Below are 69,764 nucleotides of genomic sequence, written 5' to 3'. Positions count from 1 at the left end.
TTGGCTAATGGCATCTGCCTTTGTGTTTTTTTCCATTTGTTGCATATGTTCAATGTTGAAATATGTGATAAAGCTATTAAAAATATTTTATGAAGCTTTTGATATGGAGAGTTGGTCCAATACATTATGTGATCTTTATTGTTGCACTAATTAAGACTACTTTTGTATCAAGGTCCGCCAAACTGGTACCAAAATCCGTATGAGTCGACGGATGGGTCGATACAGCAACTGGCATGCCCAATTTTTCTTTTAAAGTTTTTCGAGTTTGATTAATTGGTAATCAATTTTTTTCAACTTTTTTAATGATTTTAAGTATAATTTGATGTTTCTATGATCTTGGTATAATCCAAATGATGTAACTTGTTGTTTTAAAGTGATACAATACATAAAATGATTTTTGAGATGTTGCATGCTATAAGAAACAACATGAAATATCCTAAAATCAACAAGTGAGGTACAAAATATAAAATAATAAAATCAATTTTATATATTTAAAGTACAACATACATACCGATATCGAAAATTTCGTCCTGTAGCGATGCATTTCGTAGATATCCGGATCATTAGCATAGCCAGGAGGCATATTAGTACACCTCTCTAACCAACCGACGTAGTCTTGTATGTTCATCCCATAAGGAACGCGCTTTGGGTTATAAGCATTGTTGGATCTTTCGTTGAAGTTCTGGCTCTAGGAGATGTCTTCTGGCTGATAATACGCTTGTGGAGGAGCCCATCTGAATACATCGACGGCGAAATTCGATCCGTAAAATGCTTCGGGCTGTATAAGGTAGTAGTCATCGAAAGACGATGTCTTAGACACATCATATCCATATCCAAATCCGTATAGGTCATAAGCTGTTTGTGGTTGTAGATAATAGGATTTAGTATACGACTCGAAACTTGATACGTCCATGGATCCTACTCCACGTGCGAGGTCATCTGCAGCTGTATCGTATCCTTCTGAATAACCTCGAGGAGTCTGTCTCCTATATGAAATCGTATCCTATCAAGGCTCTATCAGATCATGCGTTATGGTCCATATCTTGTGTAGCATTTGTAAACTAAGACTCATCGGTGAATTGAAGACTATCCTGCAGCTCTGTCTCATAAATGGTAGTCTTATGTCCTTCACTCTCTCTCTCTGGCTAGTAGATCCATGATCAACAAAACTATCATTGCTGCTGCTCCTGATCTCTGAATGTAAGTGAACTGGCTTCTCTACAACTCTATGGGGGCTGTAACTGCCTTTTCTTTTTTTTTTGTGCTGAGCAACTGCCTGCTTACTCTTCATGCCCCTCTCCGTCTGGTTATGCTGGAAGGATAAATGTCACCTTTCTGACCGAGTCGACCGAGTAGCGTGGTGGTCTCGTCTAAGCATTTGTCAATCATATCTCTGAGAGGATGTCTCCGACAAGGAGTCGTGATAACCGACTCCCTAGTGACCCCTATGACTGTGGCTGATCAGCTGGAAGGATGCGTGACATATTGCAATCTATCTATTGTCCTGCATCAATCCTAGCTTCGTTGGCTATGAAACTGGCTCATCGTGGAGGCGATTCTCGCTCAAGCTTCGGCTCTTGCTACTGGCCCACAAGCCATCCGATCATACGATCATCCTCATCGTCAACGAAACTATTATGGATCGTTTGTGTACTTTAGCTCTACTTCCTCTTCAATGCACTTCAATCTCAATTTCAGATTGTAGTGAACATATACAAGATCGTTAAGGCGCTTCTGTGTCAGACAGTTCTTTTGCTTGTTGTGGAAGGTGGACTAGTTGCGCTTACAACTACTCGAGAAGATCTTTTGGAAGAAGATTCAGATAGTTAGTCGCTTAAGATTTCTCGCGAACAAACCAAAATAAATCCACCATTCAATTGCAAAAACATTGAAAAAATTTATATATAAGATAGTATCATATTAGTAACCATCTAAAGCCAGGTAATCGTTATCGTTAATGTATAGTATATCTGGATTCATACTTTATTTATTTACGACAGTTGTCGGACTCCAAAGCTGTCAGTGCCCCTCTAAATATTTTGGTCTACGAAAAAAAAGCTAAAATCAAAAATTTTGGCATGATCCTTCCTTATTTTGTAAATTTCAAAATATTTTTTGGCATCCAAAAAAAATAGAGAAAATGAGATGTTGAGAGGAAGCATACCTTATTCAGGGTTGGATCCTTCTTCAATCGTACTGAATCAATGTGTTTTTAGCCACAAGGAAGGAGAGATTATTCAAATAGGTTAGTTTCTCGGGACTTCCCAACTTACCTTTAAAACAAAAGGAAGAGAAGGGGGGGGGGGGGGGGGGGGGGCGGTTTGGAATCGGTTCGACTCGGTGCGAACCGGACGAACCAGTTGTGCATAGAATCGGCTGGTTCGGGCCAAGTCTGTGTGGTTCGCAACCGGTTCTTATCGGTTTGGGACTGGTTCCGGCATGTTCAGAGCTGATTCTATAAAAAATAGGTGAACCAACCCGGTCCCCATCAGGTCAGCTCGGTATAGGTCGAACCAGAAACCTTGGTGTATATTATATTTGAAGATTGTTGTCAAGTTAGGATTGCGTGTCAGAATTTTTTAGAAACTCTTCAATATCACTATAATGCCTATGTGAGATATCAGTCGAGAGATAGATTGAGTTTTCGTAATCAAGATTTGGCTCTGCAGTCTGACCATGACTGTTGGTATGGTGAATTATTTAATCTATATCCTCACATTAATTCACATTTTTTTTTTATTTCTCAAAGTCTATTTTGAAGGTTGTGATAAACTCAGGGTTGCTTGTCAGGATGTTTTTTAGGAACTCTTCAAAATCACTATGGTGTCTCTGTTAGATATCAATCATAAGAAAATGAGTTTTTAAAATCAAGCACTGGCTATGCTGTATAACATTATTTTCAGAACATAATATGATTTTCCACCGCCGAAGTTCCTTATAAACCTTATCCTGGAATTCAAGGTCTCTGCACATTATGTTTTTTTATGTTTTTTTTTTGATGGCATGTTCAAGCCCAATAGATGAATTTTATGGAGTTAAAGTTTGCTTTAGATTGTTTATTTATTTGTAGGGTCTCTTTTCTTCAGCTTATCTGGTTGACTGAAGTGGTCTAACTTTATTCATTGGATCAGTCTTGCCTGTCCAATCAAATATAGACTTCAAGGTTAGGCTTTTTCTGGTGGCTTTCTTGAGACTTATTCCTTTTGTGTCATGCCCGATCCTTTACATATTTAGATTGATGGTCTGATAAGCTGCTGTGGTTTTTGGGTATGTTGGTGGCGAGTGTTGTTGTTGGTGATTTACTGCCCGAGCATGGCCCTCTAATGTTGCTGTCTGTTCAGATCTACTGTGGACTTTATAATGATGCTTTTCTTTGATTGGTTTCAATTCGTCTCCCATGTTTTGATTTGGCTACTTTCTGCTGGAACTTAGGTTCTTTTTGAGGCACATTGATTTATCATTATTCTTCAGATCCATAATTTGTCAATTACATGGTATTTTGTTTCTGGACAAATTTTTATTGATTTAAGTAAATCTCCATAGACAGATATGCTTTTTTTAAATGAAAACTAATTAATTGAAAAGTTTCTGCTCGCATTGTATACTTTGCTTAATTCCAACTATGTATGTATATCATACAGACCATTGCAACTGTCTGCATGTTTCTTGCTGGAAAGGTTGAAGAAACCCCTCGCCCACTGAAAGATGTCATACTTGTTTCATATGAAATTATGCATAAAAAGGACCCTTCAGCTGTCCAGAAAATCAAGCAGAAGGTATGTTTAAGGTTTAACTTTTGCTTTTTGTTAATCATCATAATCTATCTTAATTTGACATGAATAGGATAGTTACTATTATTACTGATTTTATTATCAGCATTTACCTAATGTCTTATTTCCACTCACATTTTACATTTTCTTCTCCAGATAGATTCTTTCCCTATCTTTGCAATTGTTTCCTTTGTTTTCTTTGCATTTGGCTTATCAACCAAGCATCTTTTTTTCTCTAATGTGAATTTTGTTTGCTATCTGTAGGAAGTATATGAACAGCAGAAGGAGCTCATTTTATTGGGGGAAAGGGTTGTTCTTGCCACACTTGGTTTTGATCTGAATGTGCACCATCCTTATAAACCCCTTGTTGAAGCAATCAAAAGATTCAAAGTGGCACAGAATGCTCTTGCTCAAGTTGCATGGAATTTTGTAAATGATGGGTGTGTCAAGCCTTCTATTATTGTTTGCATCAGTTTCTAGTAATTTCCATTGTGGATTACATTGACTTCCTTTCATACTTTCTTCATTCCTTATGTGGGGTATGCAGACTGCGGACATCGCTCTGCCTGCAATTTAAGCCCCATCATGTAGCAGCTGGTGCCGTCTTTCTTGCTGCTAAGTTTCTTAAAGTGAAGTTGCCGTCTGATGGTGATAAGGTCTGGTGGCAAGAATTTGATGTCACCCCACGGCAGTTGGAAGGTTCTACTTTTTGTTAAAATATTTTTGGTTTCAGACATTTTGCACATTTATGATGGGCATTGATTCCTATTCTTGAATGTATTGCATGCAGATGTTAGCAATCAGATGTTGGAGCTCTATGAGCAAAATCGTACGGGGCAACCTTCTCATGTCAATGAAGTAGAAGGAAGCACAGGTGGTGGGACTAACCAGCATGCACCAACAACCTCAACTGTTAGTGAGAGCTCGGTATCAGTAAATGGGCCTGCTCAAGATGCTGGGGGTGTTAATTTCAAGCAAGGAGGACAACCTCAACCACCTGCTAGGCCTGTGGGGTCCCACTCGCATGCTGATAATTATCGTACTGGGTTTCAGAGTACACAAAAAAGTAATGACAATTGGAGTGCTGACAGTAAAAGCATGATATGGGACCACAACATGGATATCGAAGGCAAGGATTGCTCTCATCATGAAGTGGAGAAGTTTTCTGGCTGCACGGAGAGCGCTACAGAAGCTTCAAGTTATCGCAGGGCCACACTTGATCGACCTTTGGGAGATGCAGCAATAGCTGAAAAAGGTAAAACAATGGAGACAAAGGAATGGAAGGATGATAGTTCGTTTGCAATGTCCAGCAGCACTTGCGGACAGAACTTCAAGTATGATGAAACTGCTAGAGGGTACTGCCCATCAGATGCAATCACGAAGATTGACAAGGACAAAGTTAAAGCTGCTTTGGAGAAGAGGCGGAAGCTCCGAAATGACATAGCTAAGAAAACTGACATAATGGATGAAGATGATCTCATTGAAAGGGAGCTTGAAAATGGAATTGAGTTGGTGGTCGATGATGAGAAAATAAAGCAGGATAGAAGACCTGCCTGGCTTAAACCCCCGAACAAGAAAGAACTTGATAATGAGCGTACAGAGCAAGTTGGAAGCAAAGATATGAGGAATTTTAGGTCCTCAGAACAACAAGCTTCACAGGAAAAGAGTAAGCTCAGATCTAATTCTGAAGATAAAACTGACGTCGATTGTGGTTTTGAACCAGACCAAGCAAATGCAGAGGAAGGAGAATTATCATCTCTTGATGAGCATGAATTCCCCTCTCCAAAGGTGCGCAGTAGCAATGGGAAAGTTACAAACACAAGATACCCCTTGACAGAGGTTTCTGGGACAGGATGGTTGGATGGTGTGAAAAGGAAACGAGATGACTATCAAGGTCCTCCAAATCTGGTCAGTGAGAAAGATATGGGCATGGGAAGACGCTCGGAGAGCGTGCAGCATTATGGAAATTCCCACCCATCACGAGAGGGAGCTGGAGCAGGATGTTCAGAGTATACAGATAGGGATCATAAACGTTATAAATACTAGTCATGGTTGAAATATAATTGCTTGTTACTTGAAAAGCAGTCCATTGGAAACAGTTATTACTATGCGATGTTGGGTTCCTCCATGGACAGGTACACAGGTTTTATCTGCATCTACGAGGAAGGACTAAATTGTATGCTTTTGATCTGCAGTTGGTGCTTGAGAATTGTTACAGCAGCTTAGTTCATAAGCCAGAGAGAGAGAGAGAGAGAGAGAGAGAGAGAGAGAGAGCTCTGGCTTTGTTAATTGAAATCAGATTCTCCTTGGATGACAGCATGTATTCATAGAATGGCATTAAATGAGGATCAAGGAGTGCAAACATATTTTTATTTTTATTACATAAAGAGGTTAGGGACTAGGAGCTGCTTTCTGCTTATCCTTTTTTTTATGTTTTTTTGTTTTTGAGGGTAGGCTATATATTGTAATTTGAGTTCTCTGAGAAAAGGATATAAAAGTTTATTAATATAATTGTATGTTATTGAGATGCCTCATGCTTTAAGCTGCACTGCTTTATCCAAGGCCAACCCAATATTTAGGCAACTGAGGCGGTTGTCTAGGGCTCCGGCCCAAAGAAGGCCCACCATAGGAAAGGTTTCAAAGACAAAACATAAAGAAAAAAGCTCCCCTTAGTGAGTTTTTAGGTCGGTTCACTGCAGAAAAGACTTCAAAGACAAAATGGAAAGAAAAAAGGTCTCTCTTAATGAGTTCCTTAGGCTCCTAAATGCATTGAGCCGTTCCTGGCTTTATCTTGTTATGGTAAATATTATTTGGTATGTACAGTGGTAAAAGTGTGTTTCTGTTATAAAGAACTGTCAAAGAAAAATGACACTCTTTTATACACGGGGGGGAGTTTTTCTGTGATGCTATAAAGAAACAATGTTTTTGGTGGGGTATACCGCTCATTTTTTGTGATACTATATAATGCCGCCACCTTTAGAGACTGATACTTGGATGACATGGCCATTGTGATTCTTGACATGGTGAAATTATGTCTTCTTTAGTTGATTTTTATTGGCTTTTTAACATGAGATGGTTATGCAATATTAGTCTTTTAGAGGCCTCCAATATGTGGTAGTTTTCCAACAACATAATAATGTTCTCTTAAACTAATAATCCTCAAATATTTGCATGTTTTAGTATTCAATTTGTGTTTTGGATCGCTCTGCTTGTCATGGTGTCTAGTGCTTTCTTCATCCACTGCATGATTTTCTGCTGACCTCCTGCAGTTGTCATTTGCATTAGCCTGAGTATTCAAGTGTTTGTATTCCTGAAAGAGTTAAAGTAGTTTTGCATCTTGGTTGATGGCTGATGCTGAGACTTATAAAGAGAGATCTGTGTCTCGGCCAAGATGATTAGTTGCAAATCTATGAGAAAGCTGAGATATTTTTGTGTGTCATCTTAAGACATTGATCGAGAATAGGTGAGATACTCTGATATACCAGTTAAAGACATTGTACTGGTGGGGCTCCTGCACTGATGCGAACAAGGTCTTGGCCAAGTTTTCTGGCTATCTTGGTTGGCTGACTGATTAGTTAGCCTAAGTTCACCTCATTGAATCCAACAGATGGTCTCATAATTCTTTAGTTTAATGTTTTTTTTTTTTTTTTTGGGTAAACCAACGTCTCACTACATATGGATATGAATACGCTACGATGAATTAGAATGCAAAACACAATCGAGGCCCTAAGGGATGGGCCGGTGCCATCCCATAGGAATAGTTTAATGTTTCATAGTTCTATAACCATAGTACTGCAATTCAAATTTAGCGCTACTGGGTCATCGACCAGCTTGCCCAAGGTAAAAGGCTATGCAGGATTAGGGGTAGTTCATAGCAAGCACTGAACCAATGCCTTCATTATATCTGACCTGCTGATACTTACCATGATTTGAAGCCTGTCTGCACTTTGCATGCTTGATTGACCACTGTATCCAGGCGTCACGTTTAGGGCTCGTTTGGATGGTCGAATCCACTATTTGTGGATGATCTGTGCATCTCAAGTTTATTTCTTTTTATTCTGCAGCATGGCGGCAAACAAATGGAATGGGGAAGTTGTGGGGTGAGGGGTCCAGGGATCTCCTAGTGCCTATTTTAAGAGTCTGTTTGGGTATTCTTGCAAGAATTAGGAAGAGAGAGCGAGGGGGGAGGATAAGAGGGAAGTGAAGAAAAAAAAGATCCTCTCTTTCTCCTGCAGGGTTTAAGCTTGAGGATGTTGGGTTGATACCGGCCATATGCTCGAATTGGCTATCTAAACTATGAATCCAGCAGAAAATCTACCTCAATTCTGCTGAATTATCCAAACAGGTTAAGTGATAAGTAACTTATCTTCAAAAATCCAGGTTTAGCTGTTTGCTAAATGGTGAATCATGCTTTAAAATGTTCTAGTTCTTTCTTAAGATTCAAATGAAAATTTAAGAATATAAAAAATTTGTTGATTTTACATACACTGATTTGCTAACTCCATGATCAACCGATTGTTATGTTTGACAACAAATTCCATAGATTGAACCAAACCCCTCTTGCTACATGGCAAGATAAAACAAAAGCCCTGGATATTACTCTGAAATTTTAGCATGAAAATGTTATTGTATCGATGAGATCTTCTGATTTTCAGCATCCAAATGGATGTTTGAATTTCGTTTTGAAAAAAATCCTTAAATCCTGTTTGGATGGAGGCATTAGTGATCCCAGTGATACACTGCTTTGAACCAAGTTGCTGCTGAGAACCAAGAGATTATTTTATCATTCGCTTTCAGTACTAGCATTTGTCCATGTCACATTACTCGGGAGAAGGGGTAAAAACAAAGTGCTTGGAATATATCTAGTCGAATCTATATCCTATTCTTCACAGAGATCCAAATAATAAGTAAAAATTAAAAAATAAAACTTCCATCTACGTGGAAGATGATGGATATGGCTGTGAGTGTTCGAACCTAGAATCCACTTCCTGGAGTTGGTGAATGGGTTAAAATGAAAAAATGGAATTGCAGCCCACAGTTTTTTGAGATTATACATCTTATTAATAGATTTTTTAATTAGTTTAAATTCTACTTAAAAAGATTGGAGATCCGAACCACGTAGGAACTCCGACATGCCCACAGTTTCAGAATCCAATCGGCATCGTGTTGCCACCTCCAATTTTAGACTATTAAAGTAGCATTTCTCCCTCCTCCCTTCAATAAGAAACTTGATTTGAGAACAGGTGGTCGGAAGATGTCTGCAAGAAAGATATGTTGACAATCAAATCTTAGACCGACGGTGACTTCCTACTTTAGACTTTTCCAAGACCGAAAGGTACATCAATAAAAATATTTCGGCATCATTCTGAGAGGAACAAAGAATATGTCAAGAGGATACTCTTAAGGTGCAGCTATCACCTACCATTACGTAAGCTATGTTATATTTTCTTCAGCTTTTCAGTACACCATTTTGGTAAGAAATTTGATGAGAGGGACAGGAGACTCTGAGCTGGTTACCTGGAGTAAAGAATCATTAGAAGATCGAAGCACGCGACGTTGAGACATTCACTTTAATTGGTCAAATAAGAGAAACTAAATAAGAACTTCCTCGATCAAGGTTCGATGAGTAAAAAAAAAAAGTGATCAGTCTTCTTCATGGACTAAAAGATGTTATTTTTTTGAATAAAAAAGTGGAGACATCGTTTGTATGACATGGAAGAGGCTTACCTTGAATTCGATTTTTTTTTTTTTTCTAATTTAGAGGGTTGAAGTTTGAGGCAGGTCAAGGGGCATATTGGCCCCAGGAGAATTGCAGTTGTTAGAACTTGGAAGCTTGAAAAGCTGCTTTAAAATTGGTCGATTATAGGTAAGATAGGGCTGTTAGACTCAGTCGCTCTCCATGTAGAGAGTCAACATTTCTAAAGTTAAGGAATCCACCTTCCTGCAAGTCTAGTATGATCTCCATCTACTTCCTCGGGGCAGCTGATGGGAGGAACTCGAGTAGTAGGACCACACCTACCCACTTTGCAAAGTGACATACATCAATACCCTACAAATACGACATAGACTACCATGCACGAGATCCCGCTTGCAATGACAAATCATGAAGCAATGATACTTACTGATGTGCATCCAGGTCGTCCCCAACTCACCAGAAGGACCGACCAATTAAAATTTATCGCGACGCCAGTGCATGGCTAGTCAAAAGTTGCCATTGGGCAAATCCCATGCCGTGTGACTAGGTTTGTATCTGGAGAGCTCCCTATGGCTGACAGCAGCATAGTTGGAGGCTCCGGTGATCATTGTAATCTTACCGATGTGATTGGCAGGATGTTATCCACGTGCGAGACGCTTGAGCTTGATATCCGGGCCATACCGAGGCTACTCATTCCTGGCTAGCCCACGTGGTCTAATTTTTCGGTGGTAGGTAAGCTCCTCCACTTATACAATCATTAAAAGAGGGGGAACCCAAGGGGGCAAGTGCTCAGACGCTCTAAAGGACGATAAGAGAAATTCCTTCTGTTTCTTGAACATTATCCGAACTAAAGTATCAGAGGGTCCTCCGCCGGATACACTCCGACTAAAGGGCTTCTTCGTTTGCGTTGTTTCAAGTCAGAGCACGACCACCCAACTAGAATCTTGTAGTGGCAGCCCACTACGAGTCCTCGTCCCGGAGCAACAAATTGTTGAGTTCTCCGCATCTCTCATACGGTGCCTAAGATGGGTCGGTTCCTACCAACAACACTTACAATCACTTATAAGTAGATTAGTTTGTTTAGTTGTGTTAAAGAAGCCAGTTCTATTAACATAAAACTTAGCTCAAAAGGCTATAATTTGATATTGTAGAAAGGAATCTGAAGTTGTAAAAAAATTCTCCCTTAACCTACTATGGTGAGAAGATCTATATATTCTTTATAGTATTTCTGTACAATTGCTTATGATGTAATAGATACAAGAATTAAAATATACAACAATAGATTCTAAGAATATGCCCCGGGTATCTCTTGATAAGTAGCTATATGATCTTGGAGAAATGCCTTAGATTTGCACCTTTTTCAAAAGATTGGACCATATCATCTCCGTATCATGTAGGATGCCCAAAAAAAAAAAAAAAAAAAAAAAAATCAATCCTTGTTCTAGGGCAATCTTGTAATTGCTCATCTGTAGATGCAAACAAAAGGAATATTCTTTTCATTTTGGACTTTGATTTCCGCTCTTCCCCCTCCCCCTCCCCCTCCCCTGCTACTATAAATTTTACCCACCAACTCTGTTCGTCTCCCCTAATGCCAAGTTTTGGCGACGCTGCCAAATTTCTTTCTTCTGTCCTAATAAACCAGATTCAACGTCTCCCCCTTGCCCAACTCCTGCCAAAGCCCTCGTTTTTCTCATCCCGAAGGCGATCCCTTTGTTCGATCTCTCGCTTTAGATCCTCTCCCTCCCTCCCCGCCTCGGGATCGACATGCGGCGCTGTGCCCCTCGTCGTCTTCCTCCTCTCCTCTCTTTTACCTGCTAAGATCCCTCCGAGCTTCTCTTTTGGCCCTCGTTCACATCGCTCTCTTTCGGGTTCTGGCGGACGACACCGATTCCCTATAAAAGGTGAGATCTTGCGGCCTCTCCAGCTCGATCAAGCTCGCCTTTTGTCTCCGCTTTCCTGACTTCCTTTGCATGTACGGTGGCCTTTTTCGTGGTCGTGATGTTTTTGGGGCACGTGAGCGATTTCTGTGGGAAATGGGAACCATTCATGTGGGGAAGTTGGCCTTTTGGAGATTGATGGGTTGATAGTGTTTTAGAGTTCAAATTTGCTGGGATATGATATGGAGTTATGAGAGCCGATTTTTACAGGGTTTGTGGTATTCCTCTTCATTTCTTTCGTATATTTTTAAGCATATTTTTCATTAACTTTAATGTGTGTGTGAACAAGTTTGCAGTTAATTGGTGAAAATATTGATTAAGGAATGGGTTCAGTGAGCTGTAGACTTTTTTTCTTTTAATAATTCCTCTCTAAACTTAAATATGTATGCTTCTATGGAAAATTGCAATTTCAGATGTGGTTATGAGCTGATTTTAGTATAATATTCATAGTTTGCTTATGTGACTAAACCACAAAGTAAGCAAGAAAAATAAAAGAAATCATATAAATGGTATATTTCATATCCAAAGTCCATGTTGAACACAAGAAGTTCAAACAAACTGATTATTTTTGCTGATAATTGTTCTTTTTATTCATAAAGTAATTAATCATTTAACCTTCATATCTGTGTTCTCATGTCTATAAGAAACAGATTAGAATGGCTGTCACTACATTTCATCAGGCCACTGGGTCCATCCACACCCATGGGTGTCGCAGCAGCTTTGGCTTTCAGAATGGAATTAGAAATTATTCAGTGAATATGGTTTCTAAGGGTTTTGGTGTTGATGCACGGCTTATTGCAAGGGGAAATTGTTGCTCTGGGAGCTGCAGATTAAGTGTAACACGTGCATCAAGCTCACATTCTTCCGTAGCTGATCCAGTTCAAATACCATCAAAGAATAATTCTAGTGACTCAAAGAAAAAACCACGTAAGTCTTTTTCATCTGCAGCTTTTGTTGTACATTGGAAACCCTCAAGATTGCATGTAAAGCCACATAAGATCAAAGTTCTGCCACACAAAAAGGATATTATCAGCATGTGTGATTATAATGTTTTGTCTCTCTTTGACTACTGAATTTATTCCTTTTGAAAAGGATATTTATCTGTTTGCAGATGAAACTGCGCTTATATTGATTCGGCATGGTGAGTCTTTGTGGAATGAGAAAAATTTGTTTACTGGATGTGTTGATGTACCCTTGACCCAAAAAGGCGTGGAGGAGGCAATTGAAGCTGGTAAAAGGATATGCAACATACCTGTGGACATGATCTATACTTCTTCTTTGATTCGTGCTCAAATGACTGCCATGCTCGCCATGACACAGCATCGCCGGAAGAAGGTTTCCTTTTATTTCTGTCTTCTTAAATTTGGTAGTTATGCTAAGGATCTTCTTTTTGTGTGGCCATCGTATGTATCCTTTCTAACACCAACTGACCAAGAACTATGCACACACATACACATATACTTACATATGACATGTTAACATTATTTTCCTCTTGCATATCTCATGATTTTCAGGTTCCAATCATCACGCACAGTGAGAGTGAACAGGCCCAGAGATGGAGTCAGATTTCTAGTGAAGAAACAAAGAAACAATCTATTCCAGTGATAGCAGCTTGGCAATTGAATGAACGAATGTAATGACTTCTCTTCACTTCTTTTAAGAATATTTCTTTACTTGGACGAATGTTAACCTTAGTTTGGTAATGTTGCTTTGCTGTATCAACTGTTGTTTCTTCCAGGTACGGTGAATTACAGGGTCTCAACAAGCAAGAAACAGCAGATCGATTTGGGAAAGAGAAAGTTCACGAATGGCGTCGCAGTTATGACATCCCTCCCCCAAATGGAGAGAGTTTGGAGATGTGTGCCCAGAGGGCTGTTGCTTATTTCGAAGAACAGGTAAATACTTAATTTGATTTACTAATTTCACTGTAAACATTTTATATGTTGGCTGATGCATGTTGTGGATATTTTTCTTCGTCTTATGCTTTTTCTGGTTTCTTTTATTTCTTTGTGAAAAATGGATTTGATTAACAAGTACTTATTTCTGAGCAAGGTTTCAATATGGGTGTTATTTCATTATAACAGACCTCAAAGGGAACCATTGTCCATTTTGTGCGATTTCTAGTTATTTAGTATTAAAATAATTCATTATAACAGCCATTATAGCAGAATATAGCGACAATAACAGAAAAATAACAGTGTTATTGTCCAAATCTGTCATGCCCTAAGTTTGGGACATAACATGGCCATGCTACTGGGGGGTACAACCTGCGATAACACGAAGCCAAACATTTTATTTAACTTTCAAATTCATCTCAAAACAAAATATAATAAATAAAAGTCTAATTTCATCATCCATTAAATGAAACTAATACTAGTTTAAAGTGTCTAAATCGAAACATAAATACCAAACCCATAATTTTCAATATTCTGAAAATCATTAACCATAGATTCATAGTCAATTTAAAATACTAAATTTTTTCTACAAAATTGTCAAGCTTGCTAGCGCGAACTCTAAGCCTGGATCATCTTTCGTTCCTATTGAACTTATTTATCTGAAAATAGAAAAATAAGAATAGAGATATATGAGCGACATAGCTCAGTAAGTAAATCTTATCTATCTCATCCGATCAAGCATAATTTTTTTTATATCAATACATTATTTAAGAAAAATAATAGATATTACAAAATAAAGTATTTCATAGTACCGTATATTAAAACAAATTATAAAGCCAATCATGCATGCACAAATCATTCATATTTCATAAACATGGTTTCAAGTTTATTTTGTAAATCAATTCGTAAATCATCCTTTTGCTACCATATCATAGTTCAAAATATTGCTCATAGATACTCGTGCTATAGTCACTTTATATTCGTGACAGAGTCCGTATTCGTAGTGGACAAAGATTCTTGTTTCGTATTCCAACTTTATACCTGCTGGCGGGGCTTGTGTTCATAAGGATGCTAGCTCCGGATGCCGATTTTTCTAATTTTAGAATCATGCATAGTTATCTGAGAGCCTTTCAAATACTTATATCTTTTTTTTAAAATATACATATAAATAGATAAAAATACTAAATGACATGATCAGATTTGTCTTTCATTACAAAACTATTTTCATTAACATATATGTTGATCTGTAATTTTAAGAAAAGCATGATACTTTCACAAGCAAATGTTATGCACGAAAAACATGATTATTTGAAAAATAATGAGCGTAATATGTACTTACCTCTTCCATCTTAAACCATCAAACTTCGCTAGGCAAATCTACTAAACCTATTTAAAATATTAAAAGCAAAATTAATTTCTATTCAATGTCTTGAATGAAATTATATAATAAAGAATAAGGATGATTAGTCAGATGACAGCGTTCCATAGTTCTAAGTCAGTCAGGCTTGGGCAACCCAAAAAATGAGTCATGGGGCACGAACTCGATTAGGGTCAAGGTCGTTCGATAAGGTTCATTAATGATGGTTTTAGGAACATTCAATAAGGCTAGGAGGACCTGTTCGGTAGGCAGCCCAAGCACTAGAGCGGTTTAGGGCATCTTTGCAGGGATCAACTCAAGTCCATAGAACAGGTGGACAGGATTCCATAATGGGATTCATAAGTCTGTTTAGAGAGAAATAGGTAGATGAGAGAGAAAGAAGAGAGAGAAAATAAGAAAGAGAAAGAGAATGATGGGCTCTCTCTCCTCTTTTTTTCTCTTCTTTTTTCTTTTTTTTCTTTCTTGGTAAACATGGGAGGAAGGGAGTGGATGGTGGCTGGCTATGGTGGTCTGGCGAGGTGGCAGCTGGCAGGGGTGGCACAGTGGAGAGGAGCCGATGGCAGCGGCCGGCTGAATTCAACTCAAAAACAAAGCCAAGAAGGGTGATTCTTGGCTTGGTTGTACTCGGATCCCAGCCCGCTCGCCAGCAGATGGGGGGGTCTGGCTTCGGTCAGGGACCAACATGAGGGAGTGGTTGAGGGCTTCGGTGATGAACGTCGGTAGTGGACATGACCCAAAAAAAGGAAGTAAAACAGAGCAAAACAGGGGATCCTTTTTCTCGAGCAGTTTTTGGCTGATTTCTCAGTTGGTAGCCGTAATTCCAAGTCGTGGGAAGAAGAAAAAGGAAAGGGGAGGAAGGAAGGGTATTACCTCGGTTCCGGCAGCATCCGACAGCCCCAATTTTTGGCGGGCACAAGATCGAGCAAACACAAACTCAACAGGAGAAAATAGAGAGGGGAGCTCGATGATCGTCGGTGGAGGACCAATAGAGGTGAGGAGGTGTTTATATAGAGGAGACCTAGGGCTCCGGTGGCCCTAGGTCTCCGACTCCTAGTTGGAGTCGCCGAAGAGAAAGAAGACTCCCTTTAGAGTCTTCCACTTCCTATCATGTGCATGACACGCGAGGGTTTGCGATGGGCCGGGCCGATCAATTGGATTGGGTTTGGATCGGGCCTTCACAAAATCACATTCGGTTGATAAAATATTTCTTTTTTCGGGCAGTACAACCATTTTGGGAGGGAAAATTTTTTTAAAAAATGGATTTTGAAGAGAAATGCTATTTTATTAAGGGAGTAGTGCAAATGCCGAATGGCGGTTATTTGTGTTATAATGCCATTGTGACACCAAATAGCCCACTATAACAGCCATTATCTTTTTTCCTGTGATTATATATAAATAAAGGAAGGGGGGGGGGGTCTGGAACTGTTATATGTAGGGAACAAATTCAAAGTTTTATCCAATATGCATTTTCAAAGGATTAAAGCTTGCATCTTTAGATTTATGGTTTATTATCTCATGTCTTGCCATACAAATGTGCCTTTATCATCTAACCCTTGGCATAAGAATGGAAAATCTTGTTGATATTTTTGTAATGAAGCAGCCCTTGGATAGTCTTTGTCTAATATGTTTAGCATTCAAATATTAGCTATTCTACTCAATTATTTGACCACTGGAAAGGATTGTATGGCAGATTGAACCCCAACTTTTGAGTGGAAAAAATGTGATGATTTCTGCGCATGGAAATTCACTAAGGTCTATTATTATGTACCTTGACAAGCTTACTTCTCAAGAGGTCTGCAAATGTCTTTATGTTTGGGAAATTTTCTATTATCAAGTACCCATAGGTCGACACACTGATCTGTGTATGAGTTTCGAACTGGAAAGTAAAATTATTCTCCCTGCAGGTAATCAGCCTTGAGTTGTCAACTGGCATTCCTATGCTCTATATTTTCAGAGATGGCAAATTCATCAGGAGAGGGAGTCCTGTAGGACCTTCTGCGGCTGGTGTTTATGCTTATACAAAGGTATGCTACTTCTTCACACTTTTCATGTATGGCTAAAATTTTCCTTTTGGCCCAAGCTATTCCTTCTTTTAAACATTGATTTTGTTAATGGTATACCATATGATCATAATATTAATCATATGCTATGCAAGATGTTAATAAACAGCAAAAAATTACAGTGCAGGAAAGATGTATTTAGGGTTACACAAGGAGAATGATACTTATTTTGAATAACTGCAGCATGATTGGCTATTCTCTTTTTTAATTTGGATTGGGCTTTCCAAAATTTTGGACTTCAGACCCTTTTTTCTTTCTTTTGTTATGAGTGAACTGACTGCTGACGTTTTGGAGGACCCATGGCATATGCTGTAAGTGAATGATTGGTGAGACATGTTCAGATATGGTTCCACCCCTCTGCTTTTTTGGGTTCAAGGAGGAAAGATTTGGACATGGTGTACTTGATGGCTTAAAAGTTTTTAAACCATCTGTTGCTCTCCCCCCCTTTGCAGCTGCTGATTAAATACTTGATAACCAATTATGTAGTCTTTTTAATTATCTTCCTTATTGCTTATTCTTCACTTTGGTAATTGTCTTTTCTCTTAAAATATGAATTCTTCTCGTACAGCATAAAACAATCATTTCCATGAAAAGGATTGATTGTCATATCTCAATAATTTCTGTTATGGATAACAAATGAACACAAACCACACTCATCTTCCAGCATGAAAAAATTTTCTTGTGTGCAAGCATTTTTATAAGCATTGATGAATTCTTGCTTGAAGCATTTTTCAGTCATTGACAATACAAGTCATATAGTTCTGTCTCTCAATGCAGAGCTTGGCTCTTTACAGGCAGAAGCTAGATGAGATGTTCCACTGATAAGGTTTAAGCAGGTAATCTCAATTTTCTTTGTACTGTGTGGTATGACCCCAAGAATTTGATTTATATTTCATTCCTTTTGTTTTCCAGATTGATAATGAAGGTCTTCTCGGTTAGTGATGGCTTAAGCATTATCATTTTGTGATGTCTTAGTGGCTTCAATCATATGTGATCAGTTTCATGGAGTGGTTGCTTTCGACTATGCATAAGAGACTGTCAGTGCATTCAGTTTTAGTGATGGCTTAAGCATTATCATTTTGTGATGTCTTAGTGGCTTCAATCATATGTGATCAGTTTCATGGAGTGGTTGCTTTCGACTGATGTATAAGAGACTGTCAGTGCATTCAGTTGTAATGCAAGATCTCCACATGTAGTCATGATGGGATCAACAACCATGTTTTGTTACAATTTTCTCCACATAAGCTACACACATAGAATGATAATATGACAAGCACTTGGCTGGTTACTAGTTTCTCATACCTCAGTCCACTAGTAGCCATAGCAGGAACCATGTCGATGTTGATAGTTTGGCTCCTTGGTAACCAGTTGTTAGGGTGGTTGGATTGGCTCTCTGCTCTCTATCATTATTGGTGTGTTAGTTGAATTGAGGTTCTAATCTTGTGAACATTAGGCTGTTTGGAATGGGAAAAAAATTTCTTTTGTCAAAAATCACAGGTACCATGGATTATTTCTACTTTCTGTTTTGCAGATAGGAATGAAGGTTCTTGATTCTTAATGTCTGGCTTTGACTCTTAATGTCTGCTCATTTTCATAGTAGGCATTTTTTGGTGCTTGCTTGCATAGGAGTTATTATACAGATAAGCTTTTTTTTTATTTTTATTTTTTGTGATTACACAGATGACTTATACCCATCTAGTTTGGATACATTCACTCATATTAGAAGAAAAGGTATCCTGAAACCAAAAGATTCTACATAAGCTGCCATTCAATCTACTGCTTCGTTCATCTCTCAGTAAATATATGATGCGGAAAGAGAGATAAGCAATCTAGATATGCTCCATATATCCATCATCTCGGTAAATATAGAGATAAGCTCCTTCATCGTCCAAGGGTTTCAGAGAAAATTGATAATCACCGCAACCAAGATTTAAATAAGCAATCTCTTGGCCAATAATCCTGTTATAACAGCTGCTGTATGACGGGAATGACGGCTGTTATTTGAAATTTCCAAGACAAACTTCCATGCGTAATACCAAAAAAAAGGTGACTCAAAAAAAAAAAAAAAGGAAAACCCCAAAGGCATGGCCAAACAAATATGTTACTTTTGCTGTTACTGGCTAAATATGCTTTATTTTCTGTTATAATGCCAGTTGTAGCAATTATTAATTTTTTGTTGAAGCCCTTACTCAAGGCTGAAGTGGACTATGAGGCGTTCTTTTCTTTCTGCTATGACAGCAAAATAATGGTTTTAGAGCATGCCTGTAATGTGGCGATACTGGCATTATTAGACGAATGGACACAGCATAAGGAAAAAAACAGAAGGCAGTTTTTCTACCATTCACCATAATGAATGCTGTAAATCTAATTTGATGCAGGTGCAATAAATAAACAAAGAGAAGGATGACAGAGGGGGAGGATTTGAGCGAATTAGATGTCAAGGGTAATAATAATCATTGTAGTACAACTATACAAGAGTTCTCTTATAAAAAAATGTTGACCTGATTATAATCTCAACAAGATAAGTCATCTTAGTACTACCTTAACTAGTAATAATACTAGTTTTTTTTAAGACAAAAAAGTATATAATAGGTTCTTAAAGCCTCTCAATATTTTTATTTTTTTATCTTTTCTCAACAAAATATTTTAAACTTACCATAAAAAGTACATAATAGGTCTCTTGATCAATACAATATTTTTTAATAAAAAACAATCAAATTTGAAAAATGAAACTTTAGTTCTACTACAATTACATAGTACATTTTGCTTGCATTCTCTCATTTTTTAAATACTTTTTCCCAAAGTTTCCTCACAAGATTTCATATTTGTTTAAGGAATGATTTCTTTATTATGTTCCTTCCTATTTCTCTCTATATCATGTTACACAAATTTAAGAATTTTCTTTTGAAAGTACTTCTTAATAGCATCCATCCTGCAAAGTTAAGAAATGGTCATTCCACTACCAAAACTATGTAGCTCATAGATCTTTTCAAATTAAAATGATCAAAATATCCTTAATGGGTAAATGTGCAAAAAGAAGCATATATAAGGCGATCGCGATGGAGGACAAAAAAGTAATTTCAATTTTTTTATTTTATTTTTAATTAAAATAAATATGATTTTTATTAACGGTGTTAGGGGAATGGTTATTGTTGCTGGTGGTCCAAACCGAGAACGATTGGCACAGCGGTGTGAACGGGATTCCGTCTGAGTTGCCTTGGTTGGTGTTGATTGTGCTCCACCTTCCACCGGGAAACCTGCAAGCAAGCCTCACACTACCACTGGGGTAGTGGGGGCCCTCCGACGATCAAGTCAGAGGAGATTGGAGGAGAAGGAGAGATAATTGCAGGTAGTAGGAGAATGCTCTGGAAGCTCTTGCTTACCTCCCCCCTTCTCCCCCCCGTAGCATATATACCAGGCTGGGGGGTCCTTCGGGGGGGTTGGTCATCGTGTGGCACGATGGAGTTGCCACTGACATGGCCGTTACAGGGCGTCGTGGGGCAGCGCTGGGTACGGCCGTGACAGGGCGTAGTGGAGCTCCGCCTTGTACGGCTGTTACAGGAGATCGTGGAGCAGCGCCGGATACGACCGTTGCAGGGACAGAGGGTCGTGGCGTGCTTCAGGGGAACAGCCTGTCGTTGTCGAGAGATTGCCGACTCGGGATCGGATTGCTGGATCAAGGGGCAGCCGACTCGGGGTCGGGCTGCGAAGCCGAAGATATCCGACTCGGGGTCGGATTGCTGGATCAAGGGGCAGCCGACTCGGGGTCGGGCTGCGAAGCCGAAGATATCCGACTCGGGGTCGGGTTACTGGATCAAGGGGCAGCTGTAGTCTTCTTGGGCGCGTGTCGGTCACGTGGGGCATGGTGGCTGAGTTCCCCCGTAACAGTTATATTAGAAGGTATTTGTGTAAAAATAGTATTTTATAAGGATACAGAAATAAATATAAATTTTAAAAAAATATCTATATAAATTTGAATTTTTAAAAAAGTATTCATGTAAAATATATATATAAAAAAAGAATGGATCCGGATATCCCAGTCCTTTATTGTAGCGTGATATGATAACAGGACGAGAAGACCGAGTCTCCCTCCCACATAAGTTGGCGGGAGAGTTCGTTGTCTTCAACAACGTTAGCAGCGAAAGGAGGCCAAAACGGAAAACAGAGTACGGCCTCGCGGCCACCTGTAGCCACCCCTCGTTTCAGGCCTTGGCTCTCTTTCCATCTCCCAAAACCTCTCTCCACCATCCAATCTTCCGTCCCCCCTGCCTCCATCCCACCCGCTCTCGCTTGCCGGCAGGCCTCTCCGGCGACCATGGAATTATGAGAAGAATTGAAAGACGGCAGAAACCAAGTCCATCAATTGACACTCGGTTTCGTTTCCATCTGAATGTCCACTCAAGAACAGCCTCGTGATATGACCAAATCCAGCGCTAGTAATGAAAATTCCGTCAAGAATGATAAGAAGAAGAAGGTATATGTCGAGGCTTTGTAGCTCAGCTTGTCCTCCTTCGACAGGGTTCCTGTAATTATATTACGTGGTTGATCTTCTCGTTTACCTTTCATTGCCAGTCCATCATACCAAATATTTTTAGCAAGAAGGGGAAGAATGGGGGAAGTGCAAATGACGATATATTCCCGCGGAGGGATATTGTTTATGGTATACAATCTTTTTTGAATAATTTCTTTGATAGTTTCATGTCATTTGTCCAAAGTAGCATATTTTTAAGTTCTTCGTGACATGCATTTTTTCTTGTTTCTTTGTTTTTCCAAATTTGATAGATTTAGAGAGGAGGTACATGATAAGGAGAAGTTTCATGGACACATCTCCAGTTATCAGAAAAAGCTTTTCAGGTGGCTTGTGGAAATTTTGATCTCAATACATCCATTGTGGTTGATTGCTTGAATTCCAGCATAGCACAGAGATTAGCTATGTATAAGCCAGACTTTTATTTTTGATTTGCTTCTCTTCAGATAGACACTCGAGCTCACGCATCGAAGGTCTGAATCTATGCAGCTTCGAACGGCCATGCCGGCAACCTTCTGAAATTCAGGAATTCCGGTAGGATGATAGTGATTCGTTCATGTCGAGTTGTATTCGGAGAGCCATGCTTTCGGCCTAATATTTCTTATGTGATGAAATTTTGTGCATTGCAGGATATTTGTGGCAACATGGAATGTAGGGGGGAAGCCTCCACACAATGGTATCAACCTAGAAGATTTTCTACAAGTAGAAGGATCCTCAGACATCTATATCTTAGGGTAGGGGAAGCTGTATCTGATGTTTTAGTTTTCTATCTTGACATGGAACAAATAATTAAACACACAATCTGGTACAATGGCATCACTTAAGATATATAAGTTTTATCCCAAGAAATTGTAAATGCTTTGTGAATCCAATTATGATGAAGCTGATCCAAATCGACTTTCTACATTAACAAATTGAATGCATGTCCATTTGCACATTTGGAGAAGGATCTCTTCACCATTCTTAACTCATTCACATTGTGTGATTAAGTTTGTATTGAGGGGTTATTGGTGATAGCCTTATTTCATTTAATCTGGGTGGATCTATGGATCCTACTTTGTAATTATTTCCTATTCAAGGCCAGCAATTTCAACCCAAAAAATACCACTTACAGTCATTGTGACAAGCCATTTAACCATTCAACGTAAGTTATTAATTAATGAGCCGATATATCGTACGAGTCAGATATATTACATCAACTATGGCTTCTTTATAAGTAATGTTAGGGAAATCTCTCAAAATTTATTATAAGAAATGTGCCATGCAAATCCTTAAACTCCATGGGTAGTACGTGAAACTAGCATTCTCTTCACCAATAACTGCAAATGCGGAGAAGCCATTCATTTAGACGAATCAAGCCAGTCTAATTCGTATTGTTCGTTCAGTTGATCCTGACAAAGAATTGAAGGGAAAAATATTTAGCTATTAGGAGCTTTCCTTCTATTATATCAGCACTAGTCTTCTTCATGCATGCATTAGAATCCACTAACCATGGACTAGAATAATGTGGTGTTCTTTCTTCTCTGTATTTCCTTCACAGGTTTCAGGAAATAGTTCCTTTAAACGCAGGGAATGTGTTGGTGATTGAGGACAATGAGCCTGCTGCGAAATGGCTCGCCCTCATCAGCCAAGCTCTCAACAAGCCCCAAGACCAGTCCTCCAGGGATGACTCCTCTGATCCCAACACTGGCTCAAAACAAAGTAAAGATTCCAAGTCCACGAGCGGCCTCCCCTTCTTCCAAAAGCCTTCACTCAAGGTCCTCAGCAAGAACTATCGTGTTGATAGTGCTCTTGTTAAGACCTGCAATTGCGGATCGGAGCCCTCCAGCGTCCGGCGAAGGGCAAGAGAGCTCAGGGAGTTCGTCCAGAGAATTGAGTCCACCGACGAGGACTCTCCGATTACAAAGTTTGCAGGCTCCGATCAGCAAAACCAGATGAACTACTGTTTGATCTCGAGCAAGCAAATGGTTGGTATCTTCCTCTCCGTGTGGGTCAGGAGTGAGCTGGTGCAACACATCGGCCACCTTAGGGTGGCCACCTTGGGGAGAGGGATCATGGGCTGCCTTGGTAACAAGGTCAGACACAAGCTTCAGCTTCATTAGCCCCCCATTAAAGCTAAAATTGGTGGCTCACAGGAATGTTTATGCTCCAGGGGTGCATTGCGATGAGCATGTCGCTTCATCGGACGACCTTTTGCTTCGTCTGCAGCCATTTGGCTTCAGGAGAGAAGGGGGGCGATGAGCTAAGGAGGAACTCAGATGTCAATGAGATCTTGAAGAGCACACAGTTTCCTAGGATTTGCAAGACCCCGGGTCGTCGAATTCCTGAAAAAATCCTTGAACATGAGTATGGATCCATAACTTGCAACGAGCCAGAAACTAGAAACATGATATCAGATTCTTTAACTCCTTTTAGTTTTTATTGCTTGGCAGTCGAGTGATATGGTTTGGTGATTTGAACTACCGTGTAGCACTAAGCTATGACGAGACAAGAGTGCTTCTGGAGGATAATGACTGGGATGCACTCCTAGAAAAAGATCAGGTATGTAATCTTTGTCTAATCAAACAACTTATAATGGTGAGATGCTTCTTTATTGGCAAAATATAAGTGCAAACAAATGCTAAAGTTAGGAATTATAGAGTATTGCATTTCGCTACATATTAAGTCGATCAAATGGCAGGATTGGTAGGCTAGGATAAAGTTGCCATGATAAGCTATATGTTGATCATATCACTACCTGTCATCCTATATATCACTACATAGTTAAATTCCATGCCTTCATTGTGTCCCCCTTCATGGCCTGTTTACCATACCGCATTGCTCGATATTGAACTTATGGTTGGTTAGATTCTTGATAAAATGATCATATTTCTGAGGCTCCCTTTTCTTTTCTTTTCTTTTCTTTTCTCCATTATACTGCTGATTACAGTTAAAATTAGAGAAAGAAGCAGGGAGAGTATTCAATGGGTGGAAGGAAGGGAAGATCTATTTTGCTCCTACTTACAAATACTCACACAACTCCGATTCTTATGCTGGGGAGACAGTAAAATCTAAGAAGAAGCGTAGAACACCTGCATGGTATATTGTAGCATTATCTATTCCAAGTATATATATACCTTCCAATGCTAGTAATTAGGAATTGATAGGTTTAGGCAGTTCTAATAAGTTCCTTTGAATGCTTTTATGATATTAATCCAGGTGCGATCGAATATTATGGCATGGGAACGGAATAGAACAGCTTCAGTATATAAGAGGAGAGTCGAGATTCTCCGATCATAGGCCTGTCTGTGCCGTATTCGTGGCTCAGGTTGATATGAGCAATGGTGGCAGAGGCAGAATGGTTTATTCCAGTGTCGGTTCGAGGATTCCTTTCGATGAACTCATACCTCAGAGACACAGCTTCTATGAATTCTAAAAGGGAGATTTCTCTTATTGTGTATACTTATATAATGAAGAAAGGTTGTATCTATGTCCCTAGCTTGCTTGTAGCTCTCAAATTAATTACGTCTCCAAACAAGGCCAACAAAATTGGTTTTTGGCATGTAAAATAGCTGTCAGGAACTCAGGTCTTCTACGTTTCTTGTGTCCTTTTTTCCCCCAAAATTTCTTTTGAGGGCAATGGGAACTACATGTAACAAACACCATATATATCACAAGAGAAACTAATAATATAAAGGCATCAGTAAATACACTGACCCCCATTCAATAAAAAATACATGAATTCTTTTTTTATTGGTACACCATGCTTATGCACCTATGTATATAAGTAATCATAGGGAAAGCTCACGCACTAGTACTATCGTTCTTTTCCTTGTACACCCACCTGACGACATGTATAGTAGGAGAAGATGAGCATGAGCATCTCCTATTGTGATTCTCTTCAGTGCAGTTCAAAGTTCCAAATCCAACTCTTCTATAGAAGTGGCAGCAGGTCTTCTTCTTCTGCAGCCAAAGGACTGTAATCCATGTCCATCTCCTCCCTCCGCGTCTCAAACACCATATGTCCATCACCATCCCCTAATTTAATGGTCTTCCTGTGTCTCTCGGACACACCATTGATGAACCCATTGCCAATTCCTTTTTTCATCCCTCATGCAATACAACATCATGAGCTCATCAACTGACCTCTCTGGGACACCAATCTCAGATAAGTGAACTATTCCACTAGTCTGATGACTCTCATCACAATATCCATCACTTTCCATTCGTAGATCGGAATTATGCTTTGAGCACCCATTAAGTTCTTTGAATCACCTCGGAAGCTTTTTTTCTTTTATGTCCTTAATAAACTCACATTTCTTCTTGTCATTGCTGTGATGATTGGAGGGAAATCCTTGAGGTGCAGTGTTGCTTAAGCTTCAAGAGGGCCTCCTCCTGGTTAACTACATACCTTAGATGATGGGTGCACCAGACCCCGTCGTGTCCGGCCGAACCCACGCTACTTAACATCCATGGACTGCTTCTGCGAGTTAGCTACAACGTCGGAAGCGTGGGGAGCAAGGGGTAACCCAACAATGAAGACGTGCATGGGTTCCGAAGCGGACGCAAGACGGGGGGTGGAGATGCATGATGGCCCGGATCACACGCGGACGAAGGATGGAGAGCCAGAGAGGCTTCGGAGCGATCGTGGGGAAATGGGAGCGATGCGTGATGGCCCGTAGTTCGCGTTGACGTGGGGGAGAAGGGCACTGATGGACTCCGAAGCAGATGGGGGGACGTGATCGGAACTGATGGACGATAGCTCGCTTTGTACGGAGGCAGGGGAGTAATTAAGAGTGAGAGGGGAGTGAGGGGAGTCTTTTGTCTCCTGTCCTGCTGGTTATCTTGTATTGGGTTCCTCTCACCCGAAGAGAGAATTGTAACTCTGCTATTTTGCATGGCTTATCTTCTCTTTGGGAAGAGCCATTGGATATCATTTCCTTTCCCTTGTCTTCATTTTCTTCTTCTCTAGTTGGGACCTACCATTAGACCATGTCTCACTTTCTCCAGCATTCATTTTATTCTGTAGTCTCTTAAGACTGCCAAACCAACCTTGTGATATGGTCTAAATTTGGGCTCATATACTGGATGACTGTACTAAGAGCCTCAGCTTACAAGCCTTCTTATGGTCATGAGGTTCCTTATCCTGCCTTCCAGGGCCTCCTCTCCTGTGGGCCACCAAGGAGGGGATGGGCCCTTATCCAAAGGATAACCTCCTCTATGGAGGTTCACAAATGTTTGATAGTAGGGAGGAAGAGAGAGAGATGCCCTTTGGCAACAGGCAATGGGCTGTCGAATGGCAGAGCCCAATGGCTAGTTGACAGGTGCAAATGAAATCAGGGAATTAAAGACCACCGAATCCTGCGCTGAGGTAGGATGTGCAAGAAAAATGGAGACGGTTCAGCCTATTAAGCCAGCTAACTCAGCAGCAATCAGAAAGGATAGAGGTCCTAGCACAATTTAGGATTTTCTTCAATACTTGCTTTCCTATTAATAACCTGATTAGTTTACCATATTTCTCAAAAACTTTCAAAAAATACCTTCGCAATCATATGTAGAGACCTTAGAAATGATTAATACATTATCCTACATTAGGACTCATTTAGTTTGCAACAAGAATTTTCTCCTACTCATATATTTTCCTAGAAAACTAATAACTAGATATACCATGAGAAAGGAATTTTTGAAAAAGTTGGTTGAGCATTTACTTTTCTAAAAAAAGTTGTATTAAACATATGTCCTTAAAGAAAAGATCTTACTATATTCTATTTAAAAGCTTAAGAGTACTTTTGAAAAAAAAAAACCTAATTTCCATCCGAATTTTTCAATGTTCCATATGAGTTTTTTTTTCCACGAAAAAACTACTTTCTCATCTCCCTTCTTAAAAAACTCTAATCAAATACGAAGTATTTCTCCATTTTTTCATTACCTCCTCTTCTTCCCGTGAGCCAAACGAGCCTTAGACGGCATATTTTTGGGCACAAGCAAACCTCTTCTTCAAGCCTTCCCTCTTGTACACATCTGGACCACTGGATTAAACCTGGGCGGTCAAAATACATAGTGGAATAGGGGAGTTCCCTGCGGAGTTCCATTCTTGGCCGGGATTCATTGCGTTGGGAAACAACTGATAAGCATAGGAAATATATTGTTGAAATACAAGCTGAAATCCAAATAGTCCATTCCCAATGAAAGCTCGAAAGGGAAAAGGTCTGACGATCTGCATTCATCATCATAATGTCATGGCCCGCTTAATTGTAGTTCACAGTGCACAACAAGAGGCACCTTGTTCAGCCCCCACCAATACGCATACGAAAGGCTTCAGCTTGTTCACTCTCAGCTACAATCTTATATACTGCCTAGCAATAATGGTGCACTTAATTGGAAGTCACCATAAATTTTCCCCCTAATGGGCTTCAGCTGATACACTGACTCGCAAACAGTTATCAATAACCAAGTGAATCCCAGACAAAAAAGAACAAAGCTTTGAATGGGGCATCACATAAACAACAGTAAGCAGGGGAACCGAAAGGTAGGAAATTGAACAATCTTCGCAGGATAAAGTGTTGATTTCTGATGGAATTCTTCTTAGTAAGGGGAAAAATCTCGAGCTCATTTGAAGCTCAGGGTGAACAGCTATGAAGAAACACAGGTAATGTAAGTTGGTCTTATTCAGTTTAACCCAGTATCACATTAACAATTCTTGTTCTCCTCTCACTGAACTGACTGCTGATCTGATCCGCCACTCCTCCCACTGCCAGTTACCTCCACTGAACCATCTACAGGTGAACATTCAGAATCAGGCATATGAGTTCCTGACTTGCCTTCACACTCTTTATCAGACTGATCAGAATCTGATTCTGAGTTGCCTGTGTCAAGGACTGCCATTGCCATTTCCAAAGGTTTAGAAGACATAGATGCATTCTCTTGGCTCCAGAATAAAGGAATCCGCTTATCATCTTCTCTCATCCTCTGCGCATAGTCATTGATATTGAAACCCACTTGGTTATGGCCCCCAAATGCACATTCTAGTTCATCCATGTTAAAAAGTTCTTCCATGATCTTCTTGGTGCTGTGGTCGTCAGAGTACACAAACTTAACTTTTCTGTAAGTCTTCGGCTCTAGAAAGGGTTTCACCACCTGCCACACATGATTAATGCATCTTTAACTAACAAAAGTACATCTACATGCTTGATTTTGCTGATCTCCCGAATCCAAAAAATATATATTTCCATAAACTTACATGAAAGTCGAGCTCTATAATGATGCACAATTTTTAGAATGATCAACTTCACCTGGCTGGATCTTTAGCAAAATATCGATAATGGGCTAATAAACTAAACCTATATAACCAGTGCAGGCGTTGGGGCTTAAGATACACCTACTAGTTAGGATTAGGGATTATTATGTGTTAAGGATAAGTTAGTAATTTCTGTATTTTCAGATATTTAGAAAATATATGCTAGATGGACCATGAGAATGCATGGAATGGTGCATTTGCAGCCTCATGAAAAGTGGCTGGCATCTCCCCACGAAGAACATTGGTATATGAATCAAAAAGCAAAGAATCATCTGGTTGTTATCATAAAAAATGAATCATCTGGTTACGTGAGAGAACTATTTACAATTTCAGCTTCAAATATCAAAAGGTAGGTATTAAATAATATATCATTGATCAGCAATGCAAACAAGGTTTTAAGTCCCGGTTGGATGGGGGGGGGGGGGGGGGGGGGGTGTCCCAGTCGTCCTGTCCTATTCCTATGAGAAATGGGACAAGGACAATGTCAGGACTCTAAAACCGGGGAGAGAAGAAGAAAGAGGAAAGAAAGAAAAGAAGGAAGATGAAGAAAAGAAAAGGTGAAAGGAAAGAAGAAAAAGAAAAAGAAAAGAAAGAAAGGAAGGGAGAAAAAAACAAAGGAAGGAAAGAAAGAAGAAAGGAAGGAGAAAGAAGAAGAAAAAGGAAAAAAGAAATAAAGGAAGGGATAAGAAAAAGAAAGAAAAAGGAAAGGAAAGAAAGGAAGATAGAAGAAAAGGAAAGGAAGGGAAGCAAGAAGAAAAGGAGAGAGACGGAAGATATCAATCAAGATGGATGATCGAGACCGCCGCCAAGATGGGGTAGGACAACGGACGTCCTGTTCCGTGGAGAAACCGGACACCTCTGTCCTATGGGATTTAAAACCTTCAATACACACATATCAAAAAAATAAAAGTAATTACACATGGCAAGTGAGGCAATTCTATAGCTGCAAGTCATTTTTTCGCTTCTATCTCAAGAGGCAAGTTGTATAAAAATGTATTGATGTTTTTAATGTTAAAATGGATACTTACCATCCAGAAAGACTCGAAGAACTTTGGTGGGTTGTACAGAATTGCTAAGCCCAGTCTTTCTGGGTAATGATCTTGTAAAACATGGGCTGTTTCCTTTGTTACTTTCACTGATAGGTTTGAGAGGTTGAATCCATGGAAATCAACGAGCCACACCATCTGTTCCTGCTCTGGTGGAAGGTTTATAATAGCATTCTCCATACAATATACCAAGTATCTAATCTGTCCCTTTGTTGACTTTGTGTTCTGCAGTTCAATTGAAATTTGAGAAAGTGACATTTAGGCAAGTATCAGCAATGTGAAATTACAGTTTTCGTGAAACAGGTTTCTACTAAATCCAATATCCATATGCATATGTGCATTTAGGCTTGGTGAACCATAAGGAATAGAAACAGATCAAACCTGGCACCCAGGTCTCATGACAAGAATGCTCCTCCCATGCTTGTCGAAGTAATTAGTTCTGTAAATTTTTCCTGTCTCGGCTTCATTGGCTACCTCCTCCTAAAAGCAATAGTATTGAAAGGATAAAAAGGATAAAAGGAAAATAAAAACCAGTAAGTTTCACGATAACAAGCAAATTGTATTACATTAAAACTGTAACCCCTGTCTACATTATGCGGCATCTTCCTTGGATAGTTTTTGGGAAGATAACTCAGAAACATAACTGCAGCTGCTGCCAATGACATAACTTGAAAAACTAAGGCTGCTAATAAAGCACATAACTAGAGACACATTTGAAGTTTTATATCCTTAACAGCATTAAAGTTGTTAATTTTGCTTAACTCTAAAACAACAGAAATGACTCATTTGCTTTTCCAAGACAATGGGTGAAGCAATTTCTTACATTAAGGTTCACCTGGCTGTACATTGAGAGGGAGCAGTGGCCGAGACAGTTTGTTTTTTCATGCACCAGTTTGTTTTTTCATCATATGCCTGCCTCTTTTTCAATAACATGGTACCTAAGTGCCTATTCTTGGATCATCAATATTCGATACCATTATAAGAAATTCTCATGGATTTCAGGAACTTAGTTCCAATTTTCAAGCTGTGAGAATAAACAGATGACCTAGAGATTGACAAACAAGATAGAAAAGCACGCAGGTTTCATGGAAACTTGCCCTATTTGTCTCTATTAAGAGCCACAAGATTGACCAATAAAATTCAGAAACATATAACAAGGAATAGTAGAAGTAAAGCCAATATATAAATCTTCAGTGAAGGCAACTTAAGTAGACAACATATAAATTTCCCCACAAACTCACTTTGCTAAACTCTGCCATCGTGCCTAAGTCCTCTCCTAACTTCCCCTTCCCCCTTCCTTTCTCCCCCATTACTGCACTGCTATGTTTTGTTTTTTTTTCCTTTTGTTTTCCCTTTCTTTTATTTTGGTCTTCTAGGCCCATACTCCTTTTTGCTTTCATTATTGTAATTAAATATGTTTTGTTCTTACCTCCTTTTTTTCTTTAAATATATTTTAGATTTGGCGTTGGCCGCCTTTTTTAGTTGAGCACAAGTTGTATTGCTTGCTATTAAGAACTAAGTTTCTATCATATACAAAGTAATTATATATATACATCAACAGGAAGCAGGATAGAAACTTATGAAGAAGTATGCAGAACCTTTAGTTCCAATATCAACTAAACAACTCTCATTCAACATTTAGAAGATATAGTTAAAAGACGCCATTTTGGCCATTCCACATCAGAAAAATTCTTTTGTATTAGCCCAATGATTACATTCTCCGAAACGATGATACACAAGAATGATTGCACTATAACTTCAGCATGCAAACTAGTTCTCAAAAGAAAAAAAAAACACTTAGCATCTGAGCTTCCGTCATAACTGACTTACCCAGCGAATTTCTTCTGGCTTGTATTGAAGGCGCCATTTCAAGGTTTCCTTCAGCATTTTAGTTGCCTTCTTAACATTCCAATTTCTTGCCGCCAGATATCTTGCAATTGATGCATCAGAACAATAAAGGGATAATTTGTCTGGCAATGTGCCTAATGATGCTCTTACTATACCAATCTGCGACGGAAAATAAAGAAAACATCAAAATCAAGAGAAAATGGGATACACCTTTTTTTCCTCAAAAAAAAAATCTCTTAAACCTTTAATTTGAAGGCATAATGCATCCACTTTACCAACATTCTAAACTTTATAAACAAGAAAGCAGCAGAAGAAAGATGGATCACCTTAGCTCTCTGCTCCTCAAATACAGATTGCTTTTCAGAACCATTTGACGCGGAGTTCATTGAACTCATACTCAAAAATTCTGAGGTTTCCTGGAGAGAAAGAGCTAAAGAATGTGATGTTCACGAAAAAACTTTTGCCCGCAGAAACAGGCAACAATCAGCTTCTCTTAAACCTAATGTAAAACTGCAATTAATTTAACATGATAACTCCTCTGAGAATTTAACCAAAAGACGAGAATGAGTTAATCAACTGTGGCCAAAAAAAGATGAAACCAAATCACAATACTTGAAGAAAAATAAAATGATTTAGTTATAGATAAATCATTTGGCTCTCTGCAAGTTTGACTTACCGAACTTACTTGCATTTTGTGTCTCTTTACCGGCCCCAACTAGTCCGCTATATCCATTTTCTTTGTCCACTTTTCCTTCTAGCATGTTGAACATTCTTCGATATCCTAGCCTTGTGTGGTTAAAACCATCATCCAGCTTCTTTGTGTTGAATTAATTTTGTGTCATTCCTGTTAGTTCACTTACAAACACACTGTGCATTTAGATCTGTCTCTTTGTCCTGAGTGAGTCACTGCCTCCTAAAGGCACTTTCAGTCTATCTTCAAATCACTTCTTGTGCTTTAAGTTAACTCCCTGACCTAAACATAAGCCTCTAAGTGTAGAAAAGGGGGAAAACTCAAGAAAATCAGCCAAGCTTTTATCGAATCGAATAAAACAATAAACTGCTCCTAGAAGAGGCTCCATCTGTTCTTATCTGGGTCTCTTCCCGGCTACAAAGAGTCACTAAGCTAGCTGATTTGAGTCCAAAAGGGACACCTTTAGACTTACAAAGAGTTCACTAATAAGGTTATAAAATTTGATCCCTGTGGTGCCCCATGCTGCAATAATTAGAGACCCCTAAAAGCAAACGGTGAAACAAATGTATAAAGGCTCATGTTTTGGTAAAGTAACTGAAAACTTCCAGAATGAATGAAAATAGAAGCATAAGGACCCCCGACCGGAGAATAGAATACTATAATTGACTTAGAGAAAAACAATCCTTATTAGATAAGAAGTCTTTTTTGACCAAAACAGTTATTAGATAAGAAGTCTTCGAGGGAACCAAACCCTAAGACTTCCACCTCTGGGTAACTTCTTAAGTAAACACTTAATCGGCGTCCTGGACTAGTAACTCACAGCTGGAAAGATTTCACCTTTTTGCCTCATAAGTCTCCAAGACTTTCCCGTCAATCTTCTGAAGTTATTATATGAACTATGTTGCTTCAGACAACAAAATTAAAAATATATATGTTGCCACATTCTAGCCATATCATATTCTACTTTTCCAAAATTTGCCATACCTACATATTGGTAATAACATCATATCCATATACTATATCTGAGTCCATGCTTCCTAGCATGCCATACACTTCTGCAAACTTCTGCTACCTGCACCTTCTTATAAGCAGCATAAATCACATAAATGGTGGATTATGAACTTGCCCCATATCAGCCAAACAGAATAAACATTGCCTACAATTGCATGGATAGCATTCTGGTGTCCTTGTTATTTTCCTTGTTTTTGTTCTGAGAATAGGACAGAAGGAAGCCGAGCCAAAATTGGGGTGAGGGAAAGATTCAATCCAGGTCACCAGCATCCAGTGCCCAGTACCCTGCCAATTAAGCCACTTGGCATCCTCCATGCATATATTAAACTTTCTTAACGAAGATATTCTTTTGTCCACCCAAAACTCCATTGACACAATAAATCATGCAGTTCTCCTTCGCTGCATGATTTGCAGCCATTGTTGAGCAAACATCAAAAATCTGCCAATTTCTGGTCCACATCTTGACCAAAATCCAGTTAGTCAACACCATTCTCTACCGATTCCACTACTGAAAGACAAAAAAAAAATGGTATCCATAACACAAATTTATATCCAAGGGATCAATTCAATGCCGTCAACAAACTAATCTCTAACGGATCAGAGCACAACCATTTTCTTATATTATTCAATCAAACGCTTTAATCGGATGAGCTAAATTACTCACAGAACGCAACAAATTCGTCAAATGACATTAATCAAAAGTAGGTCAAAGATCGTAATCCACACCCATCACAAAAGTCAACCAACATCCATAAAAAAGATCGCAATCCACCATTAACCAATAAAACAAACTAGTCAAAATCGCTAAATTGTGTTCCCCCCAGATTCCGGGAGCCCACATATCAATTGTTGGCAAAGATAACGACTCGATGCCAGATGGAATCCAGAGAGGAAAAGAAGGAGATCACAAGCGCAAGATAAACAAGAGCAAATGAGGGCGGTGCTAACGTGAGAGGAGTGGCTTACCTCCGGCAAATCTGGCGGCGGATGACAGCGGAGCCACGGTCCGACCAGCTGAACGACCGCCGAGGGTAGAGATATCCGAAAAAAGGCTGTCCAAAGCGAGACCGAGGGAGGGAGGGGGAGAGAGAGAGAGAGAGAGAGAGGTGGGGGGGTGAGCCGGTTAACAAGGGAGCAATAAAACCAAAGAGAAGGCGGGGGAGGTTCGGCAAAAAAAAAAAAAAAAAAAAAAAGAAAAAAAAAAAAAAAGAAAAAAAAGGAAGGCGGGGGTCCACCAATTGGACGGTAGAGATTTCTACATAATAGGGTTGATGAGTCATGAGGTGATCGGGGGGGGAATTGGGTAGGAATATTCTGTGTGGTGGGGCCCACATAAAGGTGCATGAAAATCTAATTGCCGAGCATGGGGTATGATTGATTGTGTGTGGGTCCTTTCGTATCAGAAAAAAAAATGTTGGGGTTAAATGAGCCCGAATTTGATCCATAATGATGTAATTTGGACTTAAACATGATACTCTTGTAGATTAATCATATGATGTCTTATCTTTCACTTTTAACTAAGTTAAACAAAGGCCTTGAAGGATTGGGCCCATTGATCAAACTAGAAAGGGCTACATAGCGCCGAAAAGTAGATTTAGCATGTTAGATATAGGTTAACTTGAGAAGAGAAGAGGACAACATGTTCTAACTTATCAAGTTAAAGAGTAAAATTTAGCCACCAAGGTAGTAGCCTGGTGGTAAGGGGGCGATAATTCTGCCCAAGTTGTCCGGGTTCGAAACGCACGGGCGTCGATTAAATTAGGGGACCGGATGCCCCACGCTCGGCTGGCTTGTTGGCGGTTATGCTTTCCTTCCACTTGTACCAAGGTGGCACTGGGGTGACGTACCCACACGTGAGGCGGTGAACCCAGTGGGGTGAGCCCACGGGTCGGGGAAGGCACGCGAAACCTGCGACCTGTATCGAACATTCCCTAGTGGAAGGGGGGCTCAGTAATGGGGCTGCTACGCGGGTGGGCTGGTCCCTCCTCCTCCCCTCCTATTTTCCACCAAAAAAAAAAAAAGAGTAAAATTTAGATCTAAATTGTGGACAAGTTATATGTGGCGGTCAAGAAAAGTAACACTGGAAATTGAAATGACTTAGAGCTCTGGCATGAAGCATGCTTCTCACTTCAAGGGCCTATTACAACCTAGTAATTGAGACTTGGTACCTTAGATTAGAAAGAAAGAGAGGGAGAAGGGAAAGAAGAAGAGGGTGAGAGAGGGGCTGGGGGTTAGGAAGGCCCGAATACTATAGGGTGGAAAAAAATCTCAATAATTTTTTCTCACTCTTTTTAAAAAAATGGGTTGGAAAGATTCGATTAACATTAGCTGAATCAGGTCTCATATTTTATAATACTAGAAATCTTGTTTCCAAATTCAAGGATCTAATAGAATTATCCAAATAAGCTCTAAGAATATGTTTATGTTCTTGCTTTCTACATCGGTCTATTTGTCTAAGCAATATAACTTTCTTGGACTTTTGTCATCAATGTTAGATTATTGAGTTGGTAGATCACAAGTAAAACTCGAAAGTCTAGAAAAGTTGAGCTCAAACATAAAATGTGGATTATTTAAGTTTTGATATTTTTAGGCCATGAGATGGATGAGTCTTTCTTCTTCTTTGTTTTTCTAAGCAAAACAATTTTTTGGTAAATAAACAAAGAAAAACCCCTATTGCAAATGTGTAAGTTTGAGAACCTTTAATTAATTGGAGAGTTGAAATGAGCATATAGTATACAACAAGAAAACTCCATCCACAACAAGGATAGCAACAATACAAACAACATGGTGGTGACTCAACCAACACCAAAATTGCTACCAAAGATAATATAGAGCACCCACCAGTATAAAGCACTTCCAATTCTACAACAGTCACCCCCAAATATAAAAGCATCATTTTCAAGTGCACAAAAAGGATTGCTTTGGATGGACTACAGTTTTGGTATTAACTAAAAAGACATGATTACTCAAGCCAGTTCATCTAAACATAAAATGATTCTTTTTGCTAGAAAATCTAAGAGACCGTAGCCACTTACAACCTACAACATTAGGACTGAAATGGAACAAGAGACCATATACCAACATGTTGGAGAGCTATGAGTTCAGTGCCTATAGCATCACACCACTCGAAATCTTTAGATGCTTGTGTATAGTATGATGGCTCAGATGGATGAGCAGCGAATAAAAAAGTAGGAAAAAATGTTTGGAGCTAAAGAAGGTCTTCTTTTTAACAATTCTATATTGGGATCTTGTCACCATTGAATGAGTGTGGCCTGGGTTTGAGGCTAGTTGAGGTGGGCCAAATAGGGATAAGCTAGATGTTGGATTAGGTTATGGGATGAAATTATTTTAGGACTGTTCTGGGTGAGTTGAATAGAGTAGTTAGAAAAGTTGGTCGACGGACTCCTAGATGCTGGTAAAATGCTTAAAACAGGCTGAAGTTTTGAAGTAGAGCTTGAACGTTGGGCAGCATTTTAGTGTGGCACTGCTAGCTGAGGCTACTGGAAACTGAATATAACCCACCATGTTGCAAATCTGAAAGTGATGGGGATGAGGAAAGAGAGGTGATATGGCGATATGAGAAGAAAGACTCATCAAAGACGACATGTCTTGATACAAAATTGCGACTTGATTTAATATCAAGGCACCGATACCCCTTTTGATTGGTACCGTAGCTAAGAAAATTACAGCAAGAGGACTTAAATTCTAGTTTGTAAGATCGGTAAGGGTGAAGATAGGGATAACATGCACATCTAAAGGCTTTGAGATAGGTGTAGTTTGGTGATTTTTGTAAGATGATATGCGAGGTGTAGGGAAAATGGCAACCTGTTAATAAGATATGTAGCAAGACTTCAAGCCAATACTTTAAAAGTAAATTAGAGTGGACCAATAAACTTAGAGTGGTTTCAACAATATGGCGATATTTTCATTCGGAAACATTATTTTGTTCGGGCATGTATAGATAGGTTAAATGATGAACAATACCATGATATTTAAAAAAATAGTGAATGCATGTCCTATGAATTCACCCCACCATTCGACTATAAAATTTTGATTTTTGTTTCAAAAAGATTTTTAGCTTGTTTTTGATGTGAACAAATGTAATGAACACATCAGAGTTGCATTTAAATAGAAAAAACCTTATATAAAGACTATAATTATTGACAAAAATAAGATAATACTTGAAGTTTGAAATAGATATACTTTGTTACATATTTGACAGGTAATACATATAGTATTTTGCTGGATTGGTGCTGCACAATTATTTGCCTAATTGTTAGGCCCTCTACAATGCTGAAGAAATAGATTTTGAATGCCAAATGCATGTTGTTGTTGTTGATGGTTGTTGGAGCATTGTTGTTGCTTGTTGTTGAATGGACGACGATCATTATTCTGCCTGTTGAACCCATTATGTGTTGTATGGGATTGGATGGCTCATTGAGACTTAACTCTTCTACTAGAAGAAGGCTATGGAGTTCTTCTATAGTGACTGGTGCATATTTTGTATATGTTCTAACTGCAGTTTGGAATGATCTATAAGATTCTAGAAAACCTTTTAGGGTATATATAAGAATATCTATATCACTTACAGGTTCTCCATTTGTACCTAGTTAGAGTCCTTGATTTGTTTAATTTTTTATAAATACTCTTGCATTGAGAGTAGACCTTTCTTATTTTCACCTAATTGTTGCTTCAAATAAATGACATGGGACTAGGTAATGGTCCCAAAGCATCTCTCAAGTGCTTTCCATGCTTCCCTAGCAGACTTGACACGCACAGTGGATGAGATGACTATTTCTAAAAGAGTAACATTAATCTAGGATAGCACCATTTGATTCTTTTCATACCACTTATCAAAGGTAATATTCACTATTCTTTTATCACCTTCTAAGATGATTTTTGATGAATCAGAAGTACTCTCATCTACGATACCTGTTAATTTATGACCTCCGAGGATTGGGAAAAAAAGAGAACTCCATATAAAATAACTGTTGGAGTCAACTTAATAGGAATTAGACTCGCGATGTTTGCAATTACTAGAGGTGCGGCTGATGATATTTCTAATGTAGTAGCTGAAGATGATAGTCCTTCCATGACCTTCGGATGTTTGACGCCAAGAACAAGTGGCGATGAGTCCTATACGCTCTGATACCAAGAAAGAGAAGATTTTGGAGAAAGAATAAAAAATTTTTAAGAATGAAAATAGTGGTCGCTTTACAACTATTGTATTGTATTGTATTTATAGGCACATAAGAATACATATAGAAAGTTTGACCCAATTGATTTGGGTTTAAATTACAAAATTCAAATTTGAAATGCACTAGAAATAATAATCATGTTGGCATATCTCATGATCACGTGAATCAAGTGTGCTATCAATGGCTGATATTTAAAATTTAAATTCAAATTTGAAATGTACCAAAAATGATAATTATGTTGGCATGCTTATGATTATAGCTAGCATAAATTAAATCTGCTATATAGAGGGCCTGTTTAACCAACTAAACTATCTTCTATTCAGCAGAAACCAGCGATACATACGAATATAACAAACGTATATGCCCTTTTTATAGATAGGCTTCTAACTAGTGAAAGAGACAAAACAAGAAGAATTCATCTTTTATCACCTCATTGTAGGCATTATCTCTAACTTTTGCCCTCTCACCTCTCACCTCTCACACGTAGTCCAGCTCACCGTACACGCACCGCAGCCGAGAAACTATCAACCAAACCCATCTAATATTCCTATATGATGTCATAGCCAATTAATTGAACTAGCAAACCACCCTTTCTAACTTCCCTTGTTTTCTCAACAAACAAATCCGGCTAATACCGTTGAAAGAAGAGGCCTGGCCTCGTTGTTCTCAATGCAAGCGGAGCTATAGAGCTGGAATCATCGAAGAATATCCTCAAGGAACTTTCCAAAATCCTCAAGCCTCCCTTCTCTCTGTTCTATTAAAGCCAAGCTACAATACCCCTGTTTCTTTCAAGGCCCATTCCAGAGACTACATAACCATTGTGGCGAAAATATTATATCATGCACTCAACATCCTACCACCACCACCGCTTCCTCCTCCTACTCCTCCTACTAACCTTCAATGACGCCGCCATCGGCGACGGTAACGATACATCGTACATGGTCGCGGAGCAGCATGCACTTCTGACCTTCAGGGAGGCCTTCCGCCGCCTCCTCCTCGAACCCAGCTGGAATGGACCGCACTGCTTGCTCAACAGCTCCGCATGGCGCGGCATCAGTTGCCTTAACAACCGTGTCACAGCCATCGATCTCCCAGACTTCGGCCTTTCCGGCCGGCTCGACCACCCCCTAGTTCTCGCCAACCTCACGGAGCTGACCATCTTATCCTTCCGAAACAACTCGATCTATGGTGCCTTGTTGAACTTCTCCTTCAACCTTAAGCTCACAAGCATCGACTTCTCGATGAACATGCTCAGCGGGCTAATCTCCAAGTCTTTGCTATATCTTGATCGTCTGGAGTCTTTGCAGCTTGATCATAACATGATAGAAGGGGAAATCCCGCCATTGAATCAATCAAGCTTGACGGCATTGAACCTTTCATATAACAATCTAACTGGCCAGATTCCACGGACCGCCACCCTCCAAGCGTTCAACGAGTCTTCTTATCTCCATAATCCAGGCTTGTGCGGCGAGCCTAGTCCTATACCATGCCAAGACATTGAAGTGAACAGCCGCCCAGAGAAGGCAACTTAAGTAGATCACATATAAATTTCCCCACTGATGCAGAACCGGTTGCTGATCGCGGAGGACGTCGCAGCTGTGGAGATGTTTCAGCCGTGGATGAAGTCGCTGTTAAGGAAGAGTTGGGATCAACCATCTGATTTCCGTTTCGTGTAGTCAAGAGTCCTTCTGAATTGGAACTCTGTTTCGAATGAGTCTAAGAGTCTTTGTTTCTGTTTTAAGTTAGTTCAGGTTTGGTTTGTTTTATTTTCTAAATTCTGATTGAATCCCGGTTGGAGTAGGAGTCCTTTGTTTTGTTTGGGTTAAAAGGTTTCTTTGCTAAGATAGCACTATGGACAGTGTTCTTTATCTGAGAGTCTCCACCCTCGAGTTTTTTTAAGGTTAACTTTGACGGACCGGTTGTGAATGGTGGGGACAGAGAGGGGCACGGGCTTTGTTATCAGGGACTCGTGCTCGAGGGTGGTAACTGCTAGTGGATGTTAGCTCTCTTATACCACTGTTCTCAGAGCCGCGTTGCGAGCGACTTGGGCGAGCATTCGCTATGCTCGCCGCGTATTGCGGGCTGACTCTATCATCATGGAGGGTGATTCGGCCATGGTGATAGGTTGGATTCAGGGAGGTCCGTATGGTCTGGGTGGGGACCACCTCCTGCTTCGGGATATTTGGTCAATGGCTGGAGACGGGGTGGCGTTTCAGGCCAAACACGTTTTTAGGAAGGCCAATAGCGCTTATGTGGACTCGGGATGATGAGTTACCTAGGGCATTTCGGGATGTGTTGTTTTTTAATTTTATTGGATGTGTCCGTACTTGCGTAGTTTGACTTGCCTGCCTTAGCAAAAAAAAAAAAGAAAAAAAAAGGGCTAGGGCTGTGTAGCTTATATAAGGCATCGTTGAAGACCTTGAGTTCTTCACGTTCTTTTGCTTCAGCCGTCAATGAATGAAAACAGAGTTTTCCTTGCTTGAAATTTGCAGCACCTCCCCTGTTTGTGAATTCTGTTTTCCCTTTCTTTTATTTTGGTCTTCTAGGCCCATACTCCTTTTTGCTTTTATTATTGTAATCAAATCTGTTTGGTTCTTACCTCCTTTTTTTATTTAAATAAAAGGGGAAGGCCATTTTGGATTTGGAGTTGGCTATGTAACCTTTCTTAGTCGAGCACAAGCTGTATTGCTTGCTATTAAGAACTAAGTTTCTATGATATACAAAGTAATTATATATAGATCAACAGGAGGCAGGATAGAAACTTATGAAGAAGTATGCAGAACCTTTAGTTTCAATATCAACTAAACAACTGTCATTCAACATTTAGAAGATATAGTTAAAAGACGCCATTTTGGTCATTCCACATCAGAAAAATTCTTTTGCATCAGACAAATGATTACATTCTTGGAAACGACGATACACAAGAATGATTGCACAATAACTTCAGCATGCAAAAATAGTTTTCAAAAAAAAAAAAAAAAAGAACCCTTAGCATCCAAGCTTTTTGTTATAGCTTACCCAACGAATTTCTTCTAGCTTGTATTGAAGGTAAGGCTGCAAATGGGTCGAGTTGATCTGTGACCCGACCCGACCCACTTAGATCTGACCGGATCCATTTTAGAGGACTCGTGGGGCCGGGTCGGATCCTAAAATTAGACCCGTTCCATTTTCCGAATCGGATCTAGGTTTACTGAATTCAGACCCGACACGACCCAACCTGGCCTATTTGAAATTTGGATAATTTTGGATTTTCAATCCTACGACTCGACCCGACTCGATCCGAATTTGTAAAATTATCAAACTCGACCCGAACCGGACCCAAACTCGACCCGAATCGGACCCAAACTCGACCTGGATCCGGACCCGAACCACACCCGAATTTTTTATGTTGGGTTTAGGTTATACATGAACTCGATCTGGCTCGAATGACCTGTTGGGTCAAAAATTGTAGCGGTAGACCCGATCTTCTGTCGGGCCGGGTCTGGGTCCAAAATTAGGATCCGAACAAGGAACCAGGTTGGGTTCGGTCGCTTACGACCCTACCCGACTCAATCCATTTGCATCCCTAATTGAAGGCGTCATTTCAAGGTTTCCTTTATCATTTTAGTTGCCTTCTTAACGTTCCAATTTCTTGCCACCAGATATCTTGCAATTGATGCATCAGAACAATAAAGGGATAATTTGTCTGGCAATGCGCCTAATGATGCTCTTACCATACCAATCTACGATGGAAAATGAAAAAAACATTAAAATCAAGAGAAAATGGGATACATTACATACCAAATGAGAGGAGTGGTCTGGAGTGGAAAGCGAATTTCGTGCAAGAGAAAGCAAATCTATGTGATTTCAGTAGCTGTGTAGGCCAAGCTTCTATATTCAACCTCCATAGAAGATCGGGCGACAGTAGGTTACTTCTTAAAAGACCAAGAGACTGGATTAAGTCCAAGATAAATACAATATCTGCTTGTTGAGCGACGATCAATAAGGCAGCCAGCCCAATCAACATCACTATAAGCTTCAAGTTTAATTGGACCAAGTCGTAGGAAAAGCCCATGAGTGAAAGTAGCTTTTAGGTAATGCAAGATGCATTTAGCAGCAACCCAATGGTCCGTGGTTGGGGACTGTATGTGTTGCACAACTTGGTTTACTATAAAAGAGAGGTTCGGTCAGGTGAGGGACTAGTGGTGTAGCCTAATTTGGTTGAGGCGACTGGAGAGTTAATAGGTTTACATCCAAGCATTTCAATTCATTCAATGAGGTTAAAAGCATATTTAGTTTGAGATAGTGAAGGCTATGAGAAAGGCGACGGGCCCCACTACCAAGGAAACAAGTTAAGGGCCCAAGGTCTTTCATTTTGAAATGCAAACTTAACTCGATAATGAGAGTGGAGATGTGAGTGGGGCTATTACCAGTGATAATAATATCATCAACATAAACGAGGAGGAAAATAGAGTGGGAGCCCTCATGACGAATGAAGAGTGATGGATCACACCAGGATGTGGAGAAACCCAACCCAAAAGGTTTTGAAGCAAATTTCTCGTACCATGCTCTAGGGGCCTATCGAAGATCGTAGATATACTTGTGCATAAGGCAAACATCTTCCCGTATGAATCCTACTTCTTGAGTGTATAGATGCATTACATACGTGGACTGCTCTGGATCAACATAGCTAGGTGGTTGTGCCATGTACATCTTTTCTTGAAGATCTCCATGAAGAAAGGCACTATCAACATCGAGTTGGCAAAGAGGCCAATTGAAGGTGAGGATCAAAGTAACATGATACGAATATTGTTATGCTTCACCACATGACTGAAAGTCTCAATAAAATCTACTCTTGGTTGTTGATGAAAGCCTTTTGCAATAAGGCATGTCTTTGTACTTATCGATGGAAACCTTAGGATTTTGCTTGAGATGATAAATCCACTTATAGCCTACAACATTAGGACTGAAATGGAACAAGAGACTATGTAACAGTATGTTGGAGAGCGGTGAGTTCAGTATCTATAGTAGCACGCCACTCCAAAATTTTGGATGCTTGTGTATAGTATGATGGCTCAAACGAATGAGCAGCAAATGATACAGTAGGAACAGGATGTTTAAAGAAAGTCTTCTTTTTAACAATTCTATGTTGGGATCTTGTCACCATTGAATGAGTGCGGCCTGGGTTTGAGGTTAGTTGAGGTGGGCCAGATGGGGATAGATGTTGGATTAGGTTATATGATAGAATTATTTTGAGATTGTTATGGGTGAGTTGAATGGAGTGGTTGGGAAGGTTGACCGATAGACTCATAGCTGCTGGTAAAATGTTTAAAAGAAGCTGGAGATTTAAAGGAGAGCTTGAACGTTGGGCAACATTTTGGTGTGGCACCACTGGCTGAGGCGACTAGGAATTGAATGTGACCCACCATGTTGCAAATCTGAAAGTGATGGGGATAAGGGAAGAGAGATGATATTGCGATATGAGAAGAAAGACTCATCAAAGACGACATGTCTTGATACAAAATTGCGACTTGATTTAAATTCAAGTCATTGATAACCCTTTTGATTGGCGTTGCAGCCAAGAAAAATATAGCGAGAGGACTTAAATTCTAGTTTATGAGATCAATAAGGGTGAAGACAAGGATAACATGCACATCCAAAGGCTTTGAGATAGGTGTAGTTTGGTGATTTTTGAAATAAAATTTTATAAGGTGATATGTGAGGTGTAGGAAAAATGGGCAGTCTGTTAATAGGATATGCAGTAGTTAAAAAGACTTCAAGCCAATACTTTAAAGGTAAATTAGAGTGGGCCAATAAACTTAGAGCAGTTTCAACAATATAGTGATGTTTTCATTTGGAAACATCATTTTGTTCAGGCATGTATAGGCAGGTCAAATGATGAACAACACCATGAGATTTAAAAAAAATTATGAATGCATGTCCCATGAATTTGCCCCACCATTCGAATATAATTTTCATTTTTGATTCAAAAAGATTTTTAGCTTGCTGTTTGAAGTGAATAAATATAATGAATGCATCACACAGCCCCACCATTCGAACATAATTTTGATTTTTGATTCAAAAAGATTTTTAGCTTGTTGTTTGAAGTGAACAAATATAATGAACGCATCACACTTGCATTTAAACAAAAATAACATTGTATAACACTATAATCATCAACAAAAATAAGATAATATTTGAAGTTTGAAATCGAAGCAATAAGAGTAGGGCCCTATACATCACAATGTATTATTTTCAAAAGTTTAGAAGACAAGGAACTAGAAGGAGAAAAGGAGATATTTTGACTCTTTCCAAGTTGACAAGATGGGCAAATATTGTTGAACGACTTTATTGAAGGAGAAACTTTAGATAGGATTAAATGTTGTAAAGAAGAAGATGGATGCCCCAGCCGATGGTGTCATACCTCATCTGATACTCGATGCATGATAAACGATGTTGGAGAGATCTTCTTATTTGATGGTTGGAGTGGGCGAAAGGTTTTGAGTCTATTTTCAAGTAACCCGCGGTGGAGCGTCCTTCCCATAGGTTTGTCTTGTACTACAAAGCCATTATCATCATATGTGAAGGAATAATTGTTATCATGAGCAAATTTTTTGATAGAAAGTAAATTGGCTGATGCATTTGGATAGTGGAGGTTATCTTTTAATATAAATGATTAGGATGAAGTGTTAACATAAGAAGATCTAATGTATTTGATAACCAAACCTTCACCATTTACGACTTGCACATTATCTGAGCCTTGGTATGGAGAGTTGATGGTTAGATTTTCAAGATCAGCAGTAATGTGGTGAGTAGCTCTAGTATTTGTATACCATGTAGAGTCATTCGTAGGATGTGGTGTGGCCATCATTGCGGCTAGTCACTAAGGAGAATGTCGACCTTGGAAGGCAAGATCAAGACGATGATAGCAATTCAAAGCTGTATACCCAACTTTGTTGCATATTTGACAGGTAGGACGGATAGTGTTTTGCTAGACTAGTGCTGCATAATTATTTGCCTGATTGTTAGGCCCTCTACGATACTGTTGAAATCAATTTTGAATACCAAATGCATGTTGTTGCTGTTGATGGTTGTTGGAACATTGATGTTGTTTGTTGTTGAATGGACGACGATCATTATTCTGTCTGTTGAACCCATTATGTATTATGTGGGATTGGATGGCTTGTCGAGACTCAACTCTTCTACCAGAAGAAGGCTATGGAGTTCTTCTCAGTGATGGGCATCGGGCCATGCCGGGCCGGCCCGGCCCAGGCCCACTGGGCCACGGACTAAACGGCACGGCCCGCTCAGCGAAAAACCGAAGCCCGGCCCGGTCCCAGGCCCGTGGATTGGCGGGCCGGGCTCGGCACGGCACGAGACGGGCCGTGCCAGGCACGGCCCATCTCGGGCGCAAACGGGCCGTGCCAGGCACGGCCCGTTTGGAGCCGGGCCGTGCCTGGCACGGCCCGTCTCGACCCGTTACTGGCCGTGCCTGGCACAGCCCGTCTGGAATGAGGGGAGAAAATAGCCGTTTCCAACGGCTATTTTTGGTTTTTTCCCAAAATACCCCTCCCAACAATCCAAAAACGGCTAATTTGAGGGGTATTTTGGGAAAAAAGTTTTTTTGGAGTCCTATAAATACCCCTTTCCTCCCTCATTCTCACCACACCAAACCAACTATTCTCTCCTTCTCTACTACTACTATTTCTCTCTTCTAAAGTGCTCTTCTAGCAATTTAATTTTTAGTTTGCATTTAGCAAGTGTTCAAGTGCTACACAAGAGGAGGTTCCTGTTGAGAAGAGAAGGTCACTCCTGTTGAGAGCACAAGAGGAAGCTTAGAATCTCGGCTCTACCTCTGCCCTCTGACCTCTACTCAATTCCTCCTTGTGGTTAGTTTTTATTTTTTGCATTCATCAATTTAGATATGTCATCTTTTGAGGAAAGTCATTTTGGCATTCCTCCTGTTTCTGAGGGAGAAGAAACTAATCCCCAACCCTATGTTCCTAGTTCCTCTAGAACTAGTGAACCGAGTGGAGATCAAACCTCTTCTCGTAAGAGGACTAGTGCTGTATGGAATGAATTTGATAGAATTATGGTTGATGAAGTCTGGAAAGCAAAATGTAAAAAATATGCCAAACTTTATAGTTGTAGTAGTAGGGGGGAACAGGCCATTTAAAAAGACATCAAGAGAGTCATAGGATGCATGATTCTCATGCTCAAACTCAAAGTACCCTTAATATATAAGGGGGATCACTTGTAGGTAATTTTGCATATAATCAAGAAAATCAAAGAAAAGCACTTGTAAAATGGATAGTTAAGGATGAATTACCTTTTAGTTTATGTGAATCTTTTAATTTTGAAGAATATGTTCAATTAAACCTATAACCTGCTTACAAAAGAACTAGTAGGCGTACATTTAGAAGAGTAGCTATGACTAACTTTTTAGCAATGAGACAAAGTTTAATTGAAACACTCTCTACTTTAAATATAAAAATTTCATTAACTTCTGATATTTGGTCAGCATATGTAGGTAGTAATTGTTTTATTGCCATTACTGCTCATTATATTGATAATGATTGGCAATTAAATAAACGTATTCTTGCTTTTCGTGCTTTTGATTTTCCACATTCTGGGCAACAAATTTCAAATGTCATTTATCAAACTGCATGTTAATATAATATTAATGATAAAATTATGTCTATTACTTTTGATAATGCATCTAATAATAATTCTGCTGTTACATTATTGAAGGACTCATTGCATCCCATGTTAAATGGAAATTTATTGCATATTAGATGTGCATGTCATATCTTAAATCTTTCTATTCAAGCTGGCATGGGCATGATTCAAGATGTGATTTCAAAAATTAGAAATGCAGTTTCTTTTATTCATGGTTCAAGATCAAGACTTCAAGAATTTAAGGAACTATGTATAAATCATGGTAAACGTTTTAAAAAATTTAAACTTGATGTAATTACTCGTTGGAACTCAACATATAGCATGATACATGATGCATACCCATATAAAAACTTATTAAGTGCATATATTAATGATCGTGGATTAGGCTTTATATTGACTGAAACTGATTGGAATAAAGAAAAAATTTTGGAAGATTTTTTGCTTAGTTTTTATAATGCTACTAATGTTCTTTCTGGTATTTATTATCCAACTTCATGTTCATTTTTACAACAAGCATATATAATTAGTCAAAAATTTGCAGAACATAGATATGATGATGTTTTAATGCCTATTATTGAACAAATGGAATCTAAATGGAATGAGTATTGGGACAAGATATGTCCTATGCATAACTTAGCTGCTGTATTTGATCCAAGAGTTAAATTGAATGGCGTGCTAATTTTACTTGATGCATACTGTGAAATATAATTCAAGATCCTGACCTGCTAAAATTGAGATAAACAACTTCTTTATGATATTTATGCTATATATGATGAAAAAATTCATGGATCTAGATTCTCCGTACAAAGCTCTATTTCTTCTTCTAGTAGTTCTCGTTCATCATCTATTTTTTCATTCATTGCACAGAGAAAACACACACATGCTTCAAGTTCATCTTCATCTTCTTCATCTTTAAGTAGTGAACTAGAATTTTATTTACGAAATGATCTTCAGTCTGCATATGATGAAAATCAAATAGAGAGTCTAGATGTATTATCTTGGTGGAAGAGTGTTAAAAATCAATATCCTGTTATGTCTGCAATTGCACGCGATATTTTAGCTGTGTCGATGTCCACAGTAGCATCGGAATCCGCTTTTAGTGCAGGTCGACGTGTTCTTGACGAAAAGAGAAGTAGGATGACTGGCGAAACGGTTGAGATGCTTCTCTACTTCAAAGATTGGTTGGATGCTGAGGCGAGACTTCAAGATAAAGGTGGACATAATACAACATCCTCTGATGATGATGATACAAACACTACTGAATAGTGAATACTGAATCACTGATGATTAGTAAGATTTCTTATTTTTTTATAATTGTACATTTTTATTTTTTTAATTGTTAAAGTGAGTCATCTCTATTTTTTATCCTTTCTTATTGTATTCTGGAGGTCAGACCAAGGTCCAAAGTCCAAACCTCCCTTCATGTACCATTTTGATTTAAATTAATAAACTGGTAGGAGTCTATGCCAAACCCCCCACCATTAAGGTGGCTTTATATTAATAAATCCTTAGTTTTCAATATTTATTAGTTTATTAAAAAAATTATTTCCATTTATTTTAAGGGAGACGGGCCGTGCCTGGCCCGGCCCAGGCCCGGTTCAGGCCCTTATGGGCCGTTCCGGGTTGGCTCGCGGGCCATGCCCGGCCCAAGCCCTTATGGGCCGTGCCAGCCCAGGCCCTAATGGGCCGTGCCGGGCTCGGCCCGCGGGCCAGAAAATGGCAACCCAGCACGACCCCCTTTAATGGGTCGTGCCAGGCACGGCCCGGTACTGTAGCACGCGGGCCGTGCCAGGCACGGCCCGCTTCGTGCCGGGCCATGGGCGGCCCGGCCCAGTGCCCAACTCTAGTTCTTCTATAGTGACTGATGCGTATTTTGCATATGTTCTAACTGCAGTTTGGAATGATCTATAAGTTTCTGAAAAACCTTTTAGGGTGTATATAAGAATATCCATGTCACTCATAGGTTCTCCACTAGTACCTAATTAGTCCTTGATTTGTTTAATTTTGTGTAAATACTCTTGCATTGAGAGCAGACCTTTCTTAATTTCACCCAACTGTTGCTTTAGATAAATGACATGGGACTGGGTAATGGTCCCAAAGCATCTCTCAAGTGCTTCCTATGCTTTCCTAGCAGACTTGACACCCGCAGTGTATGGGATGGCTATTTCTAAAAGGGTAGCATTAATCCAGAATAGCACCATTTGATCCATTTCATACCACTTATCAAAGGTAATATTCAGTATTCTTTTATCACCTTCTAAGATGATTTCTGGAGCAGAAGTGCTCCCATCTACGATACCATTAATTTATGACCTCCGAGGATTGGGGAAAAAAAAGAGAACTCCACGTAAAATAGCAGTTGGAATCAAGCTTAATAGAAATTAGACTGGCGATGTTTGCGATTACCAGAAGAGTGGCTAATGATATTTTTGATGTAGTGGCTGAAGATAATAGTCCTTCCATGACCTTCGGATATTTGACCCCAGGAACAAGTGGCGATGAATCCTATATGCTCTAATACCAAGAAAGAGAAGAAGATTTTAGAGAAAGAATAGAAAATTTTTGAGAATGAGAATAGCGGTCGCTTTCCCACTGTTGTATTGTATTCTTTTTACAGACACATAAGAATACATATAGAAAGTTTGACTTAATTGATTTGGGTTTAATTCCAAAATTCGAATTTGAAATGCACCAAAAATGATAACCATGTTGGCGTTTCTTGTGATTGTTGCTTGCATGAATCAAATTTGCTATCAAGAGGGCATGTTTAACCAACTAAACAATCTTCTATTCAGCAAAAACCAACGATGCAGAGGTATATAACAAACGTATATGCTCTTTTTATAGATAGGCTTCTATCTAGTGAAAGAGACAAAAGAAGAAGAATTCATCTTTTATCACCTCATTGTAGGTATTATCTCTAGCTTTTGTCCTCTCACCTCTCACACGTAGTCCAGCTCACCTTACACACACCTTAGGCGAGAAACTATCAACCAAGCCTGTCTAATATTCCTATATGATGTCGCAGCCAATTAATTAAACTAGCAAACCACCCTTGCTATTATAACTTCCAACCTCATAAGCCATCACCTGTTTATAAATACCAGGAAGCGCAATATCTGTCATGTGCTCAACATCCTATTTCTCTTCAACCGATCAATTAGAATGGCTTCAGAACTCTTCAACCTTTCATGCCGCTGACCCATCAACGCAGCAACAAAAATATCATGTTCGAGAAAACTTGGGGTGAATGCAAAAAATCTAGGATTCATTAAAAAATGTGATAAATTCACCATTAAAAATTAAACAATAAAACATAAATTTTTTAGTATATTCATATGTTTACTCACGAAAGCAGCTAGCTTTAGTGAGGTGGCCACAACATATGATAGCATTATACAACCATCAAGTATTTTTTTGTTTTTTTAAATCCATGGATAATGCTTGAAAAGGTCATGAGTAGTTAAGAGTAGTCATAAAATTCATGAAGAATTTTAGAGAAGATAATCATTCAGCCAATGAAAAAGACTTGAATAATTCAAAAACATCCAATATCTAGACAATTTAATTTGTAAGCATTGGCAAGGCAAGTTAAGGTTAAGTCAGCTTAAAATCACCTGGAATTTGGAAATAACCATAAGTAAGTGCCGGAATTTTGCCCTTGAACTCACAGGATCCTGTCCATTCTCACAAAGAACTGACGACCTTGCATTTTTTTTTCTAACTCAGCACCTACAAGAAATTCAGGTCCGAAAGGGACAAATGCTACCAGTATAAAGCAAATAAACGGCATTGCAAATTGTTTCTTGCAGTAAGCTTTGCACCAGAGCAACAACTTCCCTTGTTTTCTCAACAAATAAATCCGGTTAATACCGTTAAAAAAAAGGCCTGGCCCCGTTGTTCTCAATGCAAGCGGTGCTATAGAGCTGGAATCATCGAAGAATATCCATAAGGAACTTTCGAAGCCAAGCTATAATACCCCTTTCTTTCTTTCAAGGCCCATTCCAGAGACAACCAACACGTAGCTAGCCTCTAAGCTCTCCATAACCATTGTGGCGAAAATATTATCTCATGCACTCAACATCCTTCCACCACCACTCCTTCCTCCTCCTACTCCTCCTACTAACCTTCGATGATGCCGTCATCGGCGACGGTAACGATCCAGGGTACATGGTCATGGAGCAGCAAGCACTTCTGGCCTTCAGGCAGGCCTTCCGCCGCCTCCTCCATGAACCCAGCTGGAATGGACCGCACTGCTTGCTCAACAGCTCCGCATGGCGCGGCATCAGTTGCCTTAACAACCGTGTCACAGCCATCGATCTCCCAGACTTCGACCTCTCCGGCCAGCTCGATGACCCCTTAGTTCTCGCCAACCTCACGGAGCTCACCATCTTATCCTTCCGAAACAACTCGATCTATGGTGACATGTTGGAGTTCTCCTTCAACCTTAAGCTCACAAGCATCGACTTCTCGATGAACAAGCTTAGCGGGCCAATCTACGATTCTTTGCAATATCTTGATCGCTTGGAGTCTTTGCAGCTTGATCATAACATGTTAAATGGGGAAATCCCGCCATTGAATCAATCGAGCTTGAAGGCATTGAACCTTTCATATAACAATCTAACTGGCCAGATTCCACGGACCGCCACCCTCCAAGCGTTCAACGAGTCTTCTTATCTCCATAATCCAGGCTTGTGCGGCGAGCCTGGTCCTATACCATGCCAAGATATTGAAGTGAACAACCGCCCAGAGACGAAAAGAAGTTTGTTCTCAGATGGTCCAATTGTAGCCGTTTTTATATTGTTAGATATTATCGCACTAATCTTTTTGGCACGGAGCATCTTTGTTCGTTGTATGAAGCCAAAAGAGAGCAAGGAAGTGAAGGAGAAGAGTTTCGAGGTAGAATTTTCTGGGTTGGATGTGAATAGAGATGGCTTGGCAAGTGAGGAAGAGAGAGAAGTAGTGAAAGAAGTGAAGAGGGAGATAACCTTTGTAAGGGATGTGGGTGGTTTTGATCTGGACAGCCTTCTGAAAGCCACGGCTGAGGGGTTGGGGAGGGGGAGCTTCGGGACTAGTTATAAGTCTATTCTCCCTGATGCGCGGGTGATCGTGGTGAAGAGGCTAAGGGAGCTAAGCCCATTAAGCAGCGAAGAATTCTCGAAGCAGATGAGAGCTCTTGGAGCCATGGAGCATGCAAACCTATTGCCTTTGCTCGGCTTCCATTACTCCGAGAATGAAAAGCTTTTATTCTTTAACTTTGCACAAAATGGCAACCTGTTCGATCGAATCCATGGTAAGATTAACTAATCATTTTTTGCTAGATCATCGAGGCAATCGTACTAATTTACTCATTATTAATCACCAAATGATCATCTCCATAAGCAGGAGGAAAGGGACCGAACAGAATTCCATTCAAATGGAGCTCGAGGTTATCGGCGGCACATGGCGTGGCTCAAGCAATGGAATACTTGCACCGGAACACCAAAGGATCGATACCTCATGGGAATTTAAGATCGACAAACGTTCTTCTCGACGAGAAAGATGTTGCCTTGGTTTGTGATTATGGGCTTATCTCCCTCTTCCCTCCATCGCTGGCTGTCCGAAGGATGGTGTCGTATAAATCACCTGATTATAAGCAACTTGGAAAAATTTCTGAGAAGACTGACGTATGGAGCTATGGATGTCTCCTTCTCGAGCTCCTAACAGGCAAGATCTCCGCCTACACTGCACCAGAGGGGATCGAGGGGGTGGAGCTGTGCCGTTGGATCCACCGAGCAGTTCGAGAGGAGTGGACTGCCGAGGTGTTTGATGCTGAGATCTTAGTCGAGAGGTGTGCGGGGAAGGGGATGATCAGGTTGCTAGAGATTGCGCTATCGTGCATCGAGATGTCGCCTGACAAACGGCCGGAGATGGGGGAGGTGGTCAGGGAGGTGGAGGGGATAATAGCAAGCGATTTCGATACCAAAGAGGACTCGACGGGCAGGGATATCTCCACTGCTGCTGGTTATTCTCATACCTGAAATCCATCCAAGATTAATGTAAAAGTAGTAGTTCTAAGATCGGCATCTATGGTATCGTTTTACACTGTATGTTATTTTTAAATGACGTTGTCTTTCATTTTCAATAGTTTTGCTCCTGGATGTGAAACTTTTGTTGCTTCTGTTTATACGAGGAGAAATATATTTGTTGCTCGCTGTCTGTTAGTATTCATGACTTGTTTAAAACAGCTGTACGTGTATCTCTTATACAAGTGATTTATAAGTTATAACCTAGCCATTTCTTGTACCTGGATGTAGTTTAACTCCAGAGGTTCAGGTTCTAACTTCTGCCTTTGGAGCCACGGTAACAAAGGTAAGTGGGAATATAATTGGCTCAAAGAAAATGGGGTTACCCATTGCTCAAGGACGTACTTCGTACTGGTGCGAATCATCGTCAGATATCTGCCATGGATCTAGCATTTGCCACCCTCGCTGAATACAATGTTCTATAGACAAGCAACACACCAATATCCAACAATTTGATAAAAAATGATTCAGAGTGATAATTTGTGAGGATCCATATGGGGGTATGTTTAATCCTACATCAGTTATGCGGTAGGTAGATCTTAGGTACTCCAAATAATATCTTTTGGCTAGTTTTTTTGGGTGAGCTCTTAAATTGTGACAAATATATCAGAGCGGAATCAGCCCATAGTCTATGTAGACTATGTGACATTGCAGTACGGGTTCATGGAGATGACCACGAGCTGATCGTGGTGTTTGTGATTAGATTTAAATGGATTTGAACTTTTAGCCTAGCGAGGATGCCAGGGCTTAAACAGAAAGAGTATGAGTAGATTCATGTGGGCATGTGTTTAATTCCATATTAGTTATACATAGCCAAAAAACTCAAATAACATAATACGTTAGATATTTGTTGGTCCATGGCAATAGAAAATTCAACAACTGTGTTGCAACTACTGCAGGAAATTGGATCCAGAAGTTACAGGTTCGTAGAGATGACCACAAGCTGATTGTGGTGCTTGTGATTAAATTTAAATAGATTTGAACACATAGCCTAACAAGAGTGGATCTTGGGTACTTATAGGTCAAGAAATTCAAATAACACTTTCCAACTATTTTTTTTTTAGGTAAGATCATAGATTATAATATAATTAGAGAATATGTTGCAAATTGGCACAACACGTTAGATATTTATTGGTCCATGGGCAATTGGAAATCCAACAACTGCGTGGCAACTACCGCAGGAAATTGGATCGAGAAGTCATTTTAGGATATGAGAGCGGTCAACTTTGGGGCATCAGCCTGTCTTGCGGCCATGGAGGTTGAGACCGACCATCTCCCCGCGCCGCGGTTCGAAAGCCTAGCCACCTATGAGCTCGATTTCTCTTCTTCTCAGCGATTCCTAGACGTAAGTCCCTTCCAGGCGGGAGATGGTGGCATGGAGGACCGCGCTGCCGCTCATCCTCGTCGCCGCCCTGGTAGCCGTGGAAGACATGATCTCGGCGCCTTTGTGCGAGATCTCCGGCCACGCGGGCGGAGATTCGAGCCGTCCAGATGACCTGAAGTCCATGATGGTGGCGGATCTTCTCTTGCTGGGACCGGACGCAGGGTTCGTCGATCTCTACCTTAGGGATCTCTTCAGATCCAAATTCTATAAGGTAATTCTCATTCCTATCTCTTGAGAATGTTTGATCTCTACCGCTTCTCTCTTATTTTGAATTCCGGAGTGGGGGATTGAATTTCTTAGCATTAGGTTTTCTAGGAATGCTCGTGAACAGGAAAAAAGCATTGAGAACTCTCCAAATCAATCAAATTTGAAACTTTATAGCTTGATTTGCACGCATGAAGCGTAAAGTTTGAAACTTTGATATGCGGTTTTTCTTTTTTCTTTTTGGTGGCACCTAAACTGAAATTATAGATGCCGAGCACAAATCTTTGGGAGGTTTAAGCCAGCTATGCTGACGAAGAGCAAGTGGTCAATTGTACTGCAGCAGTTTGAGAGTATGCTGGGTCCTTTTTTGGGGCTTCCTCTTCATATCTTCATATTGTTTTGGGTGACAGATATCGGGAAATGCAGTAAGTTAGATGAAAAGTTTGTTGGTCAGATAGCAAGCCATTTGCCAGGACTGGACTCGGCAGGTTGCAGTGCTTTAGATATCGGGAAAAAAATTTCTCTTAGTGCTGTTTCGTCGTTTTATGACAACAATGAGTTACGCTTTCGTGTTTAGAAAGCTTTAGAGAGTGAAAGTGTTGATTTAGAAACCCAAATGGAGGATGCAACTGGAGAAGCTACTGAGCCTAATGAGAGAAAAAACGAGTTTCAGTTTTTCTCCCTAGGGGGATAATGACATGGCATCAGGTTCTGAACCTGTTCTTTTACTGCACTTTCTTCTTCACTGGAAAATCAGCAATAGTGGGATGATCAAAGTGGTTGAAGAAGATCATTGGCATGATACTGCAGAGGATTTAAGAAGTCCTGAACATAGGTATTACAACTTCTCAGATATTATGATTTGTAGCTTTGATCTATCAACATATTTTATTCAATCTCATTGTTGATATCATGAGAAGTCAAAATTTTGCATGGATTTATATAGATACGGATATATTTCCCTGGTGATGTTTGTAAAATAATTTTATAATGACCTGTAATTGATTTCCTATTGACATGATGAAGGAACAAGGGAGCAGAGAATGTTTGGTAAAGGTTTTGTTTCAGCACATGGTAGAAAGGATTAACAAGACCTGCATCTGTATATGTGCTAGATTTCTGGAGAAATATGTTCCCAACATGTACAATCCATTGGATATTTCATGTTTTTAAAAGTTATGTACACATTTCTCTGAGTTTCTCATAAGAATCGTACTTTTTGTTGTATTACAGTCTGTTCATTTCTAGCTGCTTTTTTCCCTCCCAAGCGACCAAGGTTTATGTATGTATGTATGTGTGTATGTGTTAATCTTGTTATGTCATATTGTTCAACTGAGTAAACAATGATGCTTCGAAGTTGATAGTCAAACAACATTTAACAATCATGCTGAAGTAGTTGTATTGATAAATACCCGTTATCATTTGGCTATTGGTGCAATGGAAGTGCAGGGTTCCACGCCGAGTGGGTGGGGTTCAGGATTAGGTTGATTATCATGAAGGTAAAAGAGCATACTATCCATTTCCTTTTTAAAAGTTATTTGGCCAAGGTTTGTAAAATAACAATGTGGCAGTGGAAGACCAGTGGATTTCCTTTTATAAATTCATAAGTATTTCTGTAGTGAATCTTTAATTCTTGTGCTACCCTACTATCTGTCAGGCTAACCATTCAGGTAGAATTTTCATTCAGAATTTCCTTTCCTAGCAGGGATTCAAACATGGATAAGAAACATGCTCTTCGTATCTTGGATGACAACCTATTGTTACATGAACTCTCTGTTAGTCTCTTCTACACTGGAAGGTTCACATGTTTGCTCATTGCAATGTGAAGGCTTGCCAATTTGTTTAGGTAGAAGACCATGACCTTAACTTAGACTTAATGATCATTTTGGTGTGTCATATCAAGAGCAATTTTGCGGGAGACATTGAAAAACAACAATAAAAGAATTTTTTTTAGATAGATGAGATGCTTGAAAAGATATCACTGAGATTGTTTTCTTAAGGACCTATGAGTCTCTTTTGTCTTGAGAGTTTGTTCTCGCGGATAGCTTGCATATCTCTTTTCTTTTCCTTTGTGTTACCTATTTTCTTTTATGTCGGTTTGCTTGTGGGTTAGCTTTGACCAAATCATCATATGGAAGTCCATATCATATCCTTTGTTTTACTTCTCCAACCAAAAAAAAATCATGATCTTTATTATACATCTAAATTTGAAAATAGTGATGGTGCTGCCAATTTAATAGGGATTGCTAAGAGAAGCATAGGTATTTTGATAGCATTGTCTAGTGATGAACGAAAACTTACAGTATCCCAAAAAAATCAGTTATGCTGTGTTGATTAGAGTATTCAGCATAAAAATGTTAAATGCTCATAAACTCGGTATAGCAAACATAAAGATGCTGGGTGGATTCATTGCGAGGGATGGACAATTAAAACTAGGAAGTACACCAAAGGAAGTTTAGGAGCATCATTATTTGAATGTTAGTGTTAAAGAACTACGCAAGACAGCTTTGCTATGTTAACAAAGACTCAACCACCCTAACAATGTGGGGACAGAATATTGATTTCAGGGTGTAGGCTGTACAAAGAAGAGGAAATGTCTTATAAATTCTTGATGATAATGGCAAGAAAAATTTGGAGAAGCTTGAGATGATCGGAAATGGGAAGACTGTATTCATAAAATTATAGATCGCTACCTTGATCATGTCAAGGTTTAATCAAGATAACTAAAAGAACTTAGTGAACCATTACTGCTAAAGAAACATGATTAGATGATGAATGAGGTTTTCTCTGTCATGGTCTCTTTTTGTACTCTTTTTCAAGTTAGCCTCGCAGCAAGATTCATAAATTGTGTATTTCACTATTCTCATTCTATGTCATTATGTCTTCTAGAAATGTGTATATCAACTGACATGATTTATGTTCTCAATGTATGTTCTTGTTTTATATCAGTCCCTTATCAAAATTAACTTGCTTTATCTTCATTACCGCTTAATATGTGTATCATTTGGAAAACTGATACATATGTACTTACTGTAAAACTTCCTTTTACTTTAATATCTACATCATGGATTAGATTGTATTTATCTACTTATAATTTTTCTCAAGTCTCATTTCATTCTTCTTTTCTGGCCGTGATGTTGATATGCGGCCATATGAGTTCAAGCATACTCTCCCTGTAAATGCAACAGTATATATCTTCCCGTCTCTTAGCCAAGGTTTGTAATCTAAAGTTGGTTTTCTTTCAATGCTTTGAAACTGCATAAGAATTTCAGAAGATATATAATTGGCGATTCCAATTCAGTTGCTGTCATGTCATATGATCCCTATGGAATCATTGATTAGAGAAGAGTTTGTATCTGACATCTTGATGGCTGGATAAGCCACAAGCATGCACATTAACAGTTCTGGAACGAAATTTTCTTGAAAATTGTCTTTATATTCCCATAGGGCCTTTCTAACAGCATAAGTAACCAAAGGAGATCATGCAATTGATTTTGTTTAAGTTCTCTATACTTTTATTTTTCTCGCGCCACTTATGAATGGAAAAAAAAGAGAATTAATCCTTATGAAGTAACTTGCTTGTCACAGGATTGTTCAGTGTTCACACCCACAGATTTTGTTACCACGCACATGGTGATGGGACAAATGAGGTGACTGTCCCTGTCATGATATGGGCTGCTGGGGGAGACCTGGGTTTGTTGTCATCACTTTTGGACAGAACAAAGTGACTGTGAACCAGTGCTCTTTGGCTACAGAATTACTAGTAATGACCTATATGTTTATATTCATCCTGTCAATAGCGATGCTAGTGCTAATGAGGCTGTCACATTTTTAACATAGATGACAAACCCGCAATTTTGCCTCTACTTGTGATTTGGGCATTTCAAAGAATGTCTTGAGAGATCGATCACTATATTTTTGTTGTATAATTATTTTACAGCTTCTCTGATGTCTGTAATACTGATGCAGCGTTTCTTGGTTGTAAAAGGACCTCTTTGATTAAGCAGGATTCAATGAAGAGAGAGAAATGTGTATCATGTTTAAACATGTGTCCTCTTTCATCTTGGCAAAGAAACGGGCTTATGAGCACCTAAGAGTTCCCAATTAAAGCACCAATAAAGAAGACAAAGGAATGTGAAATTACTTGATTCACCAATGATGATAATGTTTTTTATAAATAACATCTAATTATTCTGTGCTTGTGAAACTGGCTGACTTTTGCTACTGACTTCTACTTCTCTCCTGGACTCTATTGCTATGTGAATGCTACCCTAAAACAGAGGTGCAGAGGTGACTATTAATCTAGATGAGGAATAAAGAATACGAAAAGAAGTTCGAGTACCACTTTGTTCTCTGACTCAGGAGCGGCAACAGATAAAAGAATTATTTGATCTTCCCCGCCACTACAGCACTAGTTGAATGGTAACTTTGTGGTTAAGTATTTAGCAAGCGGATTCTCATGCTGAATTATTTTATTTAAGGTGTGGATTCTGTTTGCATGGTGACTACGATAACTGCTTTCAGGTTTTCACCCATCATCAGGGACTCTTCTGGATTCTATTTTTTGTTTTCTTCTTCTTATTTTATTTGGATCTGACTCGGGCACTATCAGATGGAATGATTCCCTTCATGAGAGATTCTGACTATGCTGATAAGAGCATTAGTGATGTAAACATGACTTTTATTTAACAAAAGTTCCTGAAAGAAAGTGAAGTGTTGTGGGAAGGCTATGGTTGAAAATTGGAACATAGGATATGTTCTTAAGATGATGTTTTGTCTGTTCTCACCTTTCCTGGATGCTTTAAAGAAAGTAATATTCCAGGTATAGCATTAGAGAACTCAATAAATAGAACTCTCAGGCCTCTCTATCCTTAAGTTGTTCAAGATCAGCATCCGCAGGCTCTTTAAAATGGCAGCCAGTTCACAAACGGCCAAGAAATATGAAGCTGATTGTGTATACCTCCACTCTTGTTTTGCTGGTATATATTTCATAGGTCTCCAAACTTTGAATAAGTTAAGAGGCTTTTTATCTCATTTATCTAGCTATTGGGTTACCCAAAAAATCTTGCTAATGGTTTCCATGCAACTTGTCATTGTCTTTATGTTCGAGATAATCTGTAGGAAAATATCAATTTCCAAATAACTTTCATCTAAGTTCCAAAATTCTTGAGTTTATTTGCTCAGGTTGTTTAGATTTTAACTTTGCCAATAGCTAGAGAACCCTTTGAGTCAAGATCCTTGCAGCTTTTACAATTGACATCCCTCTTTAATCTTATTTTCCAATATTCAAAAATTGAAATGGTTTTCCGAACGAAGGGCCAAAAATGGTTGGTGTACGTTTTTAACGTGTTGTTTGTTAAATGAAAGATGTACTCCTACTTCAAGAACTTATCTCAGATGCTATGGAGTGTGAGAACATTGGAAGCATATTCTAAGGCCGCCACCAAGCGATGTACTCAATCTGACTTGTTTACAGTGGAAATGTATTGCCTGCAGCATGCTAGTTAATTCTTCCATGAACAACAGTCATATGCGTATTTCTTGGAACTTTAACATAATCAGTTGAATCAATCAACGTTCAGATATTATCATCTTTTGTATATCTACAACAAATATCAAACTTTAGTTTATATACATTGTCTTGAGAATTTCTTATTAAAACATATTTCTAACTTTAACTATGTATTATAACAGCAGGCAAGGGTGCATCAAATGACCCAAGAAAGGTTCTGGAGATCCTCAGTAAAAGAAACATGGAAGAGCTTAAGCTCATTCGTCAGACATACCGTGCTCTCTATAACCGCGACCTCCTCCATGGCTTCTCCCAAAGAGACAATCCATTTGCTGTAAGTCTTCCTAATCTTTCAAATGCAAGTAGAAGTAATGCATACCGATGCACCATTAGTCTTGATGATGTGTTTCACTCAGAGGGTGGCTTATCTTCGCGCAAGCGAACCTCCTGAAAGAGATGCTGAAATTGTGAGAGGAGCACTCTTTGGTCAGAGTTTGGATCCTGATACTCTCACTGAAATTATCTGCACTCGCTCTTCTTTGGAGCTTAGTTCTGCCAAGCAAGCCTATCAAGCTCAGTACGACTCCAACCTTGAACAAGATGTTTCCTTGAAAACTATTGGCAGCTTGAAGGAGGTAAACTTCTCTTTCATTAAATTATTTTACTATTAAGTATTTATCTTTGAATGACCAAAAACCATTGTGTTTCCTGCTAGGTTCTTCTAGCAATCTTAAGCTTGAACTGTTATAATGGAGGAAGAGTTGATACAAGTATGGCAATGTGCGATGCAAAGACACTCTATGAAGCAATTGAAAGTGGAAAACACATTGATCAGAGGAGCATCATCTTGGTTATCAGCCAAAGCAGCACTAGCCAAATCAAAGCAATTCTTTCCTCCTACAAACAGCTCTATGGTCATGAATTCATGAAGTTCTTAAAAAAAGAGAAATGTGGAGACTTTGGAAGGCAGCTCCGTATTGTGATCCGATGCATTCAGTTTCCTGAGAAGCACTTTGCCAAGCAACTCCGAAGAAAACTGAAGGATGGTGATGCTAGAGAGGTTTTGATTCGAACTGTGGTGACTCGATCAGAAATCGATATCAAGCACATAAATAGTGCTTTTACCATGAAGACTGGATGGACTCTGGAGAGTCTTGTAAGGAATGAATTCAACAGTAACAGCTGCTCCAACACTGACAAAGTTTACAGCTTGGCTGGTGATTTCCTTATTGCCCTTCTCAAACATTCTTGAGAAGTTATCAAGTCTGGGTCTCGAAAAGCATTAAAATGCAAGTCATGAGAAAAATGATAAGAGATTGGTTATCAGTGTTAACACCAATTGTTGCCTGTGAATGTTTATCATGAAATATGTCCAGGGATTTTAGCTTGTTAGGAAGTTCAACATTATTATAGAAGGGAAAAACAAATTCTAAAGAAATTCATAAAATGAGTCACGAGGATTGAGGCCAAGCATGCCATGCTCGTCTGCCCCTAAAAGTAAAACACAGTACAGCTGCAATATATAAATTATAGACTCATAGATTGAAACAGAAACTAATTGTGCACTGCATGGATTTCTTCAAATCTTTGAAAGATACATTCTCTCAATGACAGTCAGTGCTCCTTTAATTCTCATAGAAAAGCTTTTTCTGAAAGCTAGATGCTTCTTTAAGACAGCATTTATTAGACAACATGAGGGAGGAAGGATATTAGAGATTTTCTTTGAATGCTACTTTGAAAGAAAATTCCTAGTGCACTTCCATGAGCTACACTTTTCAGGGTCTGCATATTGCCAAGTTTTTTTTTTTCTTTTTTCCCTTGAGAAGAATGCAAATTACAAACTTTAAAGTTCAAACTCTCTCACAACTGATTCATGCCATGATGCTGATCTCATATTCGTTTTTTCCTGTCATCAAAAAATGAGATCCTTGGTCCAACAACTTTGCACCATCTATGTTGGTTCGACCGAGGTGCTTGCATGGGCTCACAACAAATTTGACATCAGCTCTTTCCCCAGCCTTCAAATGCACACTTTGGAATCCTATCAATTGTTTCATAGGCCTCCCATGCAGGGCATTAGGCCAGCGCAGAAAAAGCAAAACTGGATGTTTTCCATCCATTGGTCCATGATTTTTTACCCCAACAACTGTTGAGAACTTGAGCTTCTTGCATGCTTCGGAGCCCATGTTTGTTATATCATAACTTAAAGATCCTGACATCTTGAAAGCATCAAGACTGATCGATTTGTTCAGGTAGATTTTGTTCTCAGATTCCGCACTAAATTCATAAGAATAAGTGGAGTAGCTGAGACCGAAGCCAAAACTGTATACAGGTTTACCGGTATAAAATCGATAGGTGCGGCCTGGGTATCCAGAGGCAGGGTCAGCTCTCATCCTCATGTCAGTCATGGGAACACTTGTGAAAGACTGTGGATACCAGGTGACAGGTAATCTTCCCCCTGCATTAGAACATCAAACCAAACCACTTAACATCTGCAGTTTCTGATCAATTCATAATCCATGTAAAAGTAAATTTTGGATTGTTAGAAATCTTGGTGGGGTTCAAATGTAATCTTGTAAAAGACATTATAGTTTGAAAAAGGATGTTTCTTTATTCCACCAAGCAAATCATTCTTCCCAGGTGACTTAACATTAAAAACCTTCCCCTTTCTAGCTAACGAATCAGCACTCTTCATATGAAGTACTGGCTATAGTCCTAGAAGTACAGATTTTGGGGAAGATATTATGTGCATCAATTTTTTTCTTCCATAATTTACTAATTTCAAACTATAACTTTATGTGGAATGAGTTCAACTTCTCATCTTAATGTGTAAACTGATAGATGAACAGGTGGATTGTCTCCTGAATTTAATCATCAAGTATTTGTTGATCCTGAAGCAAAGCAGAGAGTCTCACCTGGATTATGTTCTCCAAAAATAACCTGTGCAATAGCCAGTCCACCAGCTTCACCAGGATAACCAGCCCACAAGATGCCTCCAATCTTCTTTTCATACTTGGCAAATGTGATATCTACTGGACCGCCGCATAACAGCACCAGGATTACAGGCCTTTTTGCCGCTCTTGCGACACTAGTGATAAGGCTTTGCTGCATCCCTGGGAGAACCAAGTCCACTCTATCAAGGTCCTCCCTCTCCTGCTCCAGATCCAAACCCATGAACATAACCACATAGTCCACCGATCTTGCCAATTGGACTGCTTCACTGGTTGAACTCGAAGTACAGGCAGCATTGTCGCACCCAGATAAGTATCTGGTGTCCTTAACATAGCTCTGCAATGCCTCAAGTGGAGTGATGCTTTTGCATGGAGGGCCGGCATAGTTGCCAAGTAGTTTCGTTGCATTGTTTGCATTCAGGCCGATCACACCAAGTGACTTTACTTTCGATTTAGACAGAGGAAGGATATTGACTGAGTTCTTCAACAGAACAATGCCATCTCTGGCTGCTTCCAATGCCAGGTTCTGGTGCTTCTGCGTGCAGACTTGGCTTGGAGCTATTTTGCCATAGGCTTCGTATTTTGGATTTCCATTGAAGAGACCCAACCTCATTCTGATGGAGAATAGGTTGTGCAGAGCTCGGTTTATGTCCCCTTCAGATAGTTTTCCCTGTTGGACTGCAGACTTGGCATATTTTTGCACGTAGTTGCCACAATTCACATCCATTCCTGAAATTTAAGTTCCGAATTATAATTCTTGATTGCCTTTTATGAAGATAATGATTGAATTTGGCTGGTATAAGTTCTGATAAGATAGCATTTTTCATTATTATTGTTGTTCTTTAGCCTATTGGTCGTACCCACCTTGTGATACTAATCAATTTATGCACTCAAATTAGTCAGGACCTATGGAAGGATCAATTAGTTTTAAAGAAGTAAGAGCAGAGTGGTAGCTTCTGGATAATACATACCAGCTTTGAGAACATCTCCAACTGCATCTTCTGGTGTTTTAGCATAACCCTGAGAATCATGGATGATGGAAACTGCATCACAGTCTGAGGTAATGTATCTGATCCAAAATAAAACAAAGTTGTCAGCAGACAAGAACAAGAACTTGTGATTCAATAGCCCTCTACACTTGGAGAAATCCAGGGTCTGACCCTTGTGGTGGTGTCCCCCCCAAATTTCTCAGAAAAAAGATTTCTGACTCCCCGAGTATAAAATCATGAAGGGATGATTCAAAAACCCATCCCAGGAATCATATGCTACTTCATAGGATAACTCCTTCCTGTTAAAAGCACAATGCTGCTTTATTTTGATGATATTAGTTATCTTGGGACAAGCAGGCAGGCAGAAAGTTACAATGATGAGGCCTTATGGAGAAGACAAGTGAGTAGTGGTGCAAAGCCACAGCTAAAGAGTAATGACCAGCTCAATGGCCACTCTCACTTGAGATCACTTCTCTTTGTGCTTCATATCTTACCCATAGAATCCCCATGACCCCCTGGCTGTTTTCGACAAGAGGTTGTGATCGGCGCATGTCGGAACTCCGTTGACACGATTGTAAGAGCACATGATACCGCTCGCCCTACCTTCTTCAACGCAGCTTTTGAAAGGAGGCTGGTAAGTGTCCTCAAAATCCTGAGCTGAAACCTGAACACCAAAGGAACTAATCAAAATTAACTATCTTGTCCTCCAATCACAATATAACTCGCTGCTAGCTACATGCTTGCTTACAAGAGCATTGAACGTGTATCGAATGTTTCCTTTCCAATTATCCAGATCATATGCAGTGAAGTGCTTGCAGCAAGCTGAGGCCTTTAGCTCTGCAGAACTTCCCCCTTTGAAGGAATCACCCTGCAACCCCCTGACATAAACGGCTGCATACTTGCTCGTAGTCATCGGGTCCTCACCAGGAGTTTCCTGGCCCCTGCCCCATCTGGGATCCCTGAATATATTGATGTTTGGTGACCAGAATGTCAACCCTTCTGCCTGGCCGTTGTTGTAAACTGCCCGGGCCTCAATTCCAATAGCCTTGAAATGTAACAAGAGAGCTTAGAAAACTCATAATTGTACTCTTTATTAGCATAGACACTTCTATAACAATAGCTATAGATTAATGCAAACCATTTCTCAAACAATATCCTCTGTTCATGATCAAATTCCATTTCAGATGAGTTTTAAAATAATTCAATGGTACCTGCGCTTCTAAGGCGATAATTTTCATATTAGGATTCAATTTATTTTCAATGGTCTTCGGTGTTTGCAAGACAGAGACTGCAAATCAACATTAATCAAGAGCAATAACAATCTTATAATCCATTTTTCTTTCCTTCAGAAAAACACTACCGAGTTTGGTTTGATAGGCTTAAAACAATGAGATATCAATTGCTCTCCAGCAATACAATTTACTGAAATCATGAGCTCGAGAACTGCATTGGACTTAAGAAGTATTGAGACCGAACCTGCCCGATCTGGTACCAGATACGGGGATTGAAGGATGCTGCAGTGAGTATGACTTGAGGAAAGCTTGTAGCAGAGTGAATGGTGCCATTGAAGTGGATTCCTCGGCCTGAGTCTGAGACCCCATGAAGCGACTCAGACCACCATTTGTAGGCTGGTATGCCAAGCCGGGGGATCGAAGGGGCGATATCACCCAGCTGAGCTATCTTCTCTTCCAATGTTAAGTGTGCGATGAGATCATCCACTCTTTTGTCAATGGGTAATGATGTTGTTTTGCAGAAGGTGAAGGAATTGGTTGATGGACTCGAAGGATCACAAGAGAATGGTGGGTCTGCTGAAAGGACCAAGAATTGTGGTAGAAGGACATAGAAAAGAAGGAAATGGAGCTCCTTAGGAATTCTCATCCTTCTAGTGCAGGCGTTGCTGCTGCCAAGAAGGATGAGACTTTGGTAGGGGTTATATAACCAAGGAGAGAAGTAGATGAAGAAGAAGACAAACAGAATTCACGGATATATAGTTGCTGATGAAGCTAAGAGCGGAAGGGAATCCGAGTGGGTGTAACTACGGGGTAATGGAATGACAAAAATACCCATGTCATAAAATATTATGACGGCTTCGGAGCAAGTTTAGTGAGGGGTCATTTGGGGATCAAAAGGAGGACCAATCTTTTCGGTAAAAGGAAGAAAAGTGGGGGCGGCGCAGCTGGACCGCGGCCCATCCAGGGTTGGTTGCATTGATGTGATGGTTCCCGACATGCTTTGAACTTTACTAGAATGGCCTCACCTCCGGTGAGATTAAGTGAGCACCGCTCCAACTCAAATTAACTTGTTCCTATATACCATATATGGCCAGACAGAAACGTCCGAATCTTTAAAGATAAGTAAGCATCCCCGAGATGTGTTGTGGAGCGGACTCTTCTTCAGACAACGAAGATCACTAAAGCTACTACGTCGGTTTCATTTGGGATGGCCATAAATATTTAGAACCCTCCTATGCTGCTATAGCATCCAGGATTGCAAAACTACAGTGCTTATTTTTCACTGGTTGTATGATATGTTTCATTGTTCACCCACCTAAGGTAATATTTTTAAAATTCAAATCCTCATGTTAGTTTAGAAACTATAATTTATTCTATGAAATAATCCATAATCAAATGATAACATTATTTTCTCATAGTCCTTTATTTTTTTGTTGAAATAGCTAATAAAGATCAGTTAACAATGACCGCTATAGCATTCACTATTTTATTTCCAAATGTTCAATGCAAGACTACTTTTTTTGCAAGTAACTTCTTGATTAAAAAATAATGATTGTTTCTTCTATTTATGAATTGTGACAACATATATGGACTTCATATGGAATTTCTTGTTATGGGATATTGGTATTACTGAAATCTTCCTAATCACTTTCTAGTTTCCCCCAAAAAAAATTGCCTAAATACTGAAAATACTATTCAGCTGTGATGAAGGGAGAAGTAGAGGTAAGGTTACTGGGGAGATAGAGATCGAACTTTCCATATTTCATGATCCGGATTCGAGGCGTGACATATATCACCGACAAACAAGGACCAATGATGCAGGATGGAGCCATTAGGACCATTGTATTCTGGCATGTGGCGAGTTATAGTCATGCACGGTGTGTCCGGATATGCGACAAGCAATATGCGACAAGCAATGTGTATTCTAGCCTCAAGTAATCATATTTAGTGGCAGCCTAAATCATATCTTATAAAGATATAATCTATGAGGACTTCCAATGATTACTTTGCATTACTTCGAGACTCAAAAAGTTCAGATTTAACACAATTATATATAGTTCTAGATTATGGATCCGTTTTGGCCTAGATGAAAGTGGGAAATCTGATTTAAGATCACAATTAATAATTAGCAAGCTTTAAATTATTATAACAATAATTAATCTGGGTAATCAACCCTCCCTCTACATCAAAAAAAAAATCAAAAAAAAAAAAAGCAAGCTGAGCCTAGGAAGTTCACTCGGTCTGAAGGATTTTTGAGCTAAAAGATCTGGTATTTGTGGTTGGCTACCTGTTTATGAGCAGCAACTACCTGACTCTAATCCACATATCAATTCCTTTTCTGCATGATTGAATGGTTTCCAAGTCACACCAAGCCATTGGCTCGGCTATTGAGTCTAGCTTTAGTAAAACAAGCTATCGTGTCACAGGCATATGATTGGATGACTACGTCTCTTATCCTTTAGTAAATGCATGCAATCCTGACAAACTCGGGCCCATCCTAAGAGCCTTTCAGCATTCCTCAATAACTGGCTCTCATTGAACCGTCAGGTTGTATTTTTCGTACGAATCTCTATAGATAAATAAAAAAAATAAAGTATTTTCAGACCTGTACAAGATATGATATAATCCAATAATTGAAATTGTGAAAGAAAAAAAAATTATTTCTTTGTTTTTTTGCTTAAAAAAAGAGGAGGGGGAAGAAGGGTCAAGCCCACCCCCGTGTAACAGCCCCCATCCTGTCAGAAGAATGTTCGATGCGGACAGAAATAACCGTGTGTTGAGCATCTCAGCTGGTTTTACTCATACCCTCTCCACTCGTGGGCCCAGCTCGGTTATCCCTCTAGGCTCCGGCATAAATACCACGTGTGAGTACGTCAAACCTGGCACCACCAAGGCTACCAGCAAAACGATACGTCCTTCCAGACCCCGTGTTCGAGCAAGAAGCATCCGGTCTCCACAAATTAATCGACGTCCGTGTATTTCGAACTCAGAATCACTTGATTGAAAATAAGGTCACGCTTTCACTGGCTATCACCTTAGTGGTAAAAAAAAAAAAAGAAACAATCATCTCTCTGTGCGAATGATACAGCCAGACCCCTCTCCATGATAGCAATATGAACATGAAATGATAAAAGTAAGTAGTATCTGTTGATTCCTTTTTCGCCCACAATTCGACACGAGTCCAACTTTGCTTTATCCCCTTATTCTTTGAGGAGTGCAAATTCGCTTTATGACCGTATAAAGTTCGACGTTGCTTTTTTTTTTTTTTTTTGGTGAAAAGTCCGACGTTGCTTTGAAGGCATGGCAAACCAGCATATTTAAGTCACGAAGCACGAGCTTTTCTGACATCTACTTTTCTCCGCACGACAACAGAGAGATTCCTGTCGTCCAAAAAATAAAAAAGAAAAACAGAAAAGAGATTTCAATACCTACATGGGGTACGCAAGTGGAACCTAGTTCCTTGTTAGAATCTTAATTTTGGATCCAAACCCAACTCAATAGAAAATTAAGTTGGATCTAATCTATCACTACAATTTTTGACCCAACGGATCATTCATATCGGATCGAATCCATGTATAACTGGGACCCAACTTATTCAGATCTGGTTCGAATCCAACTCAGGTCAACCATCCATGACTTCAAAACTTGTGTTTGCACCCTCGCGGGCTGCAGTCCACGGGCCCAAGTAATTTTAAAGATTTGAGTTGGGTTGAGTTAGGTTGTAGGATTGAAAATCCAAAATTATCCAAATTTTAAATAGATCGGATCGGATCTGAATTCAATAGACCAGAAAATGGAACAAGTCTAATTTTAGGACCTGATTCGGTCCCACGGGTCCTCCAAAATAGATCGGATCGAGTCTAAGCGGGTCCGGTCGGATCGGGTCACAAGTCAATCCGATCCATTTGCAGCCTTATACACAGTTATACCATCCATGTTACATTGCATGTATAGTCATTTGTAATAATGTATGGTATAATTGTGTATAGCTGCTAGGGCTCAAGAATTAAAGAAATTTTGAAAATGGAGGCGGGTGTTAAAATCCCAAGCAACGTGGACTAGAGATTGTAATTTGGTCAATGACTATTAAACACACGTTTCTTTTTTAGACTAATTTAGCACGAAATTATATATTTTTGAGCAATCTAGACAAGAAATCCACATTTAATATTATGTTTTTTTTCCTCCAAGCTAATGCAACAATCATGGCGAACCTTGGCACTCCTGCTTGGCCCATATCCTTGTTCAAGGCGTATATATTAACAGCCACATGGGAACCATTGCATCTACTAATTTTTTGAAGTCCTAAATGTACTGCGCCGACCTCCATAGCTGTAATCTACTTTTTAACTTTATTAATATACCCACTTTTGACTTCCAAATCTCTTCCTTCGATGCATGGGGACCGCTTCAGATAGCCCTGCTGGTGCTGAGAA

At 39.5% G+C, this 69,764-nt stretch overlaps 7 protein-coding genes and 1 pseudogene across 9 annotated transcripts in view; 6 read left to right on the top strand and 2 right to left on the bottom strand.

The window, feature by feature from the left end:
- LOC120106851 (cyclin-T1-3-like) overlaps positions 1-6,297 on the top strand; it is a 24,372-nt gene extending 18,075 nt beyond the window's left edge. For both annotated transcript variants that reach the window (XM_088701483.2, XM_039119951.3), the window contains exons 4-7: positions 3,642-3,776; positions 4,035-4,210; positions 4,318-4,469; positions 4,561-6,297. In XM_088701483.2, the coding sequence (XP_088557609.1) occupies positions 3,642-3,776; positions 4,035-4,210; positions 4,318-4,469; positions 4,561-5,816 (1,719 nt within the window). In that variant the 3' untranslated portion in view covers positions 5,817-6,297. The remainder of the gene's footprint in view (positions 1-3,641; positions 3,777-4,034; positions 4,211-4,317; positions 4,470-4,560) is intronic.
- Positions 6,298-11,003: 4,706 nt separating this feature from the next.
- Positions 11,004-18,226, top strand: LOC103720318 (2,3-bisphosphoglycerate-dependent phosphoglycerate mutase 1-like). Of its 2 annotated transcripts, none has more exons than XM_008809963.6 (9): positions 11,004-11,366; positions 12,053-12,329; positions 12,514-12,737; positions 12,917-13,035; positions 13,141-13,297; positions 16,366-16,467; positions 16,580-16,699; positions 17,513-17,571; positions 17,648-18,226. In XM_008809963.6, the coding sequence occupies exons 2-8, from the start codon at positions 12,059-12,061 to the stop codon at positions 17,555-17,557; spliced, it is 1,038 nt and encodes a 345-aa protein (XP_008808185.4). In that variant the 5' UTR covers positions 11,004-11,366; positions 12,053-12,058; the 3' UTR covers positions 17,558-17,571; positions 17,648-18,226. The 2 variants fall into 2 exon arrangements, with proteins under 2 accessions (XP_008808185.4, XP_088557608.2); XM_088701482.2 differs by having other exon boundaries at positions 12,047-12,329.
- A 3,326-nt stretch (positions 18,227-21,552) lies between these two features.
- BST1 (DNAse I-like superfamily protein) lies at positions 21,553-24,923 on the top strand. The gene is made up of 8 exons (XM_026809698.4): positions 21,553-21,589; positions 21,710-21,797; positions 21,893-21,997; positions 22,804-23,338; positions 23,416-23,609; positions 23,696-23,804; positions 24,193-24,341; positions 24,462-24,923. The coding sequence occupies exons 1-8, from the start codon at positions 21,553-21,555 to the stop codon at positions 24,676-24,678; spliced, it is 1,434 nt and encodes a 477-aa protein (XP_026665499.3). The 3' UTR covers positions 24,679-24,923.
- Positions 24,924-27,408: 2,485 nt separating this feature from the next.
- On the bottom strand, positions 27,409-34,266 carry LOC103720317 (uncharacterized). Its single transcript, XM_008809962.5, has 6 exons — positions 34,102-34,266; positions 31,760-31,849; positions 31,416-31,592; positions 29,967-30,065; positions 29,568-29,810; positions 27,409-28,379 (listed from the first exon to the last, which is right to left on the bottom strand). Exons 2-6 carry the CDS (start codon positions 31,826-31,828, stop codon positions 27,954-27,956), a joined length of 1,014 nt encoding a protein of 337 aa, XP_008808184.4. The 5' UTR covers positions 31,829-31,849; positions 34,102-34,266; the 3' UTR covers positions 27,409-27,953.
- Positions 34,267-51,161: 16,895 nt separating this feature from the next.
- On the top strand, positions 51,162-53,011 carry LOC103720324 (leucine-rich repeat receptor-like protein kinase PXC1). Its single transcript, XM_008809968.4, has 2 exons — positions 51,162-52,284; positions 52,377-53,011. The coding sequence occupies exons 1-2, from the start codon at positions 51,162-51,164 to the stop codon at positions 53,009-53,011; spliced, it is 1,758 nt and encodes a 585-aa protein (XP_008808190.4).
- A 1,291-nt stretch (positions 53,012-54,302) lies between these two features.
- Positions 54,303-58,689, top strand: LOC149753210 (uncharacterized; annotated as a pseudogene).
- A 141-nt stretch (positions 58,690-58,830) lies between these two features.
- Positions 58,831-61,462, top strand: LOC103720315 (annexin D7-like). Its single transcript, XM_089924396.1, has 4 exons — positions 58,831-59,623; positions 60,339-60,490; positions 60,573-60,791; positions 60,872-61,462. Exons 1-4 carry the CDS (start codon positions 59,554-59,556, stop codon positions 61,406-61,408), a joined length of 978 nt encoding a protein of 325 aa, XP_089780522.1. The 5' UTR covers positions 58,831-59,553; the 3' UTR covers positions 61,409-61,462.
- Positions 61,463-61,698: 236 nt separating this feature from the next.
- On the bottom strand, positions 61,699-66,187 carry LOC103720316 (putative beta-D-xylosidase 7). The gene is made up of 6 exons (XM_008809961.5): positions 65,573-66,187; positions 64,845-65,141; positions 64,591-64,760; positions 64,079-64,176; positions 63,072-63,836; positions 61,699-62,614 (listed from the first exon to the last, which is right to left on the bottom strand). Exons 1-6 carry the CDS (start codon positions 65,972-65,974, stop codon positions 62,028-62,030), a joined length of 2,319 nt encoding a protein of 772 aa, XP_008808183.4. The 5' UTR covers positions 65,975-66,187; the 3' UTR covers positions 61,699-62,027.
- Positions 66,188-69,764: the final 3,577 nt, after the last annotated feature.

This window comes from Phoenix dactylifera, chromosome 7, assembly GCF_051530095.1.
Source record: "Phoenix dactylifera cultivar Ajwa chromosome 7, Ajwa_hap1_PhDact_Kaust_v1.1, whole genome shotgun sequence".
NCBI classification, from domain to species: domain Eukaryota; kingdom Viridiplantae; phylum Streptophyta; class Magnoliopsida; order Arecales; family Arecaceae; genus Phoenix; species Phoenix dactylifera.
This window is presented reverse-complemented; position numbering and strand designations above follow the sequence as displayed.

Bases quoted from the DNA above. Each gene is read 5' to 3' on its own strand.
- LOC103720318 (XM_008809963.6), top strand. From the start codon at position 12,059: ATGGCTGTCACTACATTTCATCAGGCCACTGGGTCCATCCACACCCAT. The intron at 16,468-16,579 runs GTCTGCAAATGT...TTCTCCCTGCAG, and splicing joins ACAAGCTTACTTCTCAAGAG to GTAATCAGCCTTGAGTTGTC. The intron at 16,700-17,512 runs GTATGCTACTTC...CTCTCAATGCAG, and splicing joins GTGTTTATGCTTATACAAAG to AGCTTGGCTCTTTACAGGCA.
- BST1 (XM_026809698.4), top strand. From the start codon at position 21,553: ATGGACACATCTCCAGTTATCAGAAAAAGCTTTTCAG. The intron at 21,998-22,803 runs GTAGGGGAAGCT...TTTCCTTCACAG, and splicing joins TCAGACATCTATATCTTAGG to GTTTCAGGAAATAGTTCCTT. The intron at 24,342-24,461 runs GTATATTGTAGC...ATATTAATCCAG, and splicing joins AAGCGTAGAACACCTGCATG to GTGCGATCGAATATTATGGC.
- LOC103720317 (XM_008809962.5), bottom strand. From the start codon at position 31,828: ATGAGTTCAATGAACTCCGCGTCAAATGGTTCTGAAAAGCAATCTGTA. The intron at 30,066-31,415 runs GTAAGTCAGTTA...TATTGCTTTTAG, and splicing joins AGCCAGAAGAAATTCGCTGG to GAGGAGGTAGCCAATGAAGC. The intron at 28,380-29,567 runs GTAAGTATCCAT...CATGTGTGGCAG, and splicing joins TCTTCGAGTCTTTCTGGATG to GTGGTGAAACCCTTTCTAGA.
- LOC103720324 (XM_008809968.4), top strand. From the start codon at position 51,162: ATGGTCATGGAGCAGCAAGCACTTCTGGCCTTCAGGCAGGCCTTCCGC. The intron at 52,285-52,376 runs GTAAGATTAACT...CTCCATAAGCAG, and splicing joins CCTGTTCGATCGAATCCATG to GAGGAAAGGGACCGAACAGA.
- LOC103720315 (XM_089924396.1), top strand. From the start codon at position 59,554: ATGGCAGCCAGTTCACAAACGGCCAAGAAATATGAAGCTGATTGTGTA. The intron at 60,491-60,572 runs GTAAGTCTTCCT...TGTTTCACTCAG, and splicing joins AAAGAGACAATCCATTTGCT to AGGGTGGCTTATCTTCGCGC. The intron at 60,792-60,871 runs GTAAACTTCTCT...GTTTCCTGCTAG, and splicing joins CTATTGGCAGCTTGAAGGAG to GTTCTTCTAGCAATCTTAAG.
- LOC103720316 (XM_008809961.5), bottom strand. From the start codon at position 65,974: ATGAGAATTCCTAAGGAGCTCCATTTCCTTCTTTTCTATGTCCTTCTA. The intron at 65,142-65,572 runs GTTCGGTCTCAA...TTACATTTCAAG, and splicing joins TCTGGTACCAGATCGGGCAG to GCTATTGGAATTGAGGCCCG. The intron at 62,615-63,071 runs GTGAGACTCTCT...GTTCTAATGCAG, and splicing joins TTTTGGAGAACATAATCCAG to GGGGAAGATTACCTGTCACC.